The sequence below is a fragment of the Rutilus rutilus genome (assembly GCF_951802725.1).
Source record: "Rutilus rutilus genome assembly, chromosome: 24".
NCBI classification, from domain to species: domain Eukaryota; kingdom Metazoa; phylum Chordata; class Actinopteri; order Cypriniformes; family Leuciscidae; genus Rutilus; species Rutilus rutilus.
In genome coordinates this window covers 9533075-9591936 of record NC_140228.1, presented here as the reverse complement: position 1 = coordinate 9591936, position 58862 = coordinate 9533075, and the positions used below count along the sequence as shown (strand labels likewise).

Below are 58862 nucleotides of genomic sequence, written 5' to 3'. Positions count from 1 at the left end.
CATGGGTGAAAGAAGAGGTGAGTGCTCTAGTTTTTCATTTGTTTATGGTATGTTATGGTATGATGATGGACTAAATTAATGTGCAGAAACTAGTGTGACGTAACGTTAACCCATTTGATCTGCCAATTTTCCCAGCTAAGTGATCACATGTATTTGATTCCTTGCATGTGAAATAAACCTTTCAATTTGAGTAACTATTGTAACAATTTGTAATTGACCACTGACATTGATCATTGATTATTATCAAAACATAACTAACTATGTGATGTCTGAAATATTCCAGCCTCAGGCCGCTCCAGTTTCAGGGGAGCTGCTTCCGCTCAGACGGCTGGTCTGGAGGTTTGTAGTCTCAGCTCTGATGATTTAGCTCCTCTGTCTTCTGAGTTTTCTTCCTCTGTGTTCACAGGTCCGGCTTACAGGAAGAGGAAGAGCGGCAGCCAGCAGAGCCCTGATGATGGATGTCCATCCAGGCGGTCATGTGGAGAGTTGAGCCTCAGCAGCAGAGGGACGTACAGCGTCGAGTGGAGCTCCGACAGCCTCCAAGAGATGATGTGCCCTCCGCTGCCAGGTCAAGTTCCTGTGGAGCCAACAGTGACCACGACTGGCCTAACAACCCAGGGTGCCGTGGAGGCTTCTCCTGCGAACAAGAACTCAACAGGTGAGATTGAAATAAGGCTGGGGGGTGTAAAGTGTACGGATACAGATTTCGGACATCCGGGACTTGTGCTCCCATAATGCACTGCGCGCGCATAGCAACCGCGGCGAAGGATAAAACAAACAAGCGCCCGCCAACTGCAACACACGAAGCGGAAGACAAACGAGCGCCGAACTCTTTTCCTTTGGTTGCAAATCATGGCGAAAAACTTGTGCGAGGCAACTGATAAATTTCTGCAGTTAGCCTTTTTTGGCTTTTGAAAAAACTGTGTCCCTCACTGACACTGTACAAGCTGTGCCACTGACAGACTGAGTTCATTACAGCCACTGTGTAACACAATGCTTTTGAATGAACATAGTTAATGTAATCGATGCTTGATGGGTATTTAAACATGACTGCAAGTGTAGGACTCAGTCCAGAGCTGCCAACTCTCACGCAACGTTTCACACGCTTTCACGCCACACATCCATTTTCTCACGCACAGAAAAATCGCGAAGCATAGAGGACACGGAGACCGACAGACTAGACAGAGCAGGTTACTTATGATATATAAAAATCTCAGCTCTCAGATTCTGTCACTTTTATTATTTAATTTAATTCAGACAAGAAATAGCGTTTTGGCGCTTGTAAATGTGACGCGACAGATCCCTAGCGGCACGTGAACCGATCATCTCTACTAGCTAACAGTAAATAAACACGAATGAACAATGTTGAAAGAAACAGTAACGTTACAACTTACCGAAATGTATATTCCTCATACATAATATCGACCAATCAATCAAACAAAGGGGTCAATAAAACAGCTGGAGAACAATTATGTCACATTACATTTACCTCAGGAAATCCATTTGATGACCATAATATAGGCTAAAGCACGTAGTTGGCTAGAAAAAAGAGCTATAGGGAGTATTTTGCTAAATATAAATAATACTGCCAGCTGATGGGGCTCTCTGTATGTTTACAGCATTAGGTGAGTTGTTTTTTCTTGAGAAAAATGAATGCCTATCTTGCGTAGACTACCTAATATTTATCCAAATGAGTCAATATTAAATCAAATCCCAATAATTGAATTGAAATAATAAAAAAGCGTAACGTTAGCTTACCAGAAATTGTACCATGTAAACATTGTAACATGCTGTCACTAAACCTAATAAAATTCAGTGTAGTTACTAAAATGTTTTGACAGTCACAATACACTTAATGTGATGCAATATTATTTTTTTTACAGACGCTAGGAGACTGTCTACTGATAAGACATTCTGTAATAGAAGATCTGTAACGTTATTCATATAGCGCCTTTCACAGACATGTAGCTAGTCACAATTAAAGCGCTTTACATGAGTGTTTTATTACTTCTCACCACCGACATACATTCGTATACACAGATATCATTCATCATTAATACAAAGTAGTCCGTTAGTATCCATAACTGACATAATCCACAGCAAAACTTCTGTGAATAGATACCTTTTTGATTTGCCTCGGGCTTTGCCTTCGGTTTGTTTTACCCTTCAAACATGGCGGCGGCTTGTTGCTACGCAGGTCACATGATTTGTGACGTAACGCCGACCAAGAGAATGCTTACCTAATATACCTGGAGGCACACACACACACACACACACACACACACACACACACACATACAACAAGCCTTTCAGAAGCGTGCGTGTCGGGCTTTAAACGTCACTAGTCATCATCAGCATGCAAATACTCCATCTTTTGTATTTATGTCCGGATAGTTTGATTTGTTTTGATGACATTTTCGCATGTACATCGGGGTGTTTTGCAAGTATAAGTAGATTAATTGATGCCGACTTCAGGTGTGCGTGCGATGATGATTCGAATTTTAGTTGCTATAGCGACGCGTATTATGAATTCTGACTTCAAAATCAAAAATATACACTCAAACATCGCTATCTGTTGGTTGAGAGACGCGGCGAATTCAGAGACTTTTGCCGAGTATTTTCTGTGCAGATCTTGCGATTTTGAAGCTATTCGGAGAATTCCTGAGAGAAAACCTATTATATCCTAGAAGGAGTAGATCGGAGGATATATCCTTTCCTTTTTTCATATTCATATTATTTCTGAGGACGCTTTTATCTAATTGTTATTATTTGGGAGTTAAACTAGGAGTTTGTAGTTTTATTTAATTTTGTGTTTAATTTGATTATTTTTGTTTAATTTATTTATTATTTGATTTCTTTTGGTAGTATTTCAGAGGAGGGTTGTATTGTAATATTGTTTTTGTATTGTATTTTATATAGTTTCTATTGCAGGTTGGAGGAGGACATTGATGGCTCACATGGGTGAAAGAAGAGGTGAGTGCTCTAGTTTTTCATTTGTTTATGGTATGTTATGGTATGATGATGGACTAAATTAATGTGCAGAAACTAGTGTGAGGTAACGTTAACCCATTTGATCTGCCAATTTTCCCAGCTAAGTGATCACATGTATTTGATTCCTTGCATGTGAAATAAACCTTTCAATTTGAGTAACTATTGTAACAATTTGTAATTGACCACTGACATTGATCATTGATTATTATCAAAACATAACTAACTATGTGATGTCTGAAATATTCCAGCCTCAGGCCGCTCCAGATCCAGGGGAGCTGCTTCCGCTCAGACGGCTGGTCTGGAGGTTTGTAGTCTCAGCTCTGATGATTTAGCTCCTCTGTCTTCTGAGTTTTCTTTCTCTGTGTTCACAGATCAGGCTTACAGGAAGAGGAAGAGCGGCAGCCAGCAGAGCCCAGATGATGGATGTCCATCCAGGCGGTCATGTGGAGAGTTGAGCCTCAGCAGCAGAGGGACGTACAGCGTCGAGTGGTGCTCCGACAGCCTCCAAGAGATGATGTGCCCTCCGCTGCCAGGTCAAGTTCCTGTGGAGCCAACAGTGACCACGACTGGCCTAACAACCCAGGGTGCCGTGGAGGCTTCTCCTGCGAACAAGAACTCAACAGGTGAGATTGAAATAAGGCTGGGGGGTGTAAAGTGTACGGATACAGATTTCGTGCATAAGACTGCTTCAAGCTTTTAACAGGTTAAGGTCTAGTCATATTAACTGTTGCTCAGCAAAATTTAGCTGAAATTTTCTTTCCAAAATTATTTCCAAAATATTTTAGTTGGACGTTTGTCTAACATATTTTTCAGAACATTGACAGAACATTAAAAAGTAACAGTCCCATAATATTTGCAAAATTATAACACAGAATGTCCCCTTAACATTTGTATAACCGGGAAAAAACATGTTTAAAACATTGAAAAAAACTGGATGTCAATGCTTAATATTGTGAAATAAGACTTTGGGACATTTATGCAGGCATTAAGCAGAAGCAGGGCCGTCGTATAATATATTTGCATTACTTGATTCGTAACATTGCAGATAATAATTGAACAGTAAAATATAAGTGTCATTATGTCATTGTTTAATTTGAGGTCAGAGATGTTTCTAATAGATGTTTTTTCAATTGTGTGATTTCAGAAAAACCTACAGAATGTAGGAAGAGGAAAGGAATTCGTTCTTTCCTCATGAGCGTGTGGAAGGCTATGAAACAACACTTCGGCTGCTGTTGTCACAGTAGTGCTGTGGATGTTGTGGAGCCTTTCGTCCCTCCAGCAGATCTGGACCCAGAGCCTGAGCCAGATCACCCAGCCGTCAAGTTGCTGTCCTTGGTGGAGTTCTTTAGCTCAGAGTCAGTCAGCATGGGGGTGTAACGGTCATCAGCTGGAGTGCCCTTGAGAGCCACCTGAGGGCACTCCACATCAGACTATCATTATTCACTCACTACTACAATTCCCATAATTCACTGCCCGGACTCATCATTCCTGATTATCACATTCACCTGTGTCTCATTATATTGTTTAGTTCACCCCATATAAGCCTGGTTCACCTCATCATTCCCTGCGAAGTCTTGTACGTTATTCCAACTGCATTTCTGAGCATTTCCTTTGTTGTCGTTGTTATTGTTGTTATTCCTGGTTCTTGATCTCTGCCCGTGTCCTGGTTTTCCTGTTTCTGCCTCACCCTCTGGATTTGTCTGTTTGTTTGATTGCCTGCCTGTGTATGAACTTTGCCTGGATTTTGATTACGATTCTGCTTAACCCTTTAAATAAAACTGCATTTGGATCTTCTACCCTCGTGTCTCGGAGCAGTACGTAACAGGGGGATCTTTCGGACAGGAAATCAACATGAACAATTTGGGACCCTAAAGTTAAGCCAAAGGGTCTCTTAGGTGATCACTTGAAAATAAATTCACCATCTTTTACTGGACTCTAATTTAGATGTTCTTTGTTTATCTGAGACATGGCTTCATGTATATTCCCCCGTCAGCAGCATTAGAAGTGCCTGCTTTTAAACTGTATAAGAAAAATAGAGTTGGTTCTAAGGGGAGTTATGATCTATGTGAAAACTGGTGTCCAGTGTAATGAAATCGCTTGGTCAAATTGTATGGATTAGGAATGTATTGGCCTGAATCTTATTCTATCACCACAAATGTCCTTTGTAATAATTGTAATTTATAGTCCTCCCTTTTCAAATAGTAGTTTTTATGAAAATTTGAAACATTTACTAAAACAGTGTGATTGATTAATGAAATATGATTCTTATGGCATCTCAAAACATAAACTAGATGACTTCAGAAGTGCGGTTCATCATATTAAATGGGGTGATGTATTGATAGGAAAAGATCAGGAGAATGACAGACTAATATTCTCCAAAGTATTAGAGCACACTATTAAAGATTTTAGTTGCAAATTTAGTCATAAAAATAAAAAGCACACTGTCCCCTGGATAAATTCTGATATTTTAAAACTGATGAAAGAACGGGATCTTGCTTTAAAAACTAATAAATCAAAGTTAAGTCATGAAAGCCAACATTTTGTTATGTTAAGGAACAAGGTGGTAAAGACACTCAGAAAAGCTAAGGCATAATCTGGAACTAGTTGAATAAATGAAAAGGAGATTAAAAAGAAAGATAGGACATCACTTGAATTGATAGGAAATGGGAAGCTGACTAATAATCCAGCTGAAGTGGCCGAAGCACTTAATCATTATTTTATTGATTCTGTAGTCACAACTTCACAAAAATAATGTTTTTTCCCCTGAGTACACAGAAGTTTGTCTAGCTAATACAGTGGAACAAGCCTTTACTTTAAAGGCAGTCACTGAATTAGACATTTTAAGAACAATTCCATCTCTTAATCCATCCAGAGTAAAAAGATATATTTGGTTTGGATGTAGTAATGCTTAAAGAGCTATCACTATCACTAGTTACTCCTATCACCAAAATTGTCAACCTTTTAGTTTCTCCGGCGACGTTCCCATGTGCTTGGAAGTCATCTCCTGTAGTGCCTATATCTAAAAGCTGAGACACCTATTACAGACCTATTAGTATTTTACCTGTAGTCTCAAAGGTTGCTGAGAAATTGTTGGCTGTGCAAATCAATGATTATCTAAATACTAGTTCATTTGCTTTGCATCCAATGCAGTTTGGCTTCAGAGCAAACTGTTCAACTGAGATGGCAAATTGTTATTTCACTGAAAAAGTTAAGTCTCTCTCAGACAAAGGTGGGGTTGTCGGGGCACTGTTTCTTGACCTCACGAAGGCTTTTGACACTTTAAACCACAGAATTCTTATGTCTAAATTATTAGGTTTTAATTTTTCTCCAGAGACTTTGAGGTGGATAAAATTATATTTGTCCGGTCGCACACAGTATGTCCGAGTTCAGAATTATAAATCAGCTCCCTTAAGTATATCCACAGGTGTTCCCCAAGGATCTATTCTGGGTCCATTGCTATTTACGTTGTATCAATGATCTTCTATCCGTTTGTCCCGACACTAACATCCAAATGTATGCGGATGGCACCGTTATTATGCACGTGAGCAGTGTGTCACAAGTCGGAAATGAACCTACAAAATCCCTGGTTAATGTCACAGCTTGGCTAAAACAATGCTGTTTACAGTGAACTATTACTAAAACAGTGCGCGTGGTTTTTTTACCAAAACAAATAGCTCAAGTGTAGTACCAGATGTGGTCGAATCAGGGGAAAGGCTACTAGTTGTATCTGAATATCTGAAGTACCTTGGAGTTGTGATTGATTCCAGACTTTCATTTAAGGCTCAAGTTAAAAAGGTCTGTAACCGGGCCAAATTTAGTCTGTCAGATTTGAGATATATATGAGATTATATGTCAACAGAGGCCGCTATGTTCTATGTATCTCTCATATCAGGTCTAACAACCTGGTCACAAGAGAGTACAACTACTCTTAAACCATTGGAGTCTCTGTATAAACAATCACTAAAAATTCTTGATTAAAAAATCTGTTAATTTTCATCGTTGCTCGATACTAAAAAAATACAATTTGCTAAGTTGGGATAACCTGATCAAATATGTAGATGTTTGTTTTATGTTTAAGTCCTGTCTTCCCCGTTAAACTGTATGTTAACGTTAGAACAACTGCACATCTGTCCACAACGGGTGGAGAAAGAGGGAACTGCATTATTCCTCTCAGAAAAAGTCAATTTAGCCAGTCTGTATTTTCATTCAAAGCCGCAAGGGAAAGAACTCCATCAATAATTAGAAGACTGGATACATACGGTTCTTTTAAGTTTTAAGTTATTTTACTCACTACTCAGCACTGTCAACATTAGTATCTTACTATTCAGATTTTAGTCATTCTTCTTTGTAATAATTGCTCTTAGTTATTTGCTTTCTCCTGTCACTATTTTTCTGACCTCTTATGTAGCACTGTATATGTTTAGACTGATTTTCGCATGGAATCATGTACTTGTTTTTTTAGAATGTGATTTTTTTTCTCTCTCTTTTGTGTGTGTTTGTATTAATATAAGATGCTTTGTGTTTATTAATATGCACTGTCTCTATGAACAAATAAACATGAGAGACTGCAAGACTGGAAAGAAGTCATCACAGCCATATTTGCTTTGTTTTAAAAGCAATGTTTGTATAATAGTATGATTTTGCACAGCAAAATATGTAGATGTATAGATATAGTCGTTTTTTTCCTACCATTTATTTGTACTTTAATATTTGTATTTGTGTGTATATGTATGTCATTGTCTCTTACTTTGTATAAGCAGCTATGTCTTGTTAATACAAAAAAGGTACAGAAATAAAATAAAAACATTTAAAGTTAAGACGATCATCTTTATTTATACAGCACTTCATACAATAGAGATTGTTTCAAAGCAGCTTTACAGTGATAAACTGAAAGATAAGGATCAATAATGCAAACACAATTCAATTCTCTAAGATTCAGCTCTAAGACAGTAGTGTCATTATTCAGCTGGAGTCGGTTCATAGTTGATTCAGTTCAGTAATTGTGTAAAGTTCATCAATTATGTAATGAGTTCCATTCAGCTGTAAAGCAGCTCTGCAGAAAACAGTGCTGTCATCATTCAGCTCAATAAAAATCTTGACAAACATTATAAGTGGATCTTAGTCGGATTATAAAAAGTGTGACATGATCCCTTTAAATAAATTCTTTCAAAGAATAGGAAAATTAGGCTCATGACAGCCCTCTCCATTGTAAAAAAAACCAGTCAGCTATTATGCTAGATTATGCTAGTGCTGCGAGTCAACCTCTGTTTTCATTTTCTTTTCTTAATTAATATTACGTATTATTAGAAAGATTCAGGTCTCAAGTCTTGAAAATTGTAGTAAACATGTAAGTGAACAATTTCAATACGGCTTGGGACTAAATTGGCCCACTTTTTGTATATAAGTATATGTTTAAGTGTACTATAAGTGTAAGAGTAGTAAACTTTAAGTACACAACTAGGTTTCTCATTTGTAATGCATCTGTTCTACAAGTGAACTTATGAGTACACTAGTAGTTTACTATTTTAATACAAGTAGTACATTTTTTAGTTGATGAAAGTACACACTGAAGTGTGCTCTCAGTAAACTACTAGTTTAGTAGTTTATACTGCAAGTATACTTTTAAGTTTTCTTTAAGTGAACATAACATTATACTTATAGTTTACTATGTTATTTTTGCATCTGCAGTATACTACTATGTTCAAATGTAGATATTATTGGTTTATACTTGAAAAATACCTTTAACTGTACTTTAATTTTTAAAACATTTTATTAGCTTCATGCATTCTTTTTTTTTTTTATCAAAACCTGAATGTCGGTAAGTTTCATAAAGAAAGGCAACATTTTAAACAAAAAAAGCTGAGAAAATCACATTTTTGTCAAAGACTACGCCTTGATCAGATTCAGAACGATGATCAAAACACAGATGGAGTAGATCGAGTCCAACACCCCCAAAGCTTCACAGTCGTTTTCTCTTCATTGGTTACGCTTCATTTCATTTGGTAATATTAAGCAGTTTAGATTCACACGCTGTTTAATGTTTGACGATCACGTTATTTACATTTGAGCAAACAATCTTCTATCACTTGTTTCAGCTTCTTCTTCTCCTGTGTTTTGACCCGTCCCGGAGATTCTGTCCTAGAAGATGTGTCATAGCGCCCCCTACCGTATAACAGTGAAAACATGTAGAATTAGAGTAAATTCCTATACACTGCCAGCTACACAAAAATTCAGATACGCAGAGTTAGAAACATATCTGTTTTATATAAATATTCTAATCAATATTTTCAAACAATGTAAGTTTCATAAGACGGTGGGACTACAGAGGCAGTCGAGGAGATTAAACGTCATCACAGCGAACAGGTATGCTCAGTCCGCGTTTACATTCTCGTTATGCTTATAATTGTGCTCTTATAAACTATTAAAACTTAAAATTTATGGGAAAATGTTTATATATATATATATATATATAAACTAAAAGAGTTGTGTGAAGCTTAGTGGTGGTGACACTGAAGTCGTGAGACCGTGGTGTAGTTCGTTATAGCATTTAGTATTTTACTCCTGGCTACTGCATTTAGGCTTCAAAATACATCAAAGTTGCGTTCATCTCTATGGCTCTGCACCACTCTATTCCACCATGTTTTTTTCACTGACACGCCCCCATCATGCGTGCGATGATGATTCGAATTTTATTTGCTATAGCGACAGTCTATGGTTACGAATTCTGACTTCAAAATCAAAAATATACACTCAAACATCGCTATCTGTTGGTTGAGAGACGCTGCGAATTCAGAGACTTTTGCCGAGTATTTTCTGTGCAGATCTTGCGATTTTGAAGATATTCTGAGAATTCCTGAGAGAAAACCTATTATATCCTAGAAGGAGTAGATCGGAGGATATATCCTTTCCTTTTTTCATATTCATATTATTTCTGAGGACGCTTTTATCTAATTGTTATTATTTGGGAGTTAAACTAGGAGTTTGTAGTTTTATTTAATTTTGTGTTTAATTTGATTATTTTTGTTTTATTTATTTATTATTTGATTTCTTTTGGTAGTATTTCAGAGGAGGGTTGTATTGTAATATTGTTTTTGTATTGTATTTTATATAGTTTCTATTGCAGGTTGGAGGAGGACATTGATGGCTCACATGGGTGAAAGAAGAGGTGAGTGCTCTAGTTTTTCATTTGTTTATGGTATGTTATGGTATGATGATGGACTAAATTAATGTGCAGAAACTAGTGTGAGGTAACGTTAACCCATTTGATCTGCCAATTTTCCCAGCTAAGTGATCACATGTATTTGATTCCTTGCATGTGAAATAAACCTTTCAATTTGAGTAACTATTGTAACAATTTGTAATTGACCACTGACATTGATCATTGATTATTATCAAAACATAACTAACTATGTGATGTCTGAAATATTCCAGCCTCAGGCCGCTCCAGTTTCAGGGGAGCTGCTTCCGCTCAGACGGCTGGTCTGGAGGTTTGTAGTCTCAGCTCTGATGATTTAGCTCCTCTGTCTTCTGAGTTTTCTTTCTCTGTGTTCACAGGTCCGGCCTACAGGAAGAGGAAGAGCGGCAGCCAGCAGAGCCCAGATGATGGATGTCCATCCAGGCGGTCATGTGGAGAGTTGAGCCTCAGCAGCAGAGGGACGTACAGCGTCGAGTGGTGCTCCGACAGCCTCCAAGAGATGATGTGCCCTCCGCTGCCAGGTCAAGTTCCTGTGGAGCCAACAGTGACCACGACTGGCCTAACAACCCAGGGTGCCATGGAGGCTTCTCCTGCGAACAAGAACTCAACAGGTGAGATTGAAATAAGGCTGGGGGGTGTAAAGTGTACGGATACAGATTTCGGACATCCGGGACTTGTGCTCCCATAATGCACTGCGCGCGCAAAGCAACCGCGGCGAAGGGTAAAACAAACAAGCGCCCGCCAACTGCAACACACGAAGCGGAAGACAAACGAGCGCCGAACTCTTTTCCTTTGGTTGCAAATCATGCCGGAAAACTTGTGTTGTTGGTGCGTAAAAATGAGTGACCTCTCCTTTTATTTGATTCCTAGCGAGGCAACTGATACATTTCTGCAGTTAGCCTTTTTTGGCTTTAGAAAAAACTGTGTCCCTCACTGACACTGTACAAGCTGTGCCACTGACAGACTGAGTTCATTACAGCCACTGTGTAACACAATGCTTTTGAATGAACATAGTTAATGTAATCGATGCTTGATGGGTATTTAAACATGACTGCAAGTGTAGGACTCAGTCCAGAGCTGCCAACTCTCACGCAACGTTTCACACGCTTTCACGCCACACATCCATTTTCTCACGCACAGAAAAATCGCGAAGCATAGAGGACACGGAGACCGACAGACTAGACAGAGCAGGTTACTTATGATATATAAAAATCTCAGCTCTCAGATTCTGTCACTTTTATTATTTTATTTAATTCAGACAAGAAATAGCGTTTTGGCGCTTGTAAATGTGACGCGACAGATCCCTAGCGGCACGTGAACCGATCATCTCTACTAGCTAACAGTAAATAAACACGAATGAACAATGTTGAAAGAAACAGTAACGTTACAACTTACCGAAATGTATATTCCTCATACATAATATCGACCAATCAATCAAACAAAGGGGTCAATAAAACAGCTGGAGAACAATTATGTCACATTACATTTACCTCAGGAAATCCATTTGATGACCATAATATAGGCTAAAGCACATAGTTGGCTAGAAAAAAGAGCTATAGGGAGTATTTTGCTAAATATAAATAATACTGCCAGCTGATGGGGCTCTCTGTATGTTTACAGCATTAGGTGAGTTGTTTTTTCTTGAGAAAAATGAATGCCTATCTTGCGTAGACTACCTAATATTTATCCAAATGAGTCAGTATTAAATCAAATCCCAATAATTGAATTGAAATAATAAAAAAGCGTAACGTTAGCTTACCAGAAATTGTACCATGTAAACATTGTAACATGCTGTCACTAAACCTAATAAAATTCAGTTTAGTTACTAAAATGTTTTGACAGTCACAATACACTTAATGTGATGCAATATTTTTTTTTTTTACAGACGCTAGGAGACTGTCTACTGATAAGACATTCTGTAATAGAAGATCTGTAACGTTATTCATATAGCGCCTTTCACAGACATGTAGCTAGTCACAATTAAAGCGCTTTACATGAGTGTTTTATTACTTCTCACCACCGACATACATTCGTATACACAGATATCATTCATAATTAATACAAAGTAGTCCGCTAGTATCCATAACTGACATAATCCACAGCAAAACTTCTGTGAATAGATACCTTTTTGATTTGCCTCGGGCTTTGCCTTCGGTTTGTTTTACCCTTCAAACACGGCGGCGGCTTGTTGCTACGCAGGTCACATGATTTGTGACGTAACGCCGACCAAGAGAATGCTTACCTAATATACCTGGAGGCACACACACACACACACATACAACAAGCCTTTCAGAAGCGCGCGTGTTGGGCTTTAAACGTCACTAGTCATCATCAGCATGCAAATACTCCATCTTTTGTATTTATGTCCGGATAGTTTGATTTGTTTTGATGACATTTTCGCATGTACATTGGGGTGTTTTGCAAGTATAAGTAGATTAATTGATGCCGACTTCAGGTGTGCGTGCGATGATGATTCGAATTTTAGTTGCTATAGCGACGCGTATTATGAATTCTGACTTCAAAATCAAAAATATACACTCAAACATCGCTATCTGTTGGTTGAGAGACGCTGCGAATTCAGAGACTTTTGCCGAGTATTTTCTGTGCAGATCTTGCGATTTTGAAGCTATTCGGAGAATTCCTGAGAGAAAACCTATTATATCCTAGAAGGAGTAGATCAGAGGATATATCCTTTCCTTTTTTCATATTCATATTATTTCTGAGGACGCTTTTATCTAATTGTTATTATTTGGGAGTTAAACTAGGAGTTTGTAGTTTTATTTAATTTTGTGTTTAATTTGATTATTTTTGTTTAATTTATTTATTATTTGATTTCTTTTGGTAGTATTTCAGAGGAGGGTTGTATTGTATTATTGTTTTTGTATTGTATTTTATATTGTTTCTATTGCAGGTTGGAGGAGGACGTTGATGGCTCACATGGGTGAAAGAAGAGGTGAGTGCTCTAGTTTTTCATTTGTTTATGGTATGTTATGGTATGATGATGGACTAAATTAATGTGCAGAAACTAGTGTGACGTAACGTTAACCCATTTGATCTGCCAATTTTCCCAGCTAAGTGATCACATGTATTTGATTCCTTGCATGTGAAATAAACCTTTCAATTTGAGTAACTATTGTAACAATTTGTAATTGACCACTGACATTGATCATTGATTATTATCAAAACATAACTAACTATGTGATGTCTGAAATATTCCAGCCTCAGGCCGCTCCAGATCCAGGGGAGCTGCTTCCACTCAGACGGCTGGTCTGGAGGTTTGTAGTCTCAGCTCTGATGATTTAGCTCCTCTGTCTTCTGAGTTTTCTTCCTCTGTGTTCACAGGTCAGGCTTACAGGAAGAGGAAGAGCGGCAGCCAGCAGAGCCCAGATGATGGATGTCCATCCAGGCGGTCATGTGGAGAGTTGAGCCTCAGCAGCAGAGGGACGTACAGCGTCGAGTGGAGCTCCGACAGCCTCCAAGAGATGATGTGCCCTCCGCTGCCAGGTCAAGTTCCTGTGGAGCCAACAGTGACCTTGACTGGCCTAACAACCCAGGGTGCCGTGGAGGCTTCTCCTGCGAACAAGAACTCAACAGGTGAGATTGAAATAAGGCTGGGGGGTGTAAAGTGTACGGATACAGATTTCGTGCATAAGACTGCTTCAAGCTTTTAACAGGTTAAGGTCTTGTCATATTAACCGTTGCTCAGCAAAATTCAGCTGAAATTTTCTTTCCGAAATTATTTCCAAAATATTTTAGTTGGACGTTTGTCTAACATATTTTTCAGAACATTGACAGAACATTCAAAAGTAATGGTCCCATAATGTTTAAATTATAAAACAAAATGTTCTATTAACATTTGTATAACCCAGAAAAAACATGTTTAAAACGTTGAGAAAAACTGGATGTCAATGCTTAATATTGTGAAATAAGACTTTGGGACATTTATGCAGGCATTAAGCAGAAGCAGGGCCGTCGTATAATATATTTGCATTACTTGATTCGTAACATTACAGATAATAATTGAACAGTAAAATATAAGTGTCATTGTTTAATTTGAGGTCAGAGATGTTTCTAATAGATGTCTTTTCAATTGTGTGATTTCAGAAAAACCTACAGAATGTAGGAAGAGGAAAGGAATTCGTTCTTTCCTCATGAGCGTGTGGAAGGCTATGAAACAACACTTCGGCTGCTGTTGTCACAGTAGTGCTGTGGATGTTGTGGAGCCTTTCGTCCCTCCAGCAGATCTGGACCCAGAGCCTGAGCCAGATCACCCAGCCGTCAAGTTGCTGTCCTTGGTGGAGTTCTTTAGCTCAGAGTCAGTCAACATGGGGGATCTTTCGGACAGGAAATCAACATGAACAATTTGGGACCCTAAAGTTAAGCCAAAGGGTCTCTTAGGTGATCACTTGAAAATAAATTCACCATCTTTTACTGTAATGAAATCGCTTGGTCAAATTGTATGGATTAGGAATGTATTGGCCTGAATCTTATTCTATCACCACAAATGTCCTTTGTAATAATTGTAATTTATAGTCCTCCCTCTTCAAATAGTAGTTTTTATGAAAATTTGAAACATTTACTAAAACAGTGTGATTGATTAATGAAATATGATTCTTATGGCATCCCAAAACATAAACTAGATGACTTCAGAAGTGCGGTTCATCATATTAAATGGGGTGATGTATTGATAGGAAAAGATCAGGAGAAAGACAGACTAATATTCTCCAAAGTATTAGAGCACACTATTAAAGATTTTAGTTGCAAATTTAGTCATAAAAATAAAAAGCACACTGTCCCCTGGATAAATTCTGATATTTTAAAACTGATGAAAGAACGGGATCTTGCTTTAAAAACTAATAAATCAAAGTTAAGTCATGAAAGCCAACATTTTGTTATGTTAAGGAACAAGGTGGTAAAGACACTCAGAAAAGCTAAGGCATAATCTGGAACTAGTTGAATAAATGAAAATGAGATTAAAAAGAAAGATAGGTCATCACTTGAATTGATAGGAAATGGGAAGCTGACTAATAATCCAGCTGAAGTGGCCGAAGCACTTAATCATTATTTTATTGATTCTGTAGTCACAACTTCACAAAAATAATGTTTTTTCCCCTGAGTACACAGAATTTTGTCTAGCTAATACAGAGGAACAAGCCTTTACTTTAAAGGCAGTCACTGAATTAGACATTTTAAGAACAATTACATCTCTTAATCCATCCAGAGTAAAAAGATATATTTGGTTTGGATGGAGTAATGCTTAAAGAGCTATCACTATCACTAGTTACTCCTATCACCAAAATTGTCAACCTTTTAGTTTCTCAGGCGACGTTCCCATGAGCTTGGAAGTCATCTCCTGTAGTGCCTATATCTAAAAGTGGAGGCACCTATTACAGACCTATTAGTATTTTACCTGTAGTCTCAAAGGTTGCTGAGAAATTGTTGGCTGTGCAAATCAATGATTATCTAAATACTAGTTCATTTGCTTTGCATCCAATGCAGTTTGGCTTCAGAGCAAACTGTTCAACTGAGATGGCAAATTGTTATTTCACTGAAAAAGTTAAGTCTCTCTTAGACAAAGGTGGGGTTGTCGGGGCACTGTTTCTTGACCTCACGAAGGCTTTTGACACTTTAAACCACAGAATTCTTATGTCTAAATTATTAGGTTTTAATTTTTCTCCAGAGACTTTGAGGTGGATAAAATTATATTTGTCCGGTCGCACACAGTATGTCCGAGTTCAGAATTATAAATCAGCCCCCTTAAGTATATCCACAGGTGTTCCCCAAGGATCTATTCTGGGTCCATTGCTATTTACGTTGTATATCAATGATCTTCTATCCGTTTGTCCCGACACTAACATCCAAATTTATGCGGATGGCACCGTTATTATGCACGTGAGCAGTGTGTCACAAGTCGGAAATGAACCTACAAAATCCCTGGTTAATGTCACAGCTTGGCTAAAACAATGCTGTTTACAGTGAACTATTACTAAAACAGTGCGCGTGGTTTTTTTACCAAAACAAATAGCTCAAGTGTAGTACCAGATGTGGTCGAATCAGGGGAAAGGCTACTAGTTGTATCTGAATATCTGAAGTACCTTGGAGTTGTGATTGATTCCAGACTTTCATTTAAGGCTCAAGTTAAAAAGGTCTGTAACCGGGCCAAATTTAGTCTGTCAGATTTGAGATATATATGAGATTATATGTCAACAGAGGCCGCTATGTTCTATGTATCTCTCATATCAGGTCTAACAACCTGGTCACAAGAGAGTACAACTACTCTTAAACCATTGGAGTCTCTGTATAAACAATCACTAAAAATTCTTGATTAAAAAATCTGTTAATTTTCATCGTTGCTCGATACTAAAAAAATACAATTTGCTAAGTTGGGATAACCTGATCAAATATGTAGATGTTTGTTTTATGTTTAAGTCCTGTCTTCCCCGTTAAACTGTATGTTAACGTTAGAACAACTGCACATCTGTCCACAACGGGTGGAGAAAGAGGGAACTGCATTATTCCTCTCAGAAAAAGTCAATTTAGCCAGTCTGTATTTTCATTCAAAGCCGCAAGGGAAAGAACTCCATCAATAATTAGAAGACTGGATACATACGGTTCTTTTAAGTTTTAAGTTATTTTACTCACTACTCAGCACTGTCAACATTAGTATCTTACTATTCAGATTTTAGTCATTCTTCTTTGTAATAATTGCTCTTAGTTATTTGCTTTCTCCTGTCACTATTTTTCTGACCTCTTATGCAGCACTGTATATGTTTAGACTGATTTTCGCATGGAATCATGTACTTGTTTTTTTAGAATGTGATTTTTTTTCTCTCTCTTTTGTGTGTGTTTGTATTAATATAAGATGCTTTGTGTTTATTAATATGCACTGTCTCTATGAACAAATAAACATGAGAGACTGCAAGACTGGAAAGAAGTCATCACAGCCATATTTGCTTTGTTTTAAAAGCAATGTTTGTATAATAGTATGATTTTGCACAGCAAAATATGTAGATGTATAGATATAGTCGTTTTTTTCCTACCATTTATTTGTACTTTAATATTTGTATTTGTGTGTATATGTATGTCATTGTCTCTTACTTTGTATAAGCAGCTATGTCTTGTTAATACAAAAAAGGTACAGAAATAAAATAAAAACATTTAAAGTTAAGACGATCATCTTTATTTATACAGCACTTCATACAATAGAGATTGTTTCAAAGCAGCTTTACAGTGATAAACTGAAAGATAAGGATCAATAATGCAAACACAATTCAATTCTCTAAGATTCAGCTCTAAGACAGTAGTGTCATTATTCAGCTGGAGTCGGTTCATAGTTGATTCAGTTCAGTAATTGTGTAAAGTTCATCAATTATGTAATGAGTTCCATTCAGCTGTAAAGCAGCTCTGCAGAAAACAGTGCTGTCATCATTCAGCTCAATAAAAATCTTGACAAACATTATAAGTGGATCTTAGTCGGATTATAAAAAGTGTGACATGATCCCTTTAAATAAATTCTTTCAAAGAATAGGAAAATTAGGCTCATGACAGCCCTCTCCATTGTAAAAAAAACCAGTCAGCTATTATGCTAGATTATGCTAGTGCTGCGAGTCAACCTCTGTTTTCATTTTCTTTTCTTAATTAATATTACGTATTATTAGAAAGATTCAGGTCTCAAGTCTTGAAAATTGTAGTAAACATGTAAGTGAACAATTTCAATACGGCTTGGGACTAAATTGGCCCACTTTTTGTATATAAGTATATGTTTAAGTGTACTATAAGTGTAAGAGTAGTAAACTTTAAGTACACAACTAGGTTTCTCATTTGTAATGCATCTGTTCTACAAGTGAACTTATGAGTACACTAGTAGTTTACTATTTTAATACAAGTAGTACATTTTTTAGTTGATGAAAGTACACACTGAAGTGTGCTCTCAGTAAACTACTAGTTTAGTAGTTTATACTGCAAGTATACTTTTAAGTTTTCTTTAAGTGAACATAACATTATACTTATAGTTTACTATGTTATTTTTGCATCTGCAGTATACTACTATGTTCAAATGTAGATATTATTGGTTTATACTTGAAAAATACCTTTAACTGTACTTTAATTTTTAAAACATTTTATTAGCTTCATGCATTCTTTTTTTTTTTTATCAAAACCTGAATGTCGGTAAGTTTCATAAAGAAAGGCAACATTTGAAACAAAAAACTGAGAAAATCACATTTTTGTCAAAGACTACGCCTTGATCAGATTCAGAACGATGATCAAAACACAGATGGAGTAGATCGAGTCCAACACCCCCAAAGCTTCACAGTCGTTTTCTCTTCATTGGTTACGCTTCATTTCATTTGGTAATATTAAGCAGTTTAGATTCACACGCTGTTTAATGTTTGACGATCACGTTATTTACATTTGAGCAAACAATCTTCTATCACTTGTTTCAGCTTCTTCTTCTCCTGTGTTTTGACCCGTCCCGGAGATTCTGTCCTAGAAGATGTGTCATAGCGCCCCCTACCGTATAACAGTGAAAACATGTAGAATTAGAGTAAATTCCTATACACTGCCAGCTACACAAAAATTCAGATACGCAGAGTTAGAAACATATCTGTTTTATATAAATATTCTAATCAATATTTTCAAACAATGTAAGTTTCATAAGACGGTGGGACTACAGAGGCAGTCGAGGAGATTAAACGTCATCACAGCGAACAGGTATGCTCAGTCCGCGTTTACATTCTCGTTATGCTTATAATTGTGCTCTTATAAACTATTAAAACTTAAACTTTATGGGAAAATGTTTATATATATATATATATATATAAACTAAAAGAGTTGTGTGAAGCTTAGTGGTGGTGACACTGAAGTCGTGAGACCGTGGTGTAGTTCGTTATAGCATTTAGTATTTTACTCCTGGCTACTGCATTTAGGCTTCAAAATACATCAAAGTTGCGTTCATCTCTATGGCTCTGCACCACTCTATTCCACCATGTTTTTTTCACTGACACGCCCCCATCATGCGTGCGATGATGATTCGAATTTTATTTGCTATAGCGACAGTCTATGGTTACGAATTCTGACTTCAAAATCAAAAATATACACTCAAACATCGCTATCTGTTGGTTGAGAGACGCTGCGAATTCAGAGACTTTTGCCGAGTATTTTCTGTGCAGATCTTGCGATTTTGAAGATATTCTGAGAATTCCTGAGAGAAAACCTATTATATCCTAGAAGGAGTAGATCGGAGGATATATCCTTTCCTTTTTTCATATTCATATTATTTCTGAGGACGCTTTTATCTAATTGTTATTATTTGGGAGTTAAACTAGGAGTTTGTAGTTTTATTTAATTTTGTGTTTAATTTGATTATTTTTGTTTTATTTATTTATTATTTGATTTCTTTTGGTAGTATTTCAGAGGAGGGTTGTATTGTATTATTGTTTTTGTATTGTATTTTATATTGTTTCTATTGCAGGTTGGAGGAGGACATTGATGGCTCACATGGGTGAAAGAAGAGGTGAGTGCTCTAGTTTTTCATTTGTTTATGGTATGTTATGGTATGATGATGGACTAAATTAATGTGCAGAAACTAGTGTGAGGTAACGTTAACCCATTTGATCTGCCAATTTTCCCAGCTAAGTGATCACATGTATTTGATTCCTTGCATGTGAAATAAACCTTTCAATTTGAGTAACTATTGTAACAATTTGTAATTGACCACTGACATTGATCATTGATTATTATCAAAACATAACTAACTATGTGATGTCTGAAATATTCCAGCCTCAGGCCGCTCCAGTTTCAGGGGAGCTGCTTCCGCTCAGACGGCTGGTCTGGAGGTTTGTAGTCTCAGCTCTGATGATTTAGCTCCTCTGTCTTCTGAGTTTTCTTTCTCTGTGTTCACAGGTCCGGCTTACAGGAAGAGGAAGAGCGGCAGCCAGCAGAGCCCAGATGATGGATGTCCATCCAGGCGGTCATGTGGAGAGTTGAGCCTCAGCAGCAGAGGGACGTACAGCGTCGAGTGGTGCTCCGACAGCCTCCAAGAGATGATGTGCCCTCCGCTGCCAGGTCAAGTTCCTGTGGAGCCAACAGTGACCACGACTGGCCTAACAACCCAGGGTGCCATGGAGGCTTCTCCTGCGAACAAGAACTCAACAGGTGAGATTGAAATAAGGCTGGGGGGTGTAAAGTGTACGGATACAGATTTCGGACATCCGGGACTTGTGCTCCCATAATGCACTGCGCGCGCAAAGCAACCGCGGCGAAGGGTAAAACAAACAAGCGCCCGCCAACTGCAACACACGAAGCGGAAGACAAACGAGCGCCGAACTCTTTTCCTTTGGTTGCAAATCATGCCGGAAAACTTGTGTTGTTGGTGCGTAAAAATGAGTGACCTCTCCTTTTATTTGATTCCTAGCGAGGCAACTGATACATTTCTGCAGTTAGCCTTTTTTGGCTTTAGAAAAAACTGTGTCCCTCACTGACACTGTACAAGCTGTGCCACTGACAGACTGAGTTCATTACAGCCACTGTGTAACACAATGCTTTTGAATGAACATAGTTAATGTAATCGATGCTTGATGGGTATTTAAACATGACTGCAAGTGTAGGACTCAGTCCAGAGCTGCCAACTCTCACGCAACGTTTCACACGCTTTCACGCCACACATCCATTTTCTCACGCACAGAAAAATCGCGAAGCATAGAGGACACGGAGACCGACAGACTAGACAGAGCAGGTTACTTATGATATATAAAAATCTCAGCTCTCAGATTCTGTCACTTTTATTATTTTATTTAATTCAGACAAGAAATAGCGTTTTGGCGCTTGTAAATGTGACGCGACAGATCCCTAGCGGCACGTGAACCGATCATCTCTACTAGCTAACAGTAAATAAACACGAATGAACAATGTTGAAAGAAACAGTAACGTTACAACTTACCGAAATGTATATTCCTCATACATAATATCGACCAATCAATCAAACAAAGGGGTCAATAAAACAGCTGGAGAACAATTATGTCACATTACATTTACCTCAGGAAATCCATTTGATGACCATAATATAGGCTAAAGCACATAGTTGGCTAGAAAAAAGAGCTATAGGGAGTATTTTGCTAAATATAAATAATACTGCCAGCTGATGGGGCTCTCTGTATGTTTACAGCATTAGGTGAGTTGTTTTTTCTTGAGAAAAATGAATGCCTATCTTGCGTAGACTACCTAATATTTATCCAAATGAGTCAGTATTAAATCAAATCCCAATAATTGAATTGAAATAATAAAAAAGCGTAACGTTAGCTTACCAGAAATTGTACCATGTAAACATTGTAACATGCTGTCACTAAACCTAATAAAATTCAGTTTAGTTACTAAAATGTTTTGACAGTCACAATACACTTAATGTGATGCAATATTATTTTTTTTTACAGACGCTAGGAGACTGTCTACTGATAAGACATTCTGTAATAGAAGATCTGTAACGTTATTCATATAGCGCCTTTCACAGACATGTAGCTAGTCACAATTAAAGCGCTTTACATGAGTGTTTTATTACTTCTCACCACCGACATACATTCGTATACACAGATATCATTCATCATTAATACAAAGTAGTCCGTTAGTATCCATAACTGACATAATCCACAGCAAAACTTCTGTGAATAGATACCTTTTTGATTTGCCTCGGGCTTTGCCTTCGGTTTGTTTTACCCTTCAAACATGGCGGTGGCTTGTTGCTACGCAGGTCACATGATTTGTGACGTAACGCCGACCAAGAGAATACTTACCTAATATACCTGGAGGCACACACACACACACACACACACATACAACAAGCCTTTCAGAAGCGCGCGTGTCGGGCTTTAACGTCACTAGTCATCATCAGCATGCAAATACTCCATCTTTTGTATTTATGTCCGGATAGTTTTATTTGTTTTGATGACATTTTCGCATGTACATCGGGGTGTTTTGCAAGTATAAGTAGATTAATTGATGCCGACTTCAGGTGTGCGTGCGATGATGATTCGAATTTTAGTTGCTATAGCGACGCGTATTATGAATTCTGACTTCAAGATCAAAAATATACACTCAAACATCGCTATCTGTTGGTTGAGAGACGCTGCGAATTCAGAGACTTTTGCCGAGTATTTTCTGTGCAGATCTTGCGATTTTGAAGCTATTCGGAGAATTCCTGAGAGAAAACCTATTATATCCTAGAAGGAGTAGATTGGAGGATATATCCTTTCCTTTTTTCATATTCATATTTTTTCTGAGGACGCTTTTATCTAATTGTTATTATTTGGGAGTTAAACTAGGAGTTTGTAGTTTTATTTAATTTTGTGTTTAATTTGATTATTTTTGTTTTATTTATTTATTATTTGATTTCTTTTGGTAGTATTTCAGAGGAGGGTTGTATTGTATTATTGTTTTTGTATTGTATTTTATATTGTTTCTATTGCAGGTTGGAGGAGGACGTTGATGGCTCACATGGGTGAAAGAAGAGGTGAGTGCTCTAGTTTTTCATTTGTTTATGGTATGTTATGGTATGATGATGGACTAAATTAATGTGCAGAAACTAGTGTGAGGTAACGTTAACCCATTTGATCTGCCAATTTTCCCAGCTAAGTGATCACATGTATTTGATTCCTTGCATGTGAAATAAACCTTTCAATTTGAGTAACTATTGTAACAATTTGTAATTGACCACTGACATTGATCATTGATTATTATCAAAACATAACTAACTATGTGATGTCTGAAATATTCCAGCCTCAGGCCGCTCCAGATCCAGGGGAGCTGCTTCCGCTCAGACGGCTGGTCTGGAGGTTTGTAGTCTCAGCTCTGATGATTTAGCTCCTCTGTCTTCTGAGTTTTCTTTCTCTTTGTTCACAGGTCAGGCTTACAGGAAGAGGAAGAGCGGCAGCCAGCAGAGCCCAGATGATGGATGTCCATCCAGGCGGTCATGTGGAGAGTTGAGCCTCAGCAGCAGAGGGACGTACAGCGTCGAGTGGAGCTCCGACAGCCTCCAAGAGATGATGTGCCCTCCGCTGCCAGGTCAAGTTCCTGTGGAGCCAACAGTGACCACGACTGGCCTAACAACCCAGGGTGCCGTGGAGGCTTCTCCTGCGAACAAGAACTCAACAGGTGAGATTGAAATAAGGCTGGGGGGTGTAAAGTGTACGGATACAGATTTCGTGCATAAGACTGCTTCAAGCTTTTAACAGGTTAAGGTCTAGTCATATTAACCGTTGCTCAGCAAAATTTAGCTGAAATTTTTTTTCCGAAATTATTTCCAAAATATTTTAGTTGGACGTTTGTCTAACATATTTTTCAGATCATTGACAGAACATTCAAAAGTAACAGTCCCATAATGTTTAAATTATAAAACAAAATGTTCTCTTAACATTTGTATAACCGGGAAAAAACATGTTTAAAACATTGAAAAAAACTGGATGTCAATGCTTAATATTGTGAAATAAGACTTTGGGACATTTATGCAGGCATTAAGCAGAAGCAGGGCCGTCGTATAATATATTTGCATTACTTGATTCGTAACATTGCAGATAATAATTGAACAGTAAAATATAAGTGTCATTGTTTAATTTGAGGTCAGAGATGTTTCTAATAGATGTCTTTTCAATTGTGTGATTTCAGAAAAACCTACAGAACGTAGGAAGAGGAAAGGAATTCGTTCTTTCCTCATGAGCGTGTGGAAGGCTATGAAACAACACTTCGGCTGCTGTTGTCACAGTAGTGCTGTGGATGTTGTGGAGCCTTTCGTCCCTCCAGCAGATCTGGACCCAGAGCCTGAGCCAGATCACCCAGCCGTCAAGTTGCTGTCCTTGGTGGAGTTCTTTAGCTCAGAGTCAGTCAACATGGGGGATCTTTCGGACAGGAAATCAACATGAACAATTTGGGACCCTAAAGTTAAGCCAAAGGGTCTCTTAGGTGATCACTTGAAAATAAATTCACCATCATTTTCTGAGATCTCACAGAATGAGGTGATACAAACATTACATCTGATTAAAAACTCCAATGCCCGTGATATTTATGGTTTAAATACCTTATTTTTAAAGACACATGCTGATAGCCTCATACCTCTCTTTCTGCATTTAACCAATCTTTGTATCAGGCTTTCTATTTTCCCCACTAACTGGAAAACAGCACAAATTATTCCGATTTTTAAATCTGATGATCGCACCCTTGTCTCAAATTACAGACCTATTGCAATACTTCCAGCAATGTCTAAGTTGCTGGAAAAAGTCTTGCATAACCAGTTCAGTTCTTACCTTCAAACTAATAACTGGCTCAGTGATTGTCAACACGGTTTTCGTACTAAGAGATCTACTATGTCGGCGTTACTACTTTTCACTGAACAAATACGTGATGCACTTAACAAAGGTTACATTGCTGGAGCTATTTTTATTGATTTCCGTAAAGCGTTCGATACGGTGAACCACCAGATTCTGCTAAACAAACTTCATTTATTTGAATTGTCTCCATCTGTGATAGAAATGATCTCTTCTTATTTGACGAACAGGTTGCAGACTGTCAAAGTTAATCAGGTTATATCTCAACCTTTAGTTTGTGACATAGGGGTTCCGCAAGGCAGCATTCTTGGACCCTTACTTTTTCTTTTATATATCAATGATTTTCCTCGAGTGTGTAAACACTCAAAATGTTTACTGTACGCTGATGATACTGTGATTTTTCTTTCTGGTGTAAACCCCAATGTCATAAACTCCAAACTATCATCTGATCTTCACCTCATACATGATTGGTTGAAAAAGAACCATCTGACCATCAATGTAAAGAAAACTGAATGTATGTACTTTCATTCATCCAGAAAAGGTTTTTCTTTTACTGATGCTATTACTTTTGTAAATCAAGATCTTGTTGTTACAAAAACATACAACTACCTTGGTGTACTACTTGATTCACATCTTACATATCGGGAACACATTTCTAAATTGATAAAAAAGTTGAATCAGAAACTCTATGTGTATAATAAGATCAGATCATATCTTTCTTTTTCAGTCTCTGAAACTTACTTGCATGCTATTGTGTTCTCGACTATGTCCTATTGTCTTCCAATCTGGTCTCTAACCACTAAGGACATTACTGAACCAATAGCACGACTATATTACCGAGCACTTAAGATTCACAGCAATATACCAAGGTGGTCTCATCACTGTAGTGCGCTCACACGCACAAATGCTTTGACCTATGAGAATTACGTAAATAGTCGTGCTATAGCATTTTATTTTCAAATTCAAAATAGCTCTTCACCAGTATCTATAATTCCTTTTCCGACACACAATGTGAGACCATTACGTGTTACTAGGTCAGTCTCACAGGCACTTATTCCAGTTCCACCATACAAAAACAACTATGGTCAAAAATCTTTTTTCTATATTTACACTAAAGTTTGGAATGATATTCCCTATCGCATTCGAACATTGTCATCTATTGCATATTTCAAAAAGTCATATAAACTGTTTCTTCTTGATAGTCATACATGCATGCATTGATTGTGTATTGTTTTTAGTTTTGTCCTTTTGTATTTAATGTTGTATTTGTCTGTATTTGTTTAATTAGTTATAATGTTTTGTTTAAATGTGCCGAAATTGTGATCATTGTTCTATGTTGCTGCAGAACAGGAACCTGCTGTAAACCAGTTTTTAAACTGAGTCAGGCCCGTTTATTGTAACTTAATTGTTGCTTTTAAATTTTCCTGTATAATAAATGAAATGAAATGAATATTTTACTGTAATGAAATCGCTTGGTCAAATTGTATGGATTAGGAATGTATTGGCCTGAATCTTATTCTATCACCACAAATGTCCTTTGTAATAATTGTAATTTATAGTCCTCCCTCTTCAAATAGTAGTTTTTATGAAAATTTGAAACATTTACTAAAACAGTGTGATTGATTAATGAAATATGATTCTTATGGCATCTCAAAACATAAACTAGATGACTTCAGAAGTGCGGTTCATCATATTAAATGGGGTGATGTATTGATAGGAAAAGATCAGGAGAAAGACAGACTAATATTCTCCAAAGTATTAGAGCACACTATTAAAGATTGCAAATTTAGTCATAAAAATAAAAAGCACACTGTCCCCTGGATAAATTCTGATATTTTAAAACTGATGAAAGAACGGGATCTTGCTTTAAAAACTAATAAATGAAAGTTAAGTCATGAAAGCCAACATTTTGTTATGTTAAGGAACAAGGTGGTAAAGACACTCAGAAAAGCTAAGGCATAATCTGGAACTAGTTGAATAAATGAAAAGGAGATTAAAAAGAAAGATAGGTCATCACTTGAATTGATAGGAAATGGGAAGCTGACTAATAATCCAGCTGAAGTGGCCGAAGCACTTAATCATTATTTTATTGATTCTGTAGTCACAACTTCACAAAAATAATGTTTTTTCCCCTGAGTACACAGAAGTTTGTCTAGCTAATACAGAGGAACAAGCCTTTACTTTAAAGGCAGTCACTGAATTAGACATTTTAAGAACAATTACATCTCTTAATCCATCCAGAGCAAAAAGATATATTTGGTTTGGATGTAGTAATGCTTAATATACTTAGTATATTATCTTAGTAATATGCTTAGTATATAAAAGTATACGTTTAAGTGTACTATAAGTGTAAGAGTAGTAAACTTAGTACACAACTAGGTTTCTCATTTGTAATGCATCTGTTCTAGTGAACTTATGAGTACACTAGTAGTTTACTATTTTAATACAAGTAGTAAATTTTTTAGTTTATGAAAGTACACACTGAAGTGTGCTCTCAGTAAACTACTAGTTTAGTAGTTTATACTGCAAGTATACTTTTAAGTTTTCTTTAAGTGAACATGACATTATACTTATAGTTTACTATTTATATATTATTTTTGCACTTGCAGTATACTACTATGTTCAAATGTAGATATTTTTTATACTTGAAAAATACCTTTAACTGTACTTTTATTAGCTTCATGCATTCTTTTTTTTTAAATCAAAACCTGAATGTCGGTAAGTTTCATAAAGAAAGGCAACATTTTAAATAAATAATAAGTAAAATCACATTTTTTGTCAAAGACTACGCCTTGATCAGATTCAGAACGATGATCAAAACACAGATGGAGTAGATCGAGTCCAACACCCCCAAAGATTCACAGTCGTTTTCTCTTCATTGGTTACGCTTCATTTCATTTGGTAATATTAAGCAGTTTAGATTCACACGCTGTTTAATGTTTGACGATCACGTTATTTACATTTGAGCGAGCAATCTTCTATCACTTGTTTCAGCTTCTTCTTCTCCTGTGTTTTGACCCGGAGATTCTGTCCTAGAAGATGTGTCATAGCGCCCCCTACCGTATAACAGTGAAAGTGGACTAGCCTACACAAAAATTCAGATACGCAGAATTAGAAACATATCTGTTTTATATAAATGTTCTAATCAATATTTTCAAACAATGTAAGTTTCATAAGACGGTGTATGAAAAACTATGTTAAAAAAGGTATATTTAATAGGCTACTCGATCAAAAGAGTTAACACAACTACAAGCCAAGTATTGAATACTTAATTATACATTTAAGTATATCTCGATCAAAAGATTGAGTACAAGTACAGGCCAAATATACTTGGACTTTTCTCTCAATATAAGTAAAGTGCATGTAAGTGTAATTTTAAGTATATTTCTGAGAAGTACATAAAGTATATTTTTGAGAAGTAGCCTATATAAAATGTAGACTGAAAGTATACTTTCTTAGAACACTTGAATAAACTTCTTTTTCGTAAGGGATGATTGACAAACAGGAAGCTTGTTTTAATTTTATTGTATTTTGTGGCGGAAACCAGCTTCCATACTATTAATACCATAGATATCATATATAAACGCTAGATGTCTTATGGCGCAGTCACTTCCGGTATCACCGTTCGGCCATCTTGTCTCAGTGCTCTGTGCATTAAGGTGAATGATCAGCACGCACACAAATCCTCATATCTCGCTGAAATATTGACGGATTTACAAACGGTTTGGTTTCTTACAAACGTTATTAACGTGGCTATAATTCCGAATGCTTGAACATGTATGTTATAATTTTTCATATGTATGCAGTGTATGAATGTAGTCTCATAACTACATCTCTGACGTTTATAACAAACCAAACCGTTTGAAAATCGGTAGAAAATTGAGAAAGTTATGCTTATTTTAAAGTATTTGCACCATTAAACAGTGAGCGAGCGCACTGTGGCAAGATGGCCGCCACGTGCGGACGTCGACCTCCATTGGCCAGCAGCGCGCACGAGACATCTAGCGTTTATATATGATATCTATGATTAATACCACTTCGACAGGCAGTCTCACGGGATGCGGAAAGCACAATCTCTACAAGGCCTATATAAATATTACGCCACACACTGGAGCTAATGGATAACATTTCAGTTAGCCTAACTCAGTGGCAGTTGTGGTTGATGCAGGACTAATTGTGAATGCATAGATAGATGGTGTAATTATAGCATCAACAGGGACTAATTGGGCCATGCTAATCAGCCAAACCCTGAACCCTTGGGTCCTTCACCTTTGAAAGAACTCTAAAGATGGCCTTCTGGTGTTTTTTTGTGTTCTGCAACTTGAAAATAAACGTTTAGGTCTTTAGGTGAAGGCTTAATTAATTAATTAATTTAAAAATTATTATTTCAGTACACAGCAGTCAACAGTTTTGGCCTTGAACCTGCAAGTCTACTCGGTCTGCATCTTAAACATGTTTCTTTTCTATCCTCGACTTTTGCTGCTTATTATCTGCTTAGCATCTCAAAGCACTGCCAATTTCAGTAGCCCAGGTAAGGAATCAATTCTGATTTCAAATCTACCCTGATTATCTTAAATAATAGAAGACTTAATAACCCTGCAGTATAATCAAAAAAATGAACTTGATGTAATTTTAAAGCATGTAATAGTGACGCTTTTGTGAAGCTGACATTTTAATTTGTGCATTTTCAATAATTCTTTTCATCATTCTGAATAATAACTGGCTGTATTTGATACATGGGAAAACCATTTCTCTGAAAATCCAAGAAAAAAAATGAGAAAGCTGCTTTTTGTAATATTCTTTGTTCTATTCTTTAACCATGTATTATGCTAGTGCTGCCTTTTTGTAACTTATGATGTATGATGGTGTTTGTTTTAGCCCACGGCTTTGTTGCATATCCATGAACTCTATGTTCTTTGGCATTCCCTTGCCGGGATTTTAGTGAGATGTCTGCGGTCTTTCACTCCATTTTGATGTCTTTGATAGGATTTCAATCTCGAGGCTTTGTGAAGTGTTTTGTCTCACTTGTAATTTTGCCTGAACTATACAGACTTCATCCTTACTAAACAACACCTGTTCATTTGCTTCCCTCACCATCTGTCTGCTTTCCATTGTAAGGTTTAAGATGGCTCATTAGAGAAAATCCATATAGATCTGAGGTGCTGAGTGTTTCCTGGTAGGTGCGTTTTGGCTGCAGTGGATAAATAAAATTTTCATGGAGGGCCAGAAGAAGGCTAATTGCTGCCTCATCTTAATGTCACAGAGACCAATGTGAATAAAAAGAGCTGATGTGGCACTAAAAGCAACCGTTGTGCTTCATGCCAGTTTCCCTTCTTCAGTACAAGGGACTTAACTTAATTTGTAAATGAATGTTAGTGAGCTGGCACAGCAGGGAAATCCCTCTTGTGTTCTTTGTTTTAGGGAGCTTTTTATTGGACTCATTTTATGTTCACCTCAGCTCGGAAACAACAGGATTTTATACTGTCGTCAAAACATTACATTTCTTTTCTTTTTTGAGAGGGAGAGAGAGGATGTAAAGAAATGTATTCAATATCTCTCATTTAACAAAACCATATTGAGAGCCCAGCTAACTAAAATGTTCTAAGAACGTTTTGCTAATGTTCCCATTAAGTTCCCATTTACACTGTGTAAATAGCAACTAGATTACATTAACATTAAGTGAAAATAACATGTTTTCTTTGCGATAGATGCTATGTACACTAAGTTTAAATAGCAATACATTCTATTTACACTAAATGAAAATAGTGATTCTGTTTACACTATATGTAAAAATAGCAGTATTTTCTTTGAAATAAGTGTAAATAGTAGTTAGATGCTATTTATACTTATAAATATTAGCAGATACTATTTGCACCTCAGTGTTTTTGTACATTAAACGGCAATAATAACATTGAGTGTAAATGATAATTTATTACAATTATTAAATGGATGCTGCCTTATTGGGACAATAAAGCCCTCCCTACATCTACCCCTAACACTATGATTAACACTTTATTATTAAACGCACGTTAGACTAGATTTGATTTCGCCCTGCAGCTCAGGCTGGAAACCTGTATAGGCTATTTATCTGTCCTGCTTCCTTTACACATTTGCGGGAACCAATCACAAAGATTCCAATTCCAGAGCCGTTACGGCTCTGTCCAATTCCTTTTAACCTCTCGACGATGCTCAATGGCTTCTTTTTAGCAAACAATTCGCTCGAGTGGGTGTAAATACCACTGACTTTCATGGTTTTTTTTTTGCACAACCTGCAAAAATCGCTCAATTCCATTGCTGCCTCTGCAAACCGCTGATCAACCATAGACAGTAAAAGAAATGGACACAGCGACCCCATTGGATTCAACGGAGAAAAGTGAAGTCAATTAGAAGCACTCACTTCCTGATGGCTGAGCGTACTGCGCAGACTCAAACTGAGCTTGACGACGTAGATGTGACGTGAGCAACCCGTCTGTCTTCTAGTAGCTGTGCCAAAGAAATCTGAATCATTCCCTTCCGAAACTTGCAGAGACGGAGAGCGTGAGTAGGAGGTGTCCATGAGCTAGGAGCAGGAGAAACTTTTGCTAAGTATTCTGATTAATTATTTTGTCATTTTGCCTCCACATCCCCCCGATTGCCCGCGAGCTTCTCCTCCTGTCCATACGGTAATTTCTCTACTGTGCGACAGAGAGTCGCGTGTTTATGACGCAATCGTTAGCCTAGTTTTACAAAAACTGCTTCTACGGGGCCATAACGTAAGATATGAGTCTTTAAACGCCTCAGATGTAAAGTTATTCGCTGTCAAAGTGACGCCAAAATGAATGGGAGTCAATGGAATGCTAACAGCAGGTGAGCAGTGGCCCCCTGTGATCAACAGGTTCGGTTACACATTTCCTGCCTAGAGTATGTCACCCGGATCGTTGGTCTGATTGGTTGAAGGACTATCCAATTGCGTACAGAGTAATTTGAACTATGCCCCGTTGATCACGCCTCTTGTGCAGTAGAAAATACATAGCAGACTCCCCAGATCAATGTTCAATCTTAAAAGATTGAGTGGTGATAGCCAGACTAACGTTAGACACTTTATTTCCACTTTTCCAAAATTTTCTTCTTTTTTTTTTTTAAATAAATGTCTTTCCGATCTGATATGTGATGGGGAAAAGGAGGTAGAGCGAGTTATCCGTAATTTTGTCTGGCCCAATCAGACGTCAGTGGGAGGAGTTAGTGTAAATAGCCTCTGCTAACAAGGCAGGCTATTTGCGCTTAGTGTAAATAGACACTCTGATTTTTTTCCCGTCAATGTTAAGGGAACATTCCTGTTGATCATTTTGCGAACATTATGGGAACGTCACTTTTGAATGTTCTCTGAACATTCTAAAAGTAGTAGTAACATTTAAAAAACATTACACAAACTAAAATATTTCAGAAAAAAAGTTGCATGAAGAATGTATAAATAGTGTTTTGTGCTAAAGTTTTGAGAACATTATTGAAGACCAGATAACTTTGAATGAACATTTTATTAATGTTACTGGAAGAACTTTTTTTCATAACTTTGAGAGAACTTTGCTAGAATGTTAGCCAAAGTTCTGAGAACGTTCCTTGCCACAGGCTCTAAACCAGGGTTGTCCAAACTCGGTCCTGAAGGGCAGATGACCTGCAGAGTTTAGCTCCAACTTGTATCAACACACCTCCCTGGAAGTTTCTAGTATGCATAGTAAGACCTTGTTTAGCTGATTCTGGTGTGTTTCAGGAGCAGGATTGGACACCCCTGCACTAAACTATCTAACAACCATAAGGACGTGCATCACAGACCGACCTCTTTTCTTTAATCAGACTATGTCTGACAGAAACCCAGAATTCTGGCAAGTATAAAAGTCTTTTGCAACTTTAGAAATCATTTGCCTCTAAAGCGACGTAATTATTTCAGTAACTTGCATCAGCCAGACAGACTTCCGGTGATTTATTACCCAATTACTCTGCCCGCACACCTTGCGTTTAAACTCCTGAATCTTTCCCAATCATTCGCGTCTGTCTTCGCCGTTTCACATATGAGTGCTCGCAGGCATTTGGTCTTTTTGTGAGCATGCTGAGCAATGGAAAAATCTGTGGTCCTCTCTGGACGCCCCACCTTCTTCTGTGCACCTGCATTTGCATGCAAAGCGAGCAGTCATGCACTGCACAGAGTCATCCAGCGCTGTGAAACGTGTAGAGCGCTGTCAGTGTTTTGGTGGTGGTCAGATTCATTGCCAGAGGCATCTGAGTCACAATACGATAAAATGGGTGGGTGACAGTTGGGGGGCACTGTGTGGCCATTAGCTTTTACATGCAGACAGATACCCCACAGGACGAGGATGAAAAATGCAGAAGCTAGTCAGCAATACTCACGTGTTGCAGCAAAAGCAAAGCCAGACGGGCTGTAAAAGAGCTGCTATGAGCATCTGCAGTTAAGTGAGCTTTTTGGACCCAACGGATTATCAAACTGAGCTCTGTCAATTAGCCTCTAGCAGTTTAGAATTTAAAACAAAACATTTAGAATTAAGAGCAAACTTTAGATTGAGAACATGTTGAGTTTAATACTATATAAAATACACAGAAAAAGGGAAGTATTTTGCATAATGGCCAGCTATGTCAGATGGAAATACAATTATATAACCATGATTGTAATTTTGCATGAACATATGCTGATCTACTGCAGAAATTATTGTTCTGTTTGGAAAATATGCATGGTTTCTAACACTAGCATCCATTTTTGCTGATCCACAAGCCACCATGTCATAGAAAAGTGTGGGTAAAACTTTATTTTAGGGTTCAATTCTCACTATTACCTAGTTGCCTATTAACTTGAATATTACTAGGATATTGGCTGTTTATTATACTCTCCACAGATGATGTAATTTCTTTTTACAATGAGAGCAATATTTTTTGGGCACAAAAGCAATACTATCTCAAATAGAGTACTGCCATTATGTGTACATATTTTTCACTAAATTAAGCTAAAATATGCTTATATATATTCAAAACAGTGATTTAAAAACAGCATTTAATTGCTTTAAATATTTTGCTTCAAAGTAATAGACTTAAATTCAGCATGGAATCAAATGATATGGTGAATTCTTTCATTTTTATATTTTTGTTTTTACACTTTTACACAATATGCTATCACATTTAAATTTAGTATCTAATTAATATCATACTTAGTATTTAATTAATTTAAATATTTCACTATGAAAATAATAGGCCAAATTAATAAATTTTTGCCACTTGAAGCTATAGAGACGCGAGTGATCTGAGCACTCAAATGTGTGCCGGTTTGATATTCTGTCTGATGTTTACAAGCCTAGTTTCATTCATTCATATATTTGAATAGCGAGGGCTGAATGCATCATGTTCTATTTCTCTTTGTGGCCCATTTTCTCGGTCAGTCCCCACTCACTGTTTTATGATGAAGTCATTGCTTGTTCCAGCCTGGTCAACCATGACACTCCAGCTCTTATTAACAGCGTGGCAGGATCCCTCACTCAAAGCAAGAGAGACCTAGAGCTCTTCCACACCTGCTATGTCAGAGTACATCATTGCTCCTGGCACATTGAACGTCTGGATGGGCTCCAGACTCTCAGCTCAGTAGAGGTGGAGACCTGCCACGAGAGTGTGCTGAATGAGAGAGATATAGGCAAATAACCTCAGCTGAACTTACCTCTGCTAATCACTGGCAAGAGAAACACTAAGGCTGAATAAAAAAACAATAGCATATCAATCTGCTTTCTGGGTGGTTGTTTACTGGCCCATGTCACATACAAAAAAAAAAAACGTTCAGACACCTGTGTGCTCACAGGAAAGTGCACAGGATTCAAAACTATAAACCACAGCACAGTCAAAGCTTGCTATCTTAAAGCTGGCCCACATTAAGATTTTTAAATCTTATCAGATTTTCAAAATGTGAGAGACCACAAACACAAGTGACAGTAAAAAGATTTAACAGTTTTGTCCCCATAGTGTGTGGTGTGCTGTCTTGGTCCCGGCACTCCACACACTATCAGATTCCATTCACAAACAAGCAGAGTCCCGTCTGTGAAAATCTCTCGCAGTCAAACGTGACTTTAGAGTAAACAAACATGGCGGACGACGGGCAAGAAGAAATGTTGATCATAGTGTTTGAATGACTTTTTACAGAAAATTTGCGGAGGAAAAATGAAAAAGCGTCCGTCTTCTGTCAGCTCGCTTTCTGATTGGGTATCGTTTCATTCCACGTGGCGATCTTCAGAGTGTTTGCGCATTTGTCCTCAGGGTTCCCCCCACTCAACAGGATTTCTGGATTTCTGATCGTAATATTCAACGTTATATATTTATGATTGGAGATTGGTGCGGTCCTGACGTTCTTCCGAGCAGATTCAATCTATCGTAACACACGTTACACCACATCAAAATCTGATAAGATAATCTGTAGAACCATCAAGATAATCGTGACTTTACCTACGATTGTCGGAAGGGGAGAATTGGGCCCAAAATCGGCCCGATTATCTTGTAGTTGGTGTTTAGTTTCCTTTTCATGGACTTTTAGTTTGTTTCTCTTCAGTTACCTGTTTGCTTTCTTCTAGTTTCCCGCCAGTCTTTAGTTACCATGGTTATTCATTATTTGATTAATTAGCATACCTGTTTGTATTTTAGTTCATTAGCCTTTTATATTTAAGTTCTGTTCATTGTACGGTATTGTTTTGACCTAGCATGCGGTTTCACTGCTTTTGCCTTTTACTCTACCTGAGTTTGTACACATTTTAAGGAACTTATATACATATTACAAATATAAAATATACTTATTATAAAGTGTTTGTGTTTAAAAAGTATAAGCAATAATAATAGCAGCACAAATAAGGTCAAATGAAACAAATGCATAAAAAGGGTGATATGCTGAAATACAGTATTCGCACAATATGACCCAACACACACTTTGAGGCAAAAAAGGGCACTACATAAGGGTGATGGAGGACAGTCTGAGTCACACTGATGTGTTTTTATGTTTGTGTTTCAAGAAAGTCTTGCCTATAGCTTTCGGTAAGCCCTTCATTACCCTCTAGCTGGCGGTTACCATGGCACTAGCGTGTTAGGTCAAGCCGGACCCACAGACCTTTCTTCTGAACACAGTAATCCCAGAGGACCGTCTGATGAGAACTAAAATGCTGAAAACAAATCAGATGAACAGCCAGCCCCTGCTACTGCATTCCCTTTCACACCGCTTCTCGTTTGCTTCAGCAAAATAGACTTCAGAATTAGGTTTATTTATCGTAGCAGAGACTGAACATCTAGTCCTTGAAATGCAGCGGCTTACGTGATTAAGCATCTTTCATCTCTGCGGCCCATCTATCATGTCACAGGCTGTTTCTCTCGGTCGAGAAGCAAGATTACATGATGTTATTTACAAAGAAAGGCACTCGCTGAACCATGCGGTCGGTGACACATTCACATGTTCTTTTTCGCCGTGGAACAAAAAGTTAATTCGTTTAAAGTCTGTGCATAGAGGGGAAAGTAATTACAGAGCCGAAGAACATTTTCCATGCCATACAGACTTCTGTTCACTCATGAAAAAACAGGTGAGTGACTCCCGTAATTAATTTCTAAGGAGACTAAATCAATGTTGTACTGATGTTTATTTGAAGTCCTCCCTTTTGTGGCACATTTGGTAATAATGATGTTTTATGACGTTATGGGCTTTATATATTTGTGTTTGGTCAGTCAGACGGTGAATACAGTAATACAGAATATATTTGTGTTTTTGATACATATTTTTGGGCTGAATGACCCATATACACCAACAGAATGAACTGAACTGTACTTTTACTCATCACAGTCAAAAGTAGCCACTGTATTTAATTGGACATTAATGAAAAAGAGACTAAGATCCATGATCAGTCATTGTACAGGCCAGACTTGAACCAACATCCCCTGCATTTGCACCAATGTGTCTAGAATATGTGCAAGTGACATTATCTTGTTCATACCTTGTTTTTTGAGATGGGAACTGACCAACTTACTGCATGCAAATGTGATCTTGGCAACCACATGTACGTTAACACAATATAATGCAAACACAGTCAGTCAACAAACAACACAGTCCTTGCACAAACATGCATGTTCATCTCCCTCTGTTGGGACAAGATAAGGGCTCAGGGCAAACAGGGATGGTCTTTTTGGAGCAGACCTTTTGTGGATTAATTTAACCTCACATGCAAAGCAAATAATACCTTTAATTTCTTATTGCCTTGAACTTTCCTGCATCTATTTGGAATCAACCAATTCCATTGTGGTCACATTTTCTTGTCACTGAGAATAATTATAGAGGCAGAATAATCTCTGTATTGCAGATCAACTGAAACTGAGGGAGGTAAAAAATATCTTAAAGTCCCCCTGTAGTCAACAATTTTATCCCTTAAAACTCATCTTTGATCACCATAATATATATATTTAAACGTGTTTTCCTGTAAAAAAATTAAAAACTCTACTCCTTTGCTTCATTTAGTATATGCAGATCCATGAATATGCAAATTAGCCCCGCCTTCACTCACTCACACCAGCTCAGAGACCTTTGACCTCTTTACAACGTCGGACACATAACGGTAAATGATTAGCCTTTTGCTATCAAACAGCTTATAATGTGTTGCTAATGTTACACAAACCATGTTCCCGTTCGCCACCTCAGAGTCAGACAGCTGCCTTCTAAAAACCAGTATCCTTAGAAATGCTTTGAACATCATAGAACGTCAGTGGAGAAGGGCATACAGTTCATCTTAACCTCGTAATATACATCATATACATAATTCACCAGCTATATTGCTAAATGTACACGATTTTTCATATCAACAGAAAAATATACTGGTTTGGCTTCTCTTGAAACTCCCCTGCTTCACAACATAGTTAATGATATGCTAAAGCCCGCCTGCACATTGACGTGATTGGTTACAAGGTAGTTTGTGTCGTCAGAAACACCAGCGATTTCAAACCGTATTTTTGAGACTGTCTTTGGTTCACTGAACTTTTAAGGAGAAAATACTTAGCAATGGTGTTTACATGAATTTGCACATGATTTGTTTTAAAGCATATTAAAAACACCACATAGACGTATAAACAACATTAAAAACGTGATTTCCACCACAGGGTCTTCTTTAAAATGCATTTTCACATTTAAGGGCTTGATTGCAGCTGCAACAATTATACACTGTTACTTTGCAACATTTCCTTCGTCTTCTCTTAGCAATCTGCTTTTTTTCTCCCTTGGGAGCTTGTTGAGGTCTCAAATGATGCCCTGCTCAAGTCGAGGGAGTCGCTTATGGAACTCATCCAGGAGAGTGATCAACATGGGAGTGATGAGTTTAGAGTTGCAGGCCGAGACAGGCACTGGACTCATTATTCTCAATGACATTTTAAGCATCGCTTTATAGCAAGCTGCCATTGTAAGTCAATGCCAAAGGGATGATAAGGGGATCGTGTGCAGTACAGTCAGCCAACTAGGTTCAACTGCTGCTTTTTACACTCTACACTCTACTTTTCTACAATTCGTAACCAGAGGTGTCAAAAGTATTCACATTCATTACTCCGGTAGAAGTATAGATACTAGGGTTTAAAAAGACTTCTGTAGAAGTTGAAGTATCAACTCAAGCTTTTTACTCAAGTTAAAGTATAAAAGTACTTGTTTCAAAACTACTTAAAGTATAAAAGTAAAAGTAATGTAAGAAAAAAAAAATCTTGCCCCGATTTGCCCCGATTTCTCCCTCGCTTACCGCATCTAGGTTTCCTTCGGAGGAGTTTTGGCGCTTCGCACAACCAAATGTGACTACAGCCTCTCCAAGTTAGAAAGACACCACAACGCCAATCAGTTTAGCGATGTGTATTCAGGAGGCGGGACTCTTTTTTTTTTTTACGACGACAAGCCGGAATGAAAACAAGCCAAAATTAAATAGGAGTAACGAGGCTACTTTTAAAATGTAAGGAGTAGAAAGTACAGATAATTGCGTGAAAATGTAAGGAGTAGAAGTAAAAAGTCGTCAGAAAATTAATTACTCCAGTAAAGTATAGATACCCCAAATTTCTACTTAAGTAAGGTAACGAAGTATTTGTACTTCGTTACTTGACACCTCTGTTCGTAACTATTTTACATTTTGGCGAATTGGTGGCTAATTCGTATGAATTTGTACGATCTCATTCATACATTTTCGTACAACACCGCATCAGGATTTGGGTTGGGGTGTACCTTCGTGCTTATTTTTTTCTAATAATCGTACGTTTTTGTACGATTCACATTCACAATTCTAACAAAATCGCAATTTCATAACATAGTTATACTTTCCTCTGAAATCAGGTTGCTCAGAACACATTAGCACTCTAACAACCAACCACAGCTAGGGCGCTATGATTTCCGCAATGCGGAAAACGCAGACGGAATCGCGGACAACCGTCAAAATAAAACCTGTCAAAATACAAGTTTGGTTTAACTTGAAGAAATTGTGACAGAAATAGATTACTATTGTGCAGTATAATTTAGCTATGTCTCAATGTAATAATAATACTAACACTAATAATAACAATAATTATCATTTTTTAAGGAATAATCAAACATTTTCTTCCATGTTTTAATTAAAATGTTTTGTTTGACAAAAAGTTTGTTCATTTCATATGAATTAAAAGATATATGAAATTAATGTTTTATGCCTTCATTTGAGATCTGAGAAAAAGATTTTTTTTTTTTTTACAAATGTAATTAACTATACATGATTTTTGTCTATTACTAAAATGTAATTTAACCATTGAAATGGAGTAAAAAAAAAAAAAGAATCCAGAAAAACTGGACTTTGGACAAAGATAAAACGGAACTTGGGAAAAAATAAAACGGACTTTATAGGACACAGTAACAACCGCCTAGCAACACTCTACTGTGAAACCACTCAGCACACCTTAGCAACCATAGAGCAATGCCCTAGCACCTACAGTAAACACCATTCAGTAATAGCAACTGACATTAAAAAAAACTTTTTTTTAATTGCAATCTGTACACAGCAATTCTTTCAAACATCACTTGATCAAACGGTGTCACTTTGATTATAACTGATCATGTGGAATCTATTAATTTTCCAATTAAGTGCTTTGCTCAGTCTGCCTTTTGATGCAAATGTGATGGTATTTACATTGTTCCCTCAATTTGCATTTATAGTGCTTCACAGCATGGATATACAGACATGTTTAGCACTTATTTTTACTATTAGCTGACCAGCCATTCAAGCATATTAAACACAAATATTTTCAGAACCCCCCACAAACATTCTCCAATGAAGATAAATCCATACAAATAAAGCCCTCCAACAACTTTATGAAGCTTCAAAAGAACAGAAGGAACAGAAGGAACAGAAGGAAATATAGTGGCGAAACTAAGATTTATGAGGACAATTTAATTTAAACTAGAATGTAAATAACAGCTGAGTGATTACTTCTTTCCGGAACGTGACGCATCCAGTTTGTGTTGCATTCTTTAGGAAGGCTGTGAATAATATCTAATCACTTTTCATTTATACAGACACAGCTTTCCTCCTTTTTCCTGTAAGAGTCCAACAACGCACGGAATGTGTCACTATAGTCTAAATGACATTATGGTACATTATATAAAACTTAACTGTTGAATAAAATAACTAAATATATTATGACATTAAGAAATCCATTGCCTGATAATTCATTGGCTGAGCATTGAGATGTCAGATTATGCAGCCTGTGATTCAATATTGATTTTTCGCTCTTTCTCTCTCTCTCTCAAATATGATTTTCTCTCTCTCTTCTAAAAGTCTGGACCCCAAACAACTGGAGCTATACTCAAACAGAGCCATTTGTTTCCCTGAATCATTTTCAGCTATTTAGAATTATAAAGACTGTTTCTATTAACTTTTCAAACATAAAATATAGCAGTGAAAGGCTAAAGAAAAAAAAACAGCCTTCATTTTGATTTCCATATTTCGCCTCAATCAGAAACAAGTTCACTGAGTTCTATAACTTTCAATTGAGAGATTGATTTGTTTGCCTTTGTTTCATTCCAGTTATGAAACTACATTTGTATGCACACAGCACAGCAAATTGATTTTATGCTTGCATTTTCAGCAAAGGATAACCACAAATTATCTGAGTGTCACCTGCCAACTTGATTTGTGTCCATTTTATGGCTCTTAAAGATGTCTCACCAGTGAGTCTGTGTGGTGTTTTCAATACTGTAATCTCACATTTTAATCAGAGGCGACAACGTGGCCTGTTGGCACATAAAGACAGATAAGAAACCGCAATGATAAGGATAATAATTGGATTTTTTTATGGAATATGCAGTAATTGGACATTGAGGGAGAGCATATTAATTTGACACTGCTAGTATCAATGTGACTGGATTAGGCAGGAATGGACTGTTGAGTTGTGCTGATTATACTCTGTCTTTCCCTTGTGTCTTTATTGAAATTCATGGTAGTGGAAAACCTTTCCCCCAGGCTCTTACCTCTCTCCATTTCAAAGATCCTTCACAAAGATTTGATGTGCCTTTGTCAGGGTGTAGAAGGGGGGACCATAATACTTTACATTTTCGAACATAACATTGGGCGACACCAGCAGTGGAGGGATCATAAAGAATACCAATAATACAACACTGGCGAGCTGTGTGAAACGAATCACACATATACACGCACACACTGGTACAGAAATAACAGGTTACCGTGATTGATATGGAAATCAGTGATGTTTTTTTTTAAACACCTTTCAATGTGAAATGAAATGCAGACTGCTGTTGATCTGCCGGTGAATTACTCTCGGCTTTAGTTTGGGCCGGTGACAACATGGCAAAAGGCAATGTTGGTATTCTAGGCTTGTGTGGGGAAATAATCAAAGGTTGTTCAGTAAATACTGATCTACATGCGGTGAGCTATTGAGATTGAACATGTATCATGAGGCTTGGCTTTCATATTTTTTCATTCAAATTGTGTCGAATTCTCTCTAGAGCTTTTGGGATTTTGAAATAAAAGCAATTTATGAGTGTCATAAATTTGAACATGTTAATATAGTGCAATTTATTATGCAAAAACGAAAGAAAATAAAGTGATACTGCTATCGCTTGACCTCGAACAAACTGACAATAGAATATCAGTCATATAGAATATCATCTTTTTTGAATGATGTTAATTTAGGTGCAAAGTTATTGATGAAATATAATATCTATGTGAAATTTTTTATTTGAACCCAGTGTTTATAGGCTACAAATAAGTTTTAGTATTCCAGTTTATCATTCATGGTTAGTGAATTAGACCCATGTTGTTTTAATGGTACACTTCCTTGAAAATAAATTCCAGCACAGCACTACAACACCCATAATGAAATGACCTTTCACACTTATTAATGCTTTACAATTAACTCTGTTAGAGAGCTACAAATGGCGATTTATCAGATTTTTCAGTAAAATACCTTACTCCCCTGCTGAGTAGTAAAAAAAAGCCATCTCTGAGTCTCTTTTATATTTCAAATCCCTCAGTTCTTGCCATCTCTTAAAAAGCCAATGTTGATTCTTGTTTTATTACAAGCTCTGTCACATTCTCTTTTTGCCAACAGACTCTCGTCTGTTCTGGGGTGATTCTGAGGAAGGTTTCTTCAAGCATCTTGGAGACGTTCCCGCAGTTCTTCTGGATTTAGTTTTTTCATGTAATCACAGACGGACTCGATGATGGTGAGATCAGATCATCCTGGCTGTTGTCAGATTCCTTGTGCATACAGAAATCTCACTGGATTATTACAATTAATGGCAAAAAAGAATGTTTGGAAATGTAAACTGATATTTCCTACTGGCACTTTTACTACAGCAAAATATATAAATATCTGACTTAAAACCATTTTGGGGGGGGGGGGGGGTATTAACATGCTTAAAGGGATAGTTCACCCAAAAATGAAAATTCTGTCATCATTTACTCACCCTCAAGTTGTTCCAAACCTGTATGAGTTTGTTTGTTCTGCTGAACACAAAGGAAGATATTTGGAAGAATGTTTGTAATCAACAGATCTCGGTCCCCATTGACTACCATAGTAGGAAAAAAATATGGTAGTCAATGGGGACCGAGATCTGTTTGGTCACAAACATTCTTCCAAATATCTTCCTTTGTGTTCAGCAGAACAAAGAAACTCATACAGGTTTGGAACAACTTGAGGGTGAGTAAATGATGACAGAATTTTAATTTTTGGGTGAACTATCCCTTTAAGACTTTTGCACAGTACTGTATGTACGCTATTTCCAGTGAAAACCATCCCGTTAGGTCTAAAAAAACACTTATGATAAGCTTACCACAGTGAATCAGGGGAAGACACATTTATTTTTGCATTGATGATGTATTGTGTCATAATTTATATTCTGTTAACTTTGTACAAAAATAGGTAGGCTACATAGTGTACCTTTAATTATTCAATCTATGAATCTGACTATAATTTAATTATAATTCAAATTGACTGACAGCCCTATGATATACAATCATAAATTAATCTGCAATGTCTATGGCAATATTGCATATGTATACGTAATTTGGCAATGATGTTTTGATGTTAATTGTTCAATTTTACAAGAAAAGGGAATTCCTTTAATCAAGAATCAAGTCGACCACCAGATTGTGTGATCTAAAACTCCTGCTGGGAGATAAGTCTGCTGTTAAAGAAAAACATTTGAGACATAAAACGCCCAGCTGTACACTATCTGCCTTTTAATTGGTGGTTCAGAGGGCCGGAGAACAAACTCCCTCGGGAAACAGCAGGACTTCAAGAAGTTTGTCCTTCTAGTGAAGATCAGAGTGTAAGACTCAAAATACAACAGCCATGCCATATTCAAATTCATATGCATAATCACATAAGTAATGATCTTTAAAAATAAGACTAAAGCCAGTTCGGCATTAAGGACAGATGCTATCAGCTCAAGCTACAGATTAGATCAGTGTTGCAGACAGATGTCTTTCTGGAGAAGAGCAAAAGTCAGATTGGTGTTTTTCATTACATAATAGACTCAAGAATAGACTCTAAATGCTGTAAGAAAACTCAATAAAATAAGAACGGTTTCTAAAAGTCACTGAAAAGTCAGAAGTTTGTTTATTTATTATGCAGCCTCCCTTCCGGCATTCTTTTCCTTTTTAAACTCAAGACTTAATTTCTTGACTAGTCAGTGAAGAGAGAGCGTGAACAAATGCTTTGAATGGAGAACAGATTAAAAGTATGATTGCATTTCATCAAAAGATCTTGGGAATGTTGTGCATTTTATTTTATTTTGTGATGTTACTTTTCAAGAGATCAGAATATTTTTTTCTACAAATTCTCTGAATAATCTCGCAGAACAAGTACCACGAAGGGCTAGAACCAAATGTGTTAAAGTCCCCCTGTGGTGAAAATCAAGTTTTTAATGTTGTTTATATGTGGTGTTTTTAATATGCTTTAAGACAAACCTTGTGCAAATTCATAAGTAAAGACGAACCAAAGACAGTCTCAAAAACACGGTTTGAAATCGCTGCTGTTTCTGACGTCAACAACTACCAATCAGGTCAACGTGTGATCGTCAACGAGTTTCTGAGCTGGCGTGAGTTAGTGGAGGCGGGGATAATTAGCAGATTCATAAACGAGGCAAGGGTGTAGAGTTACATTCAAGCTATTTTAAGGCATTTTCAGGAAAAAACAACATTTAAATATGTCATTTTGGTGATCAAAGGTGAGTTTTTAGGGATAAAATGATTGACAGGGCCTTTAATATGAATATTGCTCAATAATACTATCATGTTAACACTTTACAATGAGGTCTCATTAATTAATACATAAACTAACAATGAGCAATATATTCTTACAGCATTTATTAACCTTTGTTAATGTTAGTTTATAAAAATGTTATTTCACAGTGTATTAACAAATATACTATGTTGGATCTTGAAAAACATATTAGTAAATGTTGAGTTTAACATAAACTAAATTAATATATATTTAAGAAAGTATTGTTCATTGTGAGTTCATGTTCATAATTAATGTTAAATGAAACCTTATTTTAAAGTGTTACAACTATCTCAATGCAAATATACTGTAAGTCTCATAGGATTTACAGTATATAAAACTATTTGTGTTTCTTCCACTGGCAAGTTTTTCCAGTAGGCTACAGAAGAAGGTAAAAATGGGTCTAAAAATATCACTGCAATGATGGAGAATAGAAATAGTATGGCATCCCACTGAGTTTCTCATTTTTTTTGCACATTCTCTGGAATTTAAAATGAGTTGCAATGTGGAGCACAATACACTCCACTGCCTTAACCGAAACTGTCAGGTGACTGCTGAAAAGATAATGTGAATATCAGTCTGTATTGGCTTTATCATCTGATAAAACAGTATAAAATATTTATATTCATATTGATATTACTCCTCTGCTGAGCCAATTAGTTTTATGCATTTGTGAAATAGGCCTCATTATAATGTGGTCAAAAAAAAATACAAAACTCTAATGGACGTTTTATAGACCCACAGGAAATTGTGACTTCATAATGCAGGGGTAAAAAAAAAATCTTTTTAATAAATAAAGAAAAAACAACAACAAAAACCTATTGTATAGCTCCAGAAAATGCACAATATAGAGCACAAGTCTCTTTTATAGGTCTAAAAGACATTATGCTGTGTAAACCGTTACAGAATTTTTTGGGGTGAACTATTCCTTTTAAGTGGTTAAATATTTGGGAGTATTATAGGCAATAAAACATTGAGAAAGTGTAGAAAAAATAACAATTTAAATGATCTAATTAGGTTTGTAATTGAAACTCTAAACTCCAAAAACATCAAAACTAAAAAGCAATTTAAACTTTCTGATTGCAGATCTATTGCAAGACTATGTTGTAGGCGAATATTCATAAGAGATGCACTGGGCGTGATGGGAGGAAACAGCAGTAGTAAATCCCAGTGGGTGATCAATTCCTAGCGTTGAATTGATGGTGGTAAAAGTGCATTTAAATTCCCAGTGCCCTAGCAGACAGGGAGGCTTGACACAGACATGAAGGGAGAGGAAATTGCAGAAAGGAGTTGGAATCGTCCCCTCCTTGCTCCTGTGCCCTTGATCTTGATTGAAAATGCCATAGGACAGCATTCAAAGTCATCAAGTGAGAAGGGCTGCCTGTAAATTAATGTGAACGCAACCGCATTCGGGCTTGTCACAATCATCAGCAAATGACCTCATTATAACCCCCGTGAATTCGGGGCTGAATTCCGACGAAATTGCTCTGTGTCGCACATGGCTCCTTTCTGTTCTGTTGTTTACATTTATGGATGTAGATTTGCGGCTTCATTCCAGTTGATTTATTGTTCTGTTCTAGATTTAATATAAAATATTTCCTCTCACAGAGACAATGAATGTTACAATCGTTTACATAGGTTCATATTCAGAGCTCTACAGTTTGTACAACTAAACTTGACACAACAAGATATTACCAGGAGAGTCTGGACAAATTAATGCTGCCAAAAGTACATCACTATATAAGAAAATGGGATTTCTGATATACAAATACCACGTAAAGGATGGCAAAAGAATCAGACATTCATGCAGTTGAGCAATCTGTGGCTCACATTGTGAAATATTGCAAGTAAGACCTAACTTTCAGAGCAGCTATGAGAAGATGAGTAAAATAACACAAATCTTTCAGTTTGTAATGGCGTGGCATCATCAAGTCTTCATGTGTCATCGGTCCTAAGGCGAGACGATGCTCAATTCAAATCACAGTCTATGGTGAAGTAAAGGCAACATGTCTTATTAACATTTGGGAAAGGAACCATGAATGCGTAGAAAATAACAATAAATTCAATATCCACACTGTATACTGTCCATTAGGAATCATCTTCGGTTTTGATGACATGAAAAAGCGTGACGTTGAAAATGACCTGATGTCCATTGTTCCAGGCGTAAAGCGCCCGTTCTCGAGCGTTGTAGTCAAGCATGGAAATGTGAAAGTACTGGTTGTGGAATGGGATGTCCATGTACTCGTACGTCGAGGTCTTTGTGTTGTAGGAATAATACACCTTGGCTCCGGTCAGATGGGAATTGGTGATGTACAGCGTGCCGCAGATCATGAAAGACTCGCCTGCGTTCCTTTTGGAGTATTCCGTGTTCCACGTCTGGAGAACCTCCAGCGTCTGCGGTTCTAACTGAGAAATCACAATGTTTCCTGCATTCTGATTGGTGGCGTATACGGCCCACAAACCCAGCTCATCCGCCATCAGGTCGATGTCCGAGAAGCCTCCCCAGGTGTAGGGGTAGACGTTGTGGAAGCCGGCGTACTCCAAGGCACGCTGGGCAAGAACCCGTCCGGTCTCGAAGCTGTATTTGACAATGATGTTGCTCTGCTCCTTGTTGTAGTACAGAGAGCCATTATAGACCACATGGTTGGTTCCGGCCCATTTAAAGGGAAGGTAATAGGTTCGCGATTCCTGACCGGAGATGAAGTCTTCAATACTTTTATACTCTCGAACCACCTTGCTGTTGGTGTAAGTGTCCATATACCAAATCTGTGGGAAAAAGACAGAGTATGTAGATGAGTGGCTCACTAAATTATTTTACACCTGGTGGAAACCGGTTGTTAGCAATCCTGGGAAGGAAGAAGATTAATCAGGTATATGTCAGAACATTAATCAGCTTGAAGAACATAGCACCGCCCCCCTCCAGAACTCACCCGGTTATTTCTTGGAGATGCAAGAGGGTCGGTCATCCATGCGCCAAACCGCGTCCCAGATGTCTTTATCGTCACAGGGCCGGTGATTTTCATTAATTTCCCACATGCTATAAAAATTCCAAATTAATATTCTTTATTTTTAACATCATCATCATCTCTTTTTCAAATGGCTGGTTTCCTAGAAGCAATTTCATTCCTTTTAAAGACTTGCTTTCGGTGCATGTAAAAAAAACAGCAGCAACTTTTAATGATATACTAGCTTAGTGCATTCAAACCCCAACGCTAGGATGTAATTATCAGAGATGTTAATAACATATTAGAACATCTGCTGAATTTGCCTAACTAACTCATTCATATTGTAAGGCTTTTTAGCACTTCATCATCAGAATCACAGGTGTTATGTGAAGATTGTTGAAAACACATTGTTATTTAATTGCCTTGCTTGACGTTCACTAAGAGTAATTGAATATCCGATATGGACAAACTGTAGCTGGAGGTCAAATCTGAGTTATGTTTTGCTTTGGGCAAGATATTTTTAGTTTTAATTGAAACATTACTCTGCAACTTTCTTTTGCAGGTTGTACTATAATACACTTTAAGCAAAATTCATTTCAGTAAATATGAATGCATACTGCGCCATAAAATCAAGCACAGCTGAGCATGTTTGGTTAACCCAAAGGTTCAGCCAATCAAAGCAGAGGTTAGTTACAAATACAATACAGTAGCAGTTAATTCTAATGTAATGTAAAATGATATGAAACAGTGGAATATGGCCCCTTTAAAATGCTTGAACTGCAGTAAATTCCGTCAGTACTTACGATAGCTGTGGATTGTACTTACTGAGTTTGCTCATGCAGTTTCGTAGACGGCTATCCAGGCTGAGGACTCTCTGATAGAGCTGCTCATAGTCATAAGCTCCCAGCTCCTCCTGGATGCCCGTCAGCACAGCAGAAAGATTCCTGATTTCCTCTTTGAACTGAGAGATCAGCTTAGCATCTGTTTTGTACTGCTCTAGCACAGGAATCAGTGGCTGGAGTTCATCCATACGATCGTTCAGCTCCTGTAGAGACACACACACACACACACACACACAGGCTGTTATGCTTTATACAATGTTTAGTCGTGAAACGCATGTAGTTCTATTATAGGCCTGCAAATGTTTAGCGTTTTGACATAACACCCAATGCCCAATGCTGATGTTTGCATTTCCAAGCAGCAGATCTTTTGTAACCTAATAAAAAAAAAACATACCTTGAAGTTTCTAGCCATTATAGTTTTCCTGTCTTCTTCAATTTGCCGGAATTTGGTCCGTAACCCTTTCATTTGATTTTCCATTTTCATGACATACTGGAAATCGCGCTGCGTACGCAGATTCAGGACTTCAATGGACTGAGACATGTTCTGCACCTGCATCACAAAAGCACAAGGTAAGATGTAGGACTAAACTAGGGGTGGTTCTCATAAAAAAATAACTGTTTTCCAACATTTGATAATAAGAAATGTTTCTTGAGCACCAAATCAGCATATTAGAATGATTTCTGAAGAATCATGTGACACTGAATACTGGAGTAATGATGCTGAAAATTCAGCTTTGCATGACATGAATAAATTACATTTAAAAAAAATATTATTTAACAAATAAATGCAGCCTTGTTGAGCATAAGAAAAAAAAAAAAAAGAAAAAAAAAATGTAATGCCCAAACGTTTGAGCAATATTGTAGATGTAAAATAAACCATGAGAAATTTGAACATTTGCATCATGCAGTAAACAAAAAATCCAATTCATATGTATAATACTTTTTTGTTTGTTTTGCTCCTTTTGACCAGCCACAGGTCACCATGGACATTTGTTTTATGGAAAACAATACATTGCTTGAGCGACAAGAGGGTAAGTAGATGAATTTATTATTGTGTGAACTATTCCTTCAACTTCAGCGGGTGAGAAGCACTTTCCAAAGACACATTTCTTTGCATATGTTATGGATAAACTGACTACAATTAATGAATTTTTAAAAAGGGGCTGATAAAAAAACAAAAAACATAGCAGTCACTCCAATCTCTTGGTGTTTGTCCCCATCAAACTGTCTGATTAGCTGCCTTGACTAGTGCGCGAGAAAAGTGGAAATCCATGAATCATGAATGAGATGGAGGCCTGGGATTTCTTTTCAGGCTATAGGGAAAATGGATGCGTTAATAAATGTACATATCAATATTAACGGCAGTCAGGCTCCCGTTGAATTGAGGCATGTATCATTTATCATAAAATCAGGTATTAATGACCTGCATAAAATCAGCCTCTTGTGAATGCAATGGAAGCACACATGAGTGCTATTGCTTTTTACTGTGAGTGTGTGTGTGTGTGTGTGTGTGTGTGTGTGTTTAAAGGTCCTAAGTGGGAATGAGAGTGACAAAAGAGGATAAAAACGTTGGGGGAGGGCAATATGTAATGTGTGATTGAGAGACCGAGAGAAATAAAGAGCAAGAGGACAAGTGTGTGTGTTTGTTTATGTCAGTATTAGTGGTGAGCTGTACAGTACTGTAGCTCCTGAAATGTGAATCCCCGAGGCAAAACAGTACATTAGTTGTCGACACAATATACACTAGCCAAATGATGCCTGTGTGTGTGTGCGCTGATAGAAAGAACAGAAAGCAAGAAGAAATGCAGAGTGAAAAAACCTTGTGATATTACAGGGCTTTGCAATATTTCGAATATTCACATTATATTCGCAATGCATGTGCTGACAGTAGGTATTATTGTATAGGTAATAGGTATTACTATATAAGAAACATTGTGAATATCATGATTTTAATGCGCCTGTTTAATAGGCCATTACATTTCCGAAAGACCGTCAGAGTAGGCTAGTTTTGCACCCTTTCATTAGTATGAGAACATTCAGAAAAAGATGTTCTAATAGTATTAAATATCGTCAATATTCAGTTGCAAAAATGAATTGGCAAGTTTAATTTCCATTAATATATTTAGGGGAAAAGATGAATGTGTGTATATATACTACCTTGAAAAAGTTAGGGGTCAGTAAGATTTTTATGCTTTTGAAAGTATGCTCACCAAGACTGCATTTATTTGAAACAGTAACATTGTGAAATATTACAACAATTTAAAATAACTTTCTATTTATATACATTTTAAAAAGTAATGTATTCCTGTGATGGAAAAGCTGAATTTTCAGCATCATTACTCCAGTCTTTAGTGTCACATAATCTATCAGAAATCATATGCTTATTTGGAGCTCAAGAAATATTTCTTATTTATATAAACAATGTGTCATATTTTGCTGGATGGATGTTTTGTGGATTTTTGGAGTAATAGGAAAAAAATTTCTTATCATTGTAAAATTATTTACTGCCACTTTTGATCAATTTAATGCTGAATAAAAGTATTTCAAATCTTACTGACCCCACATTTTTGAACGGTAGAGTATGTACGTATATACATATGTCAGAAAAAGAAAGAAGAGAGATAAAATGTGTGTGTTTATTATACGTGAGACCTTCTCCAGCAGCTGTCGGAGCTGCCTGCTCTTGGCATCCCTGGAGCAGAGGTTTTGTTCCGGTGCGACCACTGTGCAGATACAGCGTCCGTCTGCATCCTGTGCCGAACTATACACCTGCCATCCTTCCTTTGGACCAATTGTCTGTAGACACACACACACACACACACACACACACACACGCTGTTATGCTTTAGTTATGCTGCTATGCTAAGGAAAACTAGGGCAGATGTCAAGATTTTCATTCAGTGAATTTCTATCTATTTGTCACACAAATCTATCAGTATGACTTCAAAAGACTGAATATTTCACTTGAGTCATATGGACTGCTTTTATGGTGCTTTTCAGTCTTTTTTGAAGTTTGAAAGCTTTTAATCCATGGAAGAAAAAAGGCATACAGGTTTGGATTGACATGAGGGTTGATAGTAAATGACAGAATGGTAAACTGTCCCTTTACTTATCATTGAACTCATTTATTTAAATGTGCTGTAGATAAAATAGGACTTGCATTTTATCCACCGAGCAAATTCAAAGGAACGCCGTTCTAAAATCTTTCTTTTGTGCAGCCTTGAGATCACCATTAACAACAAAGCTACGGCAAGATGCTAACCTCCACTGTTATCATGCAAAGGCCTTGTAAATAGTTAAAGACATGCTTTACCAGTGAAACCAGTCAAACAGGCGTGCCATTGCAAGTTTCCCAGAAGATGAATGAAATAAATCGCTTATTTGGACTGACAAGCCCACGCGATAAAAACACTTTTATCTATTTGAAATCTTTCTTTTACTGGACCTGAGAGCCCGTGACATCATAAAGTGGGTGTGTCCCTGTCAGTCACAATAATGCCAGTGTTCTCTCGCTCTAATTCACTTGCGCTGTAACTGATCCAATTCCCCAGCTTTGATGTATAATTTGTACAGTCGAATCTGAGAGTTGGAATGCGAGACGCGTAACTGTGCACTCAACGGATACAAGCAGGGCTTAAAAAAAAATAAACAAAAACAATACAGGGAGAAAGAATTGGGATAGAGAAAAGAACGGATGGAGAAACGATAAGGAGGTTTCGAGGATTCACCTGAGAGGACAAACTGATAAGCTTTCCCTTTGAAGACAGAGGCATCCCATGTCATACAAGCATGTGCACACACTGAATTTACTGACACCCTCCCTGACTGCCTCTGCCTCTTCTTTTTTTTCTACCTCTCTGTCACACATTCTTATTTTTCCCCACTCTTCTCCTCTCTATATGTTTTGTATTGCGAGTGTGACATTGCTTTTATACATCAGTAACTTACACAATATGGGCAGTTAGGCTACTTAGTTACAAATAGTTACAAAGGAAGCCTAAGTAACAAACAGTAGTTTTGTTTATTTAATGATCATCATTAATTTTTAACAAATCAAATGAATTACCTGAATGACTGAATTGTGTCATGCCTGAATGAATGTGTGCTTGTATCGAATCGGCTGGATGAATAATGACTAGCTCATAAAGATGTCCACTTGTTTTGATCCTCCTGAATGAATCTGTGTTTTGAATTAATTGGTTCAGTGAATTGATTGACCGCTCAAAAAGACCCTAAAATGACAATTGAGACACCCTACGGTCTCTTATTGGACATGCGCACGCGGCAGCCATTGTAAGTCCACAAGACCGAAAGTGCATATGAAGTGTGCCATTCAGGACAGGGCCTGGCACTACTTTTTCTAATAATAATAATTCGTTACATTTATATAGCGCTTTTCTAGGTACTCAAAGCGCTTTACAAGGAAGGGGGGATCTCCTCAACCACCACCAATGTGCAGCATCCACCTGGATGATGCGACGGCAGCCATATTGCGCCAGAACGCCCACCACACACCAGCTTATCGGTGGAGAGGAGACAGTGATGAAGCCAATCAGTATATGGGGATGATTAGGAGGCCATGATGGACAGAGGCCAAGGGGCAAATTTGGCCAGGATGAGTAGGGGTTACACCCCTACTCTTTTTCGAAGGACATCCTGGGATTTTTAATGACCACAGAGAGTTCTAAATGAACTGGTGTTTTTTGAACAAGTCGGTTAGGTGTATAATTCAATGACTCACTCATGTTTCGTTGTACGAGTTGGTTCAGTGAATGATTACTCGCTCATAAAGATGTTCACTAGTTTCGTTCCTGAATGAATTGGTGTTTTATACGACTCGCCTATGTTTCGCTATGCTGCGCAGACCGATCGATTGGCGTATGACATCAAAGTACCACGAGAGCGACTGGAGAGCAGATGGTTCCGTATGCTTTCGAATCGCTCTCGCGGTACTTTAATGCAGTCACTGGTATAAAGAGTGACTAAAAATCTGATAACCTGTCTAGACCAGTAGTGAAATTGCTATTTTGCGTTGCAATATTTTCTGTAATACGTAGAGTAATTTATAATAAATGCAGTGTAAGGTAGCTATGCACGTACAACATCAGCAGTATCTTAACAAAGCACAAAATGATGGATTCGTTTACAATCACTCAGAGAACAACATTCAAGTCCACTTCCATTTATGTTTGTTGATGAAAACAAATCGCACCCACCATCAATCCAGACAGAGAAATACCAGATATATCACTATAACTGGACAGAGCGTGGAGGAACATACATTGACCACACAGGTACTGATGATCATGTCTTTTAAATGGACTCACATTTCTGTCCTGATGGTGGAAATCATCATATTTGTATGCCCATGTCTGAGATTTGTACTGTGATATTAAATACACAGCAGAGAAAACAGCCCTCCTATCTTTAGTTCTCACTATATTTGGCGGTCATGCTTTCAATCAAGTTCTGATTTAAACAACACCTGTTTGAAAATGAAAAGACTGCTCAGAGAAGTTGCGATTCTTTTTTTCTTTCTCTTTCTTTTTGCTTTCACTCTTTTTTTCTTGTTCGCCTCTGACCTCTAGACTATATCTCAATATCTGAGTACACTTCTGAAAGAGAACGAGGCATAGGAAGATAAAAGGAATGCTTTCATTCATTATCAGTCATCTTCTCAGCGATAAATCTGTAGAGTAATAAGTGAGGGTGTGGCAGTGTTCGTGCACAGCAGATTTATTATTATATTGTTCAAGTATGGTTTATTTCATTCATCATATGCACGCGTATGTGGTTATCAAACATCGAGTGACATTCGTTCATTATTTGTTGTTTGTAATGTTCAGATTAGAAAATTAGATAGTTAGCAAACATATCTCCTGAGATTTCATAAAGTCAGATACGCTCTGCATATCTTTTATGAATGTCACATAAAGGTAAAGGTAATGGTGTTTTTTGCAGACAATTTTGGGTTCCCCAAAGAATGTTTCAGTGAACAGTTCTTACAAGATCCATTTTTTTCTTAGTGTGAAGAACATTTTAATCTAAAGAACCTTGTTCCACTAGGAAAAAAACCTTTTGTGCAATGGAAAGGTTCAGTGGATGTTAAAGGTTCTTCATGGAAGCATCAATCCCAATAAATAACCTTTATTTTTAAGAGTGTATTCTGGGCCAGATGACAAAAAACGTAATGTCTAGAACATTATAAGAAACATAATGTGAATAGATCAATACATGACTGAATCGGCTTTTCCATTCAAAGTCATTCAAAAACTTGCTAGAAAACCGAACACTGAATGCTAAATAAGGTGAAGGTCTGTATTATTATTATGAATCCCTCCACTGACATTAGAAAGCTGTATCCCGTAGGTGTGTAATGCAATTTGTCACCATAAAAAGCGCATTTCAGCACGTCAAATTAATCATCATGAATCACTCATCCCACAAGCAACAACAATGTAATTAGAAGCCCATTACACTAACGTCCATTCATTTCAATAGACAAACAGCCCTCTTTCTTAGAGTCTGTGGGGGTTTTGTGTACTTTTGGACCTGTGACATTTTACGGACTTCATATGGTGAGGTCAAAATGCCGGCATAGAAGTACTAGCGATGTTATTCAATGGTTAAACAAATTGTTCAGACAAAAAGCAATTGTCTGTCTAGTTCATGCAGACATACTGGAATGTCTGTATGTGATTAGTTCACTTCAGCACCGCGGCGGTGTGGACAGCTCCTGTCCGGCTAAAAATGACTAAACACCTGAAGCACATCACCACACTCATTTTAGCACTTGTTACATCTCATTATGGTGATTTTTTTTCTGCAGTACTGTCTTAAAATGAAAATGTCCTGCAGTTGTCTTTGATAAAAGAGATAGCAGCTTGATTAAAACAAATCTGTAGATTTCATGACAATGCTATATGCAGACTGTTTATATATTTTGTTAATGGCAAAATTCAAAATAGAAGAGACTTAGTAAATCCAGCAAAAAGCAGTTTAAATCGACATACATTTTCTTGTGGTTCATTCCCATTCGACCCCTTACCAGTGTGCACTGGGGCGTAAATAATTATAATTGCATTGTCTGACCATTTGCCAGTTTTGATTTTGTTGTCACTAGTTGGTTTCTGTGCTGTCGCATTTTAGGTATTCCATGCATGTTTGTTTTTTTGTCACGTTTATGTGATGAGTATTTATGTGTTGTCATTAGACAAGAACTTTGCTTTCCAACAAAGGGAACAATCTGCTTAACATCTGATACAGCATCATCAGAAATATTTGTACTTAATTAATCTAATTACAGATTAGTTTTTACATTGAAGTTCTGTTTTTGGCAAAAAGTAACTTCAATTTAATTTGTTATATTTTATGTTGTGCAGTTGCTCATTTTCAATTATTTTAAACATTGCATTTAATTAATACTATTGTTTGTAATCTGCTGTCATAATTGTATATACTGTATCATTTTTACAGGAGCAGCAGGTTATTTAGCTTATTTACTGTGTTGGGCAGTGGACCAGAATTGATCAATCCACCATTATATCCACTGGATGGTAAAATCATATCATAAGCATATGCACCATATGAATCCACACTGACAATGAAAAAAAAAAAAAAAAAAAAATCTACAAAATTCATATTTCCAATGCTCATAAATATTTGCTGCATGTCCCTTTATCTGTTTGTAACTCACTAATGCATTCCTGGAAAACATCTGGAAAGACAAATGGCTCTCCATGCTTGAATAAACCAAAGTTTAATATCTGTGGACTAGTTTTATTTTCCTCCATCACGTACATATTATATGATGTATAATCTTGAGAACTCCAGTGTTAGAGGACCCTATATGAAATTGTATTAAATAATTATATATATTAAAAAAATATAACTTTGAGATTTCAGCAGCCAACTTAATTAAAAATATCTATTTTTATTTCCTACTACGGCATATGCAATCTGTTTTAAATAGATCCACATAGAGAGAAATCAAGTGCATTGCATTATCTTGAAATCTTTTAGCTTGCAACTCATCGCATCAACTTACCATGGATGGATACAGTCCGAAGACAATGAGGAAAAGCAGGGGCTTTAATGCACCGAACAGAAGGATCATTCTGTCACGTCTCTATCGCACTTTTCTGCCGTTAATATCACGTCCTCGGTGTGGCAGATGATGCCCGGAAAGAACAGGGCGGATTGATCCAAATTCATTACCGTGCAGCTCCACCGCGCGAGTGCCCGCGTGCAGCCATTACTGAGCGCGCGCTGTCCAAAGTTACGACCGCACGCGCATGAGGGTTCAGCAGACAGCGCGTGAGAGCATCCAACACTACCAAGGCGAACTTAACAGCGGATGTGACATCATTTGATTATTCCAAACGTTAACTTGTTAAGCAACGGTGGCGAGTGAATGCAGCCACTATACCGTTCCAATGCATGCAACACTTGTGTGAGCTGAAATGGTCAGGCTGTCAGTGGTCGCATGTGGTGCTTGGAGCAAATGTACACGGCAAAAGTTCCGCCTCCAATGCATATAGGCTACAGTGGGGTGCAAATATTAAAATACCGTTGTTAGGTTTAGAAAAAGAAATGTAAAAAAAAAAAAAAAAAAAACAATAATAAAAATGTAAACGTCATTCAGTTTTAAAGAAGAAATGTTAAGTGCAGTATTTTTACATTTGTAATGTAAACGCAAAAGAATGTTAATAAAAAATACAAAAAAACTACCTGACCTGTAACTTACCTTAACCATATAGGCGGCTACTGTAAAAATTGTTTATTGTAAATTGCTGGAAAAATATTTTCTGAAAGTTAAGGAATGAAATGCCTAGTCAAAACATTTTTTTATGAATACATGTACTTTTAGTGTAAAATATTGTTAAATTTGTTGGTCTTTAATGGTAAAAGGATGTTCCCAGATGTCCCTGCTTTAAGCATTACATTTGATTATTATTTTAATAATAATTATTTTTTATAATTATTGTTATAAGTTATGAACATTGTAGTTTTATGCACTGTATATGATCAGTTAGTCATGGCAACATAAAAAAAAAATCAACAACAACAAAAAATTTATATATATATATATATAAAATAATGCGAGATTCAACTCTAGTTAAAGTCACTAAGTCAGTTTAATATCATTTAAATGAACTGGGGAAAAATGTTTTACATTTCTACAGCCAATTGAACAATTTAATTGAACTTAAACTTAAGGCAGAAACAGAACTTATGTTTTTAAGTGGAAGTAGGTGGACATTTTTTACAGCGTGTTGCATTTCATGTTATTTTAGCTTTTTTAATGAGATGTAGTATCCACACATGTTTATTTGTCATTTTGATGCATTTTTAATTCATCGTGTGGCCTTCTATAACACCCGCCTTATTAGGCGGGTGTTATAGAAGTTTTAAAGATGCATGCAAAATAGATACTGAACACCTTCCCAAACCACCCACATCTGTTGAACTGATATCCATGAGGGAAGTCTACATGAGATTCATTGAGGCAAAGGTGGTTGCTCAACACACCTACTGCCAAGATATTTTTTCAGTATGACACAATGGGCTTTCTTTAAAGACCTGGTCATACAGATAACTACTACTTCCTTTCTTTTTTAGATGAATATAGTTTTTAACCACCTTCATTTCACTCACTGTTTGTGTGTGCAAATTTTAGACTCATCAGTTAATTATACAGCCAACAGCATAATTAGTCCTTACTCTGGTCTCATAGAGCATGCAAAAGCTTTCCATGAGTTTTAGCAGCTTGGGTAAGACAGCAGCCCCAATTCAAGCTAATACTTGAGAGCTTATATGAAGAGTGTTGATTTGCTTTCAGGCTCATATCCTGAGCGGTATTATCTTATGAAAAGTTATTGTTTCCATAGTTAATGAAATAATAAAAATTAAAGTTATGAAAGTTTTCAGCTGTACACGGTAATGGTTGTCTGATGATTTTGTTCATACACAGCAAATCCTCATCACGGGCAAATTATGCTCGGCAAACAATTTGAGTTCATCTCTGGATGAGGGTCTTGTTTGAGGATGGTAAATTGGAGAAATTCTCATCCGGTGTTTATTTTTTGCACACAGCCTTCTGTGAGGAAACAAAGTCAAGTGTTTGAAAATGAGCTTTTGTTGAATCTTTCTCTGCATGTTTATGTAAAACATATTGTAATTTGCCCTTTCATATTTCACTTGCATTATTCATGAGTCTATCAGAGGACTCTTTACTTTTGCTAATGATCAGGAGATGGTATTGTTACTTACAAATTCACCTCCTTACTTTTGTACACTCTCAAACTAATAAGGCTAGGATGTCGGTTCTCCTGGTCTGCATTTCTCTTGCGAATGTGTGTTTGTGGTGTTTTTTGAGAGTAGGTGTGCATGTGTTGTAGTCAAGTGTTAATGAGCCATCGAGCACCTGAGCTTCCCACACCACCTCACCATCGCATTAATCTCACTTGCCATTCTCCTTTCCATGTGACTTGGCATGGCATCTTCTTTTCTCTTTCTTATTTATTATTGCTTTACTCAAGAGTTCAGTTGCTCAGCAACACCTGCTGATGGCTTTCATTGGCCATATATTTGTGAGTTTCTTAGTATTTTGTTTTACTAAAAGCTTAAAAGCATTGTCTTGTCTGGTGGTTCATTACAATGATCCATATTTGTCACAATTATGTTCTGTCTAGTCTGCACCTGTTCTCGTTAGTCCCTGATTAGTTTACCTTTCTCCACCTGTGTCTTGTTAGTTTCCTCATTTTCTCCTTTGTATTTATACTCCCTGTTCTGTTCA

At 37.1% G+C, this 58862-nt stretch overlaps 2 protein-coding genes across 2 annotated transcripts; one reads left to right on the top strand and one right to left on the bottom strand.

The window, feature by feature from the left end:
• Positions 1-22160: 22160 nt before the first annotated feature.
• LOC311284026 (uncharacterized protein) lies at positions 22161-34170 on the top strand (the record flags this gene model as incomplete). The annotated part of the gene is made up of 4 exons (XM_084398847.1): positions 22161-22688; positions 22955-23329; positions 23840-24050; positions 33915-34170. Exons 1-4 carry the CDS (start codon positions 22664-22666, stop codon positions 34168-34170), a joined length of 867 nt encoding a protein of 288 aa, XP_084254973.1. The 5' UTR covers positions 22161-22663.
• Positions 34171-45827: 11657 nt separating this feature from the next.
• olfm3a (olfactomedin 3a) lies at positions 45828-56543 on the bottom strand. Its single transcript, XM_084399129.1, has 6 exons — positions 56112-56543; positions 50717-50860; positions 48459-48614; positions 48048-48267; positions 47208-47314; positions 45828-47043 (listed from the first exon to the last, which is right to left on the bottom strand). Exons 1-6 carry the CDS (start codon positions 56178-56180, stop codon positions 46366-46368), a joined length of 1374 nt encoding a protein of 457 aa, XP_084255255.1. The 5' UTR covers positions 56181-56543; the 3' UTR covers positions 45828-46365.
• Positions 56544-58862: the final 2319 nt, after the last annotated feature.

Bases quoted from the DNA above. Each gene is read 5' to 3' on its own strand.
- olfm3a (XM_084399129.1), bottom strand. From the start codon at position 56,180: ATGATCCTTCTGTTCGGTGCATTAAAGCCCCTGCTTTTCCTCATTGTC. The intron at 50,861-56,111 runs GTAAGTTGATGC...GTGTGTCTACAG, and splicing joins TCGGACTGTATCCATCCATG to ACAATTGGTCCAAAGGAAGG. The intron at 47,315-48,047 runs GTAAGTACAATC...GAATTTTTATAG, and splicing joins AAACTGCATGAGCAAACTCA to CATGTGGGAAATTAATGAAA.